This window comes from Salvia splendens, chromosome 11 (assembly GCF_004379255.2).
Source record: "Salvia splendens isolate huo1 chromosome 11, SspV2, whole genome shotgun sequence".
Lineage (NCBI taxonomy): Eukaryota > Viridiplantae > Streptophyta > Magnoliopsida > Lamiales > Lamiaceae > Salvia > Salvia splendens.
The window spans coordinates 19450068-19522156 of NC_056042.1; the positions used below are offsets into that span (position 1 = coordinate 19450068).

At 42.1% G+C, this 72089-nt stretch overlaps 1 protein-coding gene, 2 long non-coding RNA genes and 1 pseudogene across 7 annotated transcripts in view; 3 read left to right on the forward strand and 1 right to left on the reverse strand.

Annotated features, from left to right (window-relative positions):
- The window catches only part of LOC121755767, a 24435-nt gene extending 16686 nt beyond the window's left edge, over positions 1 to 7749 (forward strand). Inside the window, exon 2 of the long non-coding RNA XR_006040862.1 lies at positions 7376 to 7749. This is a non-coding gene — a long non-coding RNA (uncharacterized LOC121755767). The remainder of the gene's footprint in view (positions 1 to 7375) is intronic.
- An 8640-nt stretch (positions 7750 to 16389) lies between these two features.
- Positions 16390 to 20354, reverse strand: LOC121755765 (probable U3 small nucleolar RNA-associated protein 11). Of its 5 annotated transcripts, none has more exons than XM_042151147.1 (7): positions 19935 to 20354; positions 19600 to 19656; positions 19435 to 19518; positions 19017 to 19328; positions 18410 to 18496; positions 18183 to 18282; positions 16390 to 18100 (listed from the first exon to the last, which is right to left on the reverse strand). In XM_042151147.1, the coding sequence occupies exons 4-7, from the start codon at positions 19073 to 19075 to the stop codon at positions 17948 to 17950; spliced, it is 399 nt and encodes a 132-aa protein (XP_042007081.1). In that variant the 5' UTR covers positions 19076 to 19328; positions 19435 to 19518; positions 19600 to 19656; positions 19935 to 20354; the 3' UTR covers positions 16390 to 17947. The 5 variants fall into 5 exon arrangements, with proteins under 5 accessions (XP_042007081.1, XP_042007077.1, XP_042007079.1 ...); XM_042151143.1 differs by having other exon boundaries at positions 19017 to 19356; XM_042151145.1 differs by lacking the exon at positions 19600 to 19656 and having other exon boundaries at positions 19017 to 19356.
- A 13895-nt stretch (positions 20355 to 34249) lies between these two features.
- On the forward strand, positions 34250 to 43150 carry LOC121754547 (annotated as a pseudogene).
- A 24732-nt stretch (positions 43151 to 67882) lies between these two features.
- LOC121754059 overlaps positions 67883 to 72089 on the forward strand; it is a 5999-nt gene continuing 1792 nt past the window's right edge. The window contains exon 1 of the long non-coding RNA XR_006040537.1: positions 67883 to 68814. This is a non-coding gene — a long non-coding RNA (uncharacterized LOC121754059). The remainder of the gene's footprint in view (positions 68815 to 72089) is intronic.

Genomic DNA, 72089 nt, shown 5'->3' on the forward strand with positions numbered 1-72089 from the left:
TCCAATTCCGCTTAAGATAGGCCCCGAGAAGATGGCAGATATTGAGGTGGTGGGCAGGGCGATTGGCAATCTGATTTATTGAGTAAGCAAGCTAGTAGCCAAGGTACACCCTCCTCTGCTCCTTCATGCTCCACATAAAGTAGAGCTCAGCCAGAGTAATGATCGCCAGTGTATTGGCTTGGTCAAGGAGAGTGCAGGCAAGGTAGACCTGGGCAAGGCGGAGGGCCGGATCAGCAATATGGGTTCCTCTGGACTCAAAGGCTTTGAAATCGGGGGCACGTCCGTTGCACAAGGCCTGCCAGACGGCCTACTGATCGAAGTCCGGCTTCCTCTGAGGAAGGCTAATGTCGCGCCCGAACCATTCTCCACTAGCGACCTGGGCCTCTGTATAGAGTCCCATCCTCACAGAGAACTCGTTTAGGCTCATCTTCTGCTCACGCCCGAACACCCGGAAGGAGACGCTCCTGGCTTCCAAGTTTGTGCTTCCGATAAACCGGAAGGACGTGAAGAATTCTTTGGCTAGGTCCTCTGGCACGAAGGTATCCTCGATCTCCAGCAGCCATTCAAAACCAATGCTGGCAATGTACTCGGCGAATCTCTCCTCAACCCAGATAGTCTCCAGGGCTGGCTGGTGGAGTTTCTTTCCGGCCTTCAGTCGCTTCGTGTGCGTCACCCTCTGGTGGACTTCCTCAGCCCATTTGGGGTCTTCAAATTCCAGCATCCGCTGGAGGAGGTCCGTGGTCAACACCACAGTTTGCCTGGAATAGTCGATGGTTGGGGGTGTTGCAGGCCTTCCTTGCTGTCTGCGGAATGTTCGGGCCCATCGGAGCTCTCTCCCCTCTGTATCACTGCCCTATTCTCCTTCTTGTGGAGGGGCAGGTTGGCTGCATCAGAAATCACAATGCCTCGGGTTGCGGGGCGCATTATCTTTGGAGGAGGAAGAACAGTTTCCTTTCCTTTCATCTTCCTCTCTCTCTCTCTAGTCTTTCTGGGCTGTCTTCGACCGCCCCCCTCTCTCCCAGGGCCTCACTGCCCCCTTCGTTTATCGCCCCAACAGCTCCTTGGTTTTCCGGCTCCTTCGGCTCATCCAATAGCCGCCGCACTACACGGGGCCTCTCCACCTGCTCCTCCTCCGCCCTCTGCATGCTGGCCACCCTGGCCTCCACCTTCTCCATCAGCGTATTGATTTCCATTCTGCGCATCCGGTGGCGCAGCGGCTCCTCCTCCGTCTCCGGGACCGATTCATCCTCTGCCTGAGGAATGAAAGTCCATTCTGCCTGCCTTTGTTGTAGTATTTTGCTGGGGGGGCAGAAAGTCCTCCGTAGAGTCGTCGTCAATGTTCACAACCTCGATCGGTTGTGTCAGCCCTAGGAGAGTAGGGAAGTTGGAGCCTCCGCCACTTGGTGGTGTCGGAGCGTTGGGAGCAGCCGTGCCCTCTGCATGTGGTTGCGGCACGAATTCTGTTTTGACGGCTGCAGTGGTGGCCGGTCGCGCCCCTTCTTCCTCAGAATCGTCCCCACTGTACTGCACCAAGGGGGCGACTGGTGTAGGTTCAGGGGTGCGAAGGGGGGCTTGTGTTTGAGAGGTTGATGGAGGGTGTCGGGGAGGATTTTGGGAGGTGGAGGTTGTGTCTTTGTTCTTCGACAGGGATATTCCAAGTCGGGCTTTAACGGTGGCGTAAACCATTGCGATATCCATCTCGGAGGGCATACTCCGGAGGATTCTGGTCAGGCGCAGTAGGGCCTCTTCATCCACCTCGGGAGGTGGAACGGCGGTGGTGGTTTGTGGTGGAGGATTAGGGTTTTCTATTTGGGGTTGGACGGAAGTTTCCAGGTCACCACTGTCGGCGCCGGAACTGGAGGAGGAGGATGAAGTCGGGAGTTGTTCAAGCAACATTATCACTGGTAATGGCGGAAGGTCTTGGTGAAGAGGATGATAACTTGGGCAAAGGTTTTGATCTTGGGAGAATTTGGATGAGAGCAAAAGGAATGTACTGTAGGCGGCTCGGGTAAAAGTGGTATACGGATCTGAAATCTTTCTTTTATAATGATATCGCGGTTGTTGGGATCCTCGACTGTTGAGATCCCTGCGGCTGTTCAGATCCTTGCGACTCTTCACGTACAGACACGCCTTTTCAGAGTGCCAGTTGGCTTAGCTTCTCCGATACGCTTCCTTCCTCTCTCCAGGATGTTCTGTCCAATACGGCAGTTGGCGCTTCCTGACACCTTTTCAGTCACTACGTACGTCCTTTCATCACCTGCCCTGATCAACGAAAGTACTGTACCACCAATTAAACTCGAATTGCTCTGATCAAGTGGACAATTAATTCCAGATGTAAACTCAAATAGTTCCACTTGATCAGCTTCCGTTCTTACTTCCGACTTTTAATTTCTAAAATTAAAATAAAAAAAAAACATGAAAAACTATTTACACTAACTACAAAGGATTTGACCGAGTTCCCCTGGAATGTCACTTGATCAATTTAATAGATTAAGAATTTGTTGCTTGATCAAGTAGACTACCCATGAGTACCTGATCACTCCTTTTACCTGCTCACTGGATAAGATTAGGCAGGATCAGTGGAATTTCTTCCACTATGCCCGCTTCGGTCTTGTCTCTGTAGGGCTCAACCCGATGACTCTTTACCATGAGGGAGAACGAATTGGGGGGGTCTCCTTGGAGTATGTTTGCCTCATGTGTGTGCATTGTCATGATGGTACGAGGGTCAGCCCATTTTGAATTCCGCCTCCTGGGTATTAGTTTGAGTTGACACTGGAAGAGTAGCTCTTTCTGCCCCACTATGAGCTCTTCCTTTCTCAAAGCGGGGTTGAGTCTGCGTTGTCGATCAAGGTGGGGTGTCACTCCTTCTTCTAACATGGCGGGATGCATGCACAAATCTGGGTTAATCTTTATCAAGTCTGTTGTTTTCCACTTGACTACCTCTTGACCCAGCCTCAACTCCTCCATCAATTGTCCTCTCTGTCCTTGTAGAGTTGGTTTGACTGGTTTTTGATGCGTCTGGTTGGGCAGGTTATTGAGGGTAACTGGCGATGCAGGTAAAGACAATAGTTTCCTTGTAGGTGCGGGACTCTCATTCAGCATTCTTCTCAACGGGGCGGCTTGGTCAGGTGGTTTTTCAACCCTTGCCGGTTGAGTGATCTCTTTGGACTCAGCTGGTCGTGGCGTCTTACAGAAATCCATAATTACACTTTCAATGGCTTGATCATCCATTTCCCCAGTCATCATTGCATCGAACCATTCAGTTGCTTCCTTCTTAAGCTGTTCATCTTCAATGGAATTAGTGGACGGTCTTTTGAAGAGTTCCTTTCCTAGATACCATTGCTCCCAAGGTCCGATAGTATCTACCGATTGTATGCTCTCACTGTCCTGTGGCTTCCTCACAGCTTCATCAATGTCGAATGTAAGTAGTTCTCCATTAAAATCCAGATTCATCGTCCTATGGAGGACGTCAATGACTATGCTGGCTACAGATAGGAATGGCCTTCCCAAAAGGACTCCAATAGACTCTTCCGCTCCTGGCTTTGTCATCTTTATGACGAAGAAGTCGGCGGGGTACATGAACTTATTTACCTTTACGATTTCATCTTCCAGAATTCCCTCTGGGTGAATGTAAGACCCGTCTGCTAGCTGCATCACCATACCGGTTTTGACAAACTTAGCTTCTCCCAGCTTTTCATATATAGAATATGGCATAACATTGATGGAATCCCCTAGGTCGCACATTGTGTGTTCCATTCGAACGTTTCTGATGGAAATTGGGAGCGTGAACACTCCTGGGTCAGTCTTCTTTGGTGAAAGATCGCTTGGTTGGATTACCACGGTTACATTTTCTGCTTCGACCATCCTTCCCTCCTCAGTGTCCTGTTTAGAGGTACTAGACTCTCCATCTTTTTTGACTTGATCAAGGGCGCTGGACTTAGAGCCTTCTTCATGATTGGGTCCGTCTGCGGGTGCTGTAGAACTCGCAGATGGGCTTTGATTAACTCTTCCTGATTTTAGAGATGTTGCATTGACATTCTCTCGCCCAGTAGGTTGCTGCACTGTAGCTGGAATCTTTCTTTCATTTCCCCTCAGCTCGCCCAGCGACATGGCGACCTGTGATAACTGCTTTGTCAGCATCTCCAGTGCAACCCTCTGTTCTCTCTGGGCTTCTCGGATTTCCCGCATCGCATCATTAGGATGGTGCGGTACTATCATATTTCCTTGGCCATCGTTGGGGTGTCGGTTGTATCTTTGATTCGGTGGTCCCCCACCGTGGTTAGGCTGCGGGTAGTCAGACTGCCCAAAATGCTCTTGCTGGTATTGCAGCTGGGTATGCTGTTGGTTGCTTCTCTGGTGTGGCAGGACATAACTCACCATTTGGTTGTTCGGTTGCCTTCCCTGGTTGCTTGACTGGGGCCTTGCTGTCTGTACCCCTAGTTTCCTTCATTCTGTCTGTTTGACCAGTTTGGTTGCCCTCCACTGGTCCAGTTCCCTTGAGATCCACTTGTCTAACCTGTCTGTCCTCCCTGCATTCTGATCCCTCTGCTATTTGTCCTCTCCTAGTTTCGGGCTGGCCAGTTGAGTTGCCCCTCAGAGGGTTGGTTGCATCTGCTGTGTCGAGGGTTGAGGTGGTTGGCTCTGATTCTGATCAGTCCACCTGAAGTTAGGATGGTCTCTCCATGGAGCGTCTCTCTGTTTGCCCTGAATCCAGTTGCCATTCGCATTCCAGTGGCCGACGGCATTCACTTGGGCTTGCGTCTCCGCCTCAGGGGAAAACTCGCAATATTAATAGTGATGCTCTTCCGGTGGTGGTGGCGGCGCATACTGCTACTCTTTGGGTGCAGGTGGCGGAGGTGCTCTGGATTTCTCTACTGCCTTAAGCAGCTTCTTCTCCATCTGCTCGAATCGAGCCTCCAATTTTTCATCACTGTGTGCCTCTGCTGCGTGTACTGCACCTCTTCGGTACTGGCCTCAGGACGTCTCATACGAGCGCTTGGCCTCAATGAGCCTCTCCAGGATGTTCTTGGCTTGGCTGAATGGGGTCTTTGAGAAATCCCTCTGAGCTGCTAGGTTGAGATCATTCTTGCTATCGACTGTCAATATCGAGTAGATCTCCCGCTCCCCCAGCTTGTGGTTGGGGCATGCTTGAAGCAGCCCTTGGAATCTATCCCAGTACTGGCCGAGGGGCTCATTATACTCCTGTCTGGCTTTTGTAATCTTCCGTTTGAGGGCACTCGTTTTTTACGCTGGAAAGAAGCGATCAAGGAACATCATTCGGAACTCGGCTCATGTTTTGATGGACCTTTCTGGCAGTCTCGATAGCCATACTCCAGCATCACCCTTCAAAAACGAAGGGGATGGCTTTCAACCTAGAATCTTCAGACGTAGATCCAGCCGGTACGGGCTGGATATCACAGTATCGGCAAAATTCCTCCAGGAAGGCGTACAGACACTCTTTTGAAAGGCCGTAAAAATGAGATAAAACAGCCAGTACTCCTGACTTGATCATGATGGTCCGCATCCCAGGAGTAACGGTAATGGCATGTGTGGGCTCCTTCTCGTCATGAGCGTGCAGAGAGTCAATTCCTGAGTCGTTGTCGACGAGGGCCATCTCTGCTTTTGCTTGTTCAAGTGGTGGTGGCTGTGGTGGTACGTTCTGCTCTCCTTCTTCGCTGGCCAGTTATTCAGCGGCGGCTGCTGCTGCTGCTGCTAGTGTGGCTTGGTATCGCGTGGTAGCAACACCGGCTTCCTAGATTCTCCAATGCGCGTTCGTATCTCTGTATACGAAAGGATGATTCCAGTGTCCACCGCGTTGGTACCTTCTCATGAACAGAAAGAAAAAAAAATGAGAAAAGAAAGAAACAAAATTATATACACCTATGCGCTACACACAAACATAAAATAACAACATGCTTCCGGGCAACGGCGCCATTTTGGCGGACCTGCGGATGCGACTTGCGGTTTTCTTTGATTCAAGTTATATGGAAGAGATAACTGAACCGGATGGATCAGCTAGCAAATGTCGTTGCTACTTAATCAAGTTGCTCTCGCTCTCGCACGCCACCAATGTAATTTATAAACTCCCAATTTTGCACTACTTTAACAGTAAAGCGGCAAGTTCGGGGTCGATCCCACAGAGAAGCTCGTGTATCAAGTGTGTGAGTAGTGAACATGGGGTTGGCAGCTGCCACGCTTTAACTTTTGGGAGTTTTTAACTACTCATTTTACCTTAGACAGAAAAGTAACTAACTACTTGCTCAAGGGAATTTTAACTACTGGGTCAATTGAATTTCAGACTGGAATGAAAATTAACTACTTCGAACAGTAAACATGATGACGAAACATAACAACTTTGATGTTATACTCAGAATCCAAACGAGTGCAGCGAACATGCGGAATACAAAAAGATCGAAACTTTAACTACAAAGCAACTTGAAATAAAACTAAGCTAACACTTCGGAAAATACGAAAGCAAGTAAACCAGAAGATCCTCGGCAGGAAACTTGAGACAACGCTGACAAATATAGAGTATTCTATAGTGCTCCCTTCAGTCGCCCTTTTCTCTAACTAAGCATTACTTTATCTAAACTATCTAGAGGACTGGACTAAACTAGAGAACTAACTAAACTAAAGACGGAAAGTAAAAGATCGGATTCTCCTTTGCGTGGTGGCACATCCTCTATTTATAAGCTCGGCAACGACCTCCAGCTGGATAACGATCTTGGCAGGGAATATTCGCTCACGTTGAGAGTGAGCGACTTATATATTGCTACGTGCTTTCCTTCTAGAATGACGACGCTTTTCAGTAACAGATTCATGACTCAGCTCCGTCCTTGCGTCTCATTTATCAGCACGTGTCCCCTTCTAGAACGTTGTCCTTGTTAACAGAATGATGCGCACCATCCAGCTCATTGCCTCTCATGTCCTTCTTCTGGAAGCCAGTGGTCCCCTCCTTGACTGCTTGATTACTCCCCTTGATCAACTCCCCCGCTTTCTGGTCGTTTTCGCCTTTTGTACTTGCTTGATCAGTTTGGCCTTGTTGTCTTGGTCAAGCGGCATTTCTTCACATTTAACACTTGCTTTGAGCGATAAAACCGATCAAGTAGCGTACATTTTACCCCTAAACCAATGCATGAAATGGGCCTTATCAATCTTCTTGAATGGACTTCTACCATTATCCTTTAATCGAGCTTGACCACAAACTTTGCATTCAGTTTTGCTCTAGTCTTCTCTACGGTATATCATACACCCTTTCTTGCAACAATGTATCTTTAGATGGTGCATATCTAATGTCTGCATTTGTTTTGTTTCTTACACTGATAGATGCATTTTAAAATTGTTGTGACTCGTTAGTGGGGGTTCTGGCATGTAGGCATGCAGAACATATTGTGCAGAGTGTTGCGTCTGGAAATGATACGACTCATAACATATGTTGGTATGGATTCGATGGTGGAGCGAAATCCATGGATGCATCAGGTGTTGAACTGGATGACGCTTCCAACATCACAACGAAATCTCCAATCATAATAATTTTTGGTAAACCCTTTTCTTACAAGATGCTCCTTCACCTTATCAGCAAAAAAAAATTCATATTATCACAATGTGCGCATGGAGATCTAATTTTTGAACCATCCATTCTAGAGGGATGTTGCATAGCATAACTTATAAAGTTATCTACTCCGTTAATGAAATCAAGATTGTTCTCTCCGGTAGCAAATTTTCTCTTATACATCAACTCTGTTCCTGGAATTATATCCATTTCACTACCCTAGTACACAGCATAATATAAATTAAATAGAACACACGCATCACATTTTCAATTAATATAACCAAATAATTTAGAGAAAATAACTAACAATTACAATTATACCTTTAGATAATTTAGAAGATAGCGAGATGGGGCGACCACGAGCAAAAGGAACACTTCTACCACAAAAAATGATATTAATTAAAATGAGCACAAACATAACATGTCCTTTAATATATCTAACTAATTTAGAGAGAATAATTAATGATTATAATGATACCTTTACATAATTTAGAAGATGGGGTGACCACAAGCCATGGGAACATTCCGATCTAAAGAAATTGTTGGAAAAAATGATGAAATGTGAGGTAAGATTGAAAAATTTGAAGAAGAGGAAAAATTTGCAGGTGGATAAAATGAGAAGAATAAAGGAATGGTTGGTGTACAAAAGATCTGAATAATTGCGAGCACTTATACGATGTGCTCGTAATTTTCCGACCACCTTACAAATGTGCTCGCTAAAAGCCGTTCACAATTTACAACAATGACATTATTATTGCTGAGTAATATATGAAATATAGTATTTTTTTTTGGAATGGCTAGCACATATAAGGTGCTCGCTTGCTTATATCAATAAAAATAAAATGAAATATATTGATGCAATATCTGAAAATTGTTGGAGGTTTGCTTTTTTTTGTTAAGTGTTGTTGAATATATTTTTTTGGGAATGCTGAGCACATGAATGGTGCTCGGAATATATTGATGCAATATATTTAAAAATATCCAAAATTTGTTGTAGGTTTGCCAAGCACATAAATAGTGTTCGCTTTAATCAATAAAAATAAAATGAAATATATTGATGCACTAGATTTAAGAATACCCAAAAATTGTTGGAATGTTGCATGAATGTAATTTTTTTGGGGAATTCCGAGCACATAGCTGGTGGTCGGAATTGTCAAAGCACATAACATATACAAAAGTGCATATATAATTTATGGTACACAAGTGTTGGAATGTGGCATTAATTATTATTTTTTGAATATCGAGCACCGGTAGGGTGGTCAGAATATACCAAGGAAATATATAGTGCTCGCTACATCTATATAAATTAAAGGTATACACTGCATATATATTTTATGGTACATAATTGCTGGGATATTGCATAATATATTTTTTTTGGAATGCATAGCACAGGTCCGGTGGTCATAATATTCCAAGCACACATATATTGCTCACAATATCTGTAAAAATAAAACGTATACACTGCATATATATTTTATGGTACATAATTGTTGGAATATTGGATGATGATGATTTAGCGAATTTTCGATGGGAATAAATGCAAGTAATAAATGAAGATCACAACACTGAAAATTACGTGGTTCGATTTACTGAGGTAAATCTACGTCCACGGGAAGAATAGAGGGCAAATTTGTATTGCTTGATCTCGCTTACAGATTACAACACAGACTTGCTATATGGTATTTTTCTCTAGAGAGCTTCTAACCCCTTTCTATCAGATCTAAGTTCTATTTATACATTGAACTAAGATCGTGGCTTACATCATCACTCTAGGTCGTGGAGGTCGTGTAGGTCATGGCCTAAGATCATGGCCTGAGTTGACGCCACGTGGTAGTGGGTGTGTTGGAAGTTGTGGAAATCCTGCATGGGTCCACTAACTCCTTGTTCGGTCGAAAACTGAGACCGAACTGCTTTGGTTGCCGATCTGAGAGTAGAGCTTGATGCCGACCTGAGAGCAGAGCTTGGTTGGCTTTTACCGAGCTGTAGGCTGAGGCCGAACTCTTTGGTAATGCCGAACTCGCAGAGCTTGATTGGTCGGCTTTTACCGAGCTGTAGGCTGAGGCCGAACTCTTTGGTAATGCCGAACTCATACTCTTCCTTGGGCTTTGGGCTGATGGGCCGTCATTGCTGTCGGGCTTGTTTAGTACGCACCCCATCACTACCCCCCCCGAAAGACGAAGTGAATCACTTCGGCGAAGCGAGTCACTTCGGCATTCTGGATAAAGGTACGGGGGAGGCTGACGTCAGGGGACGTGCCTTGCATGTGGCTGCATTAAATGCGACAGTAAAATCCGGCCGTTGAATCCTGAAAAGGTGGGATTCGAAACGGTGCGACGATTTTGAAATCTTCGCCGAATCTGATAAATACCTCCCTTCTTCATCATTGAAGCACTTTTGCGACTGCTTCTTCTGCACTCTATCTCCTTTGCGAAAATTCTCTCTCCGCTTTCAAGAACTTCTTCAGACTTTCTTCACCTTCAAAAAGTAAGAAAAATGTCTTCTTCTTCTTCGGAGTCGGGTAGCGGTAGGAAAGGGGATAAGGGGTCTCCTAGCCGGAAAGAATCCGGGGAGAAGACCGTAGAGTACTTTCACAGCGTCTTGAGTAAGGACACCGTGATATCTCTACACGAAAAATACTCTTTTCCCGGGGGGAAGGCGGTGGTTCCCGACGATGATCATAGGGCTAACGACCCGCCGGAGGGTTATGCCACCGTTTACGAAGCCTGCTTAGAATGCGGGCTTCGTTTCCCTCTTCCCCCACCTTTTGTAGAGCTTCTTGATTTTTTTCAACTCCCTTTAGGTCAGGTGACTCCGAACTCTTGGAGGCACTTATCGGCTTTTGCTGCCGAACTGCGTAGGCTAAATAAGGATCTGTCTCTGAGGGCAATCCTTAATTTTTTCCAGTTTAAAAGGAAGGGATCTTGGTTTTACTTGATCCCCTTACAGCCTTTTAGGGCCTTCTGCAAAACCAAGTGGCCGAAATGGCAAAACCGTTTCTTTTTTTATAATAGGACTTCGGCTCCGGGCTTTCCTTGGAGAAGGCCGAAGTCCGTGATTCCCCATCCTCGGTTAGAACCGTTGGCCGAGCTCGAGGGCGAGCTCAATAAGATTCCTATGATTAGGAAACAGTATTCGGAAACTGAGCTCGTCAAGGGCGACCTCGTGTTCAATATCTCGTCTTCGGACGAAGAGGCCGAGGGTGAGGATTTCTTTTTTATGCTTTACTGCTTTAGCGGCGAAAACTAACCTTGCTTTCTTGCTTTTTGGCAGTGTACATGCTGAATAAGGCTATCCGAAAGTCCTCCGGGCTTGAGGAGCCGGAGAAAGAGAAGGCTACCAGCTCGGCGCCTGATGCCGAGAAGAATCCGAAGAGGCAAAAGACCTCTTCGGGTCCAAAGAAGCCGGAGTCGACTTCGGCAAGTAGGAAGGGGAAGACCCAGAAGCCCCCGAGAGCGCCAGAGAAAGACGTGGTCTTGGCGCCTCCTTCGGAGCATATCTGTGAGCCATTTTTATGGCCCACGGACTTCGCCGAGGTGAATTGTCTTCTTGATTCTTTGGCTTGGCTTCTGTCCTGTATTTTTGGTGCCCTCTGTTGACTTTTTTCCTTATCCATTTTCAGAGGAACGATATGCTCTCCAAGCTCGTCGCCGTCGAACTCTCCAAAGCGTCCAACGACTATGCTGAGATGCAGAGGAAATTGGCGGCTGCTTGTCACCGGGCCGAGCAGGCCGAGGCAAACTTTGAGAAAGCCAGAGCTGCTAGGATTTCGGCCCAGGATGAAGCTCAGTTTGCCAAAAACCAGCTCGTCATCCAGCGAGAGCAGACGAAACGGAGTGATGCTGCCGCCGTGGTTGCCCAGGGGGAGGCTCTCCGTGTTTACACGGAGAAACTCTTTTTGAGCAGCCAGTTCTCGGCTTTTGTCGGTAGTCTGGTAAGGCTAATTGCCGATAAGGGCGAGCAGGGGGCCGACGTCGTGCTGCCTCTGTACAGCCGAGAGATAGCAGCTCGGCTTCAGAATCTGCCGCTCCTTGAGGAGCTCGCTTCATCCTCGGTCCTGCTTTCTGCAGACCGAGTCCGGAGTTGTCGAGCTGATCGGGACGAGAACCTGGAGGCTATCTTTGCCTCCGTGGGACCCGTTTCACCCGCTTCGACTTACAACGGAGAGGGTGAGGCCGAGCCGCTGGAGCTGGAGGCCGAAGTCGAGCGGGCCGGGCATCCGGAGAAGGAAGCCGATCAGGAGGCGGAGGCGAGGCCGGCAGGATGCGAGGCCGAGGCTGAGGTAGCTCAGGAGAAAGAAGCTGAACCAGACCAAGGAGCCGGAGACGAAGCTGGCGGAGTATGATTTCGTCTCCCTTCTCTTAGTCTAGTTTCTTCCTTGTACGGTGGCCTTGAAGCCCTCTTAGTGTAAAAAATTTTCCTTGTGAATGAAAAATTCTGTACACTTGTCTTCGTATAGCTTTTCGTACTCGCCTTTATTCCTGTTGTTTTTTACTATCTGCTCGGTACAGCTGCCGAACTAATATAGCTGCTTTGTACTCAAGGAGATGGAGATACTTCACTGGAAACGGCTGTACTCTTCGGCTTTAGACGAAGCTGAGAAAAGAGCTATAGCCGATCAGACGAAGAATGACGAGCTTCTGGCTCGTTTAGTGAAGCTGGATGCCGATAATAAGGACTTAGAGTCCGATAAGAATGATCTGGAGGCCGAGCTGAATACGACCATTGCTGAGAGGACTGCGTACGAGGATTACATCCGTGTGCGCGGGGGAATGACCATATCAGATGTTCAGAGTCGAGTTGACGAACTGTGGGAGGAATATAATGTACTCCGGAGGAACAATGCGCTGGAGAGCTCGGCTTGCCAACAAGTCGTGACATCATTGCGGCGCTGGGCCTCTCGGTACGACATAGTTCTTGCCCGGCGTCCCTCAATTGAGAGATTCCTCCGGCATTTCCCGCCAACAGATGCTAGTACTCCAGCTCAAACCTCTGATTCACTTGCTCAAAACCCTACTCCAAGTCAGCAACGAACTCAGGGACAACCGGAGACGTCAAGTCGAGGACGGACTGAAGTTCGCAGAGGAGCTGTGGTTATGAGTGAGCAAGATCGGCAAATGCTTCGTGAAGAGACTCTTCGCCGCCGAGGTGCTAGGGCTTCCCGGGCTCAGAGAAGAGGTGGCAGGTCGATTAGAGCATCTCGTCGACCTGCTTATTCTGCAGCTGCCTGGAACGCCCGAACTCAGCTTCACGAGGATTTTGTGAATAGATGGCTCAACTTTAGCAACCCTGGACAGTAGAAGTCCTTTGTAATAGCGTAACGCCATCTCGTAGGGTAGCGGAGTTGTGTGCCGAACAAGATTTGAAAAATGAAATTTTGTTTTCGCTTCTAACACTCTGTATTTACAGCTTAGCGAAAAAATTTCATCGTACTTGTCCTCGGTCTTATGAAGTAGACTTCTTTGACCGGACTTGTCTTTGGTCTGATGAAATAAACATCTTTGACCGGACTCGTCTTTGGTCTGATGAAATAAACATCTTTGACCGGACTCGTCTTTGGTCTGATGAAATAAATATCTTTGACCGGACTCGTCTTTGGTCTGATGAAATAAACATCTTTGACCGGACTCGTCTTTGGTCTGATGAAATAAATATCTTTGACCGGACTCGTCTTTGGTCTGATGAAATAAACATCTTTGACCGGACTCGTCTTTGGTCTGATGAAATAAACATCTTTGACCGGACTCGTCTTTGGTCTGATGAAATAAACATCTTTGACCGGACTCGTCTTGTGTTCTAATTTGGCGATTTTTGTCGCCGGGATTGAACTTTCCCTTGTCCTAATTCGGCGAGTTTTATCGCGTGGATCGGACTTTCCCAGTTAACCGAAGTGGTCTTATGCAGTAAACCTCTTTGACTAGACATGGTCGTCCTCGGTCTTATGAGGTAAACTTCTTTGACCGAACTTGGTCGTCCTAATTCGGCGAGGTTTATCGCGTGGATCGGACTTTCCCTTGTCCTAATTCAGGCAAGTTTTATCGCGAGAATCGGACTTTCGTTGCAGTTCGTTTCAGACGAAGTGCTTGATTTTTAAGCCGAATTGTGGTCTTGTATCCTCTTTAGAAGCTTGGACTTCACAATCGTTGGCTTATTGCAGCTCGTTTCAGACGAACTGCTTGTTTAAGCTGAATTGTGGTCTTGTATCTTCTGTAGAAGCTTTGACTCACAATCGTTGGCTTATATATGTTCTAAGAAGGGGATCAGCCTTCGAAGAACAAGATACCTCAGTAACATTTATAAGAGACGACACGCACCGAAACAGACAAAACACACAGACAAAACGCACAGAGACAAATAAAGACCAAGCAAACCAAAGAAAGCACATTGACCGGACTGTCTCTTACAAATGGAACTTTTTGAGGTTGGAAACGTACCATGTTCGGGGTACTTGTGCTCTTGACACGTGAGTCAATTTGTAAGACCCTTTGCCGAGGACTTCTGACACCCGATATGGACCTTCCCATGTGGGTTCGAGTTCGCCCAGCTTTTCTGCTCGGCTTACTTCGTTGTTTCTCAAGACGAGATCTCCCACTTGAAATTGCAGCTTCTTCACCCTTTGGTTGTAATACCGGGCTACTTGCTCCTTGTACTTGGCTGCTTTTATGCAGGCCAATTCTCTTCTTTCTTCGGCAAGATCTAGTTCGGCTCTCAGTCCGTCACCATTCATTTCTGAGGAGAAATTGAGTTCGGGGACTGGGTATGCCAATCTAAACCGGAATCACGGCTTCAGTGCCGTACACCATCGAGTTCGGCTCCGGTGTGACTTCGGTCCTTTCGCCTGCCTCTGACTCCGGCTGCTGTGATTGCTATGCTTGATGGTGCCGAGCTGATTGCTCGGCACTTTTAAGCGCAATCTGCAAACTCTTGCTCTTTTTTGATCACCTCGGATGACCGCTATCCCTCCTTTAGGGGGGAAGGTGTTCGGCGAGGATGCCTCTGATCGCTATGATCGGGCTTCTTTTCGTCTCCTCTAGATGAGCTGTCTAAAGACCGTTTTCGACGGTCTGCCTCATCGGCTCGGGAGAACTGGTCCGCAATGTCCCACATCTCTTGAGCTGTTTGCGGACTGCATTCCACGAGCTTTCTGTAGAGAGCTCCGGGCAGGATTCCATTTTGGAATGCCGAAATGACAAGTAGATCATTGAGATTATCTACTTGTAGGCATTCCTTATGGAATCTCGTCAGGAAGTCGCGGATCTTTTCGTCGCGACCTTGACGTAGAGAAAGCAGCTGAGCCGAAGTAATCCGGGCTTCCGCTTTCTGAAAGAACTTCCTGTGGAAAACATCCATTAGATCTCGGTAGGATCTAATGCTGCCTTGAGGAAGGCTGTCGAACCACCTTCTGGCGTTCCCGATGAGCAGCTCGGGGAACAGCTTGCACATATGGACCTCATTGAGACCCTGGTTCGCCATATTATACTGATAGCGTCCCAAGAAGTCATGAGGATCCACCAACCCGTCATAAGTCATTGACGGTGTTCGGTAGTTCTGTGGCAAGGAAGTTCGGGTGATATCGTCCGAGAACGGAGTCTTCAGTGCTCCGTACACGGCGAATCCGATATCTCTTCGGTATGGAGGAGATGGAGTTCTTCTGTGATTCCGGTACCGAGGAGGAACAGGAATATGTCGGGGTTGAGGATTCTTTCTCCTGGGAGATGCGACACTACTGCGGTAGTGACTTTCTTGTGCGGAGGGAGAAGGAGAATCCGTCGTTTTCGTCTCCGGCTGCTTTTGGCTTTTTCGCAGGAAGGTTAAGAATTCCTCCTGCTTTTCAGCCAAAAACTGCTTGACAGCCTCATTCAAATCGGGCTGCTGGGAAGACTCAGTGGGACGATTTTTGGAGCGGCTTGTTCCTTCGCCATGAGAACTGGTGGTGGATTTATCCCTAGGCTGTTTTCCCGACCTATGGGATGGATTGGCTTCCTCCTGGTTCTCACGGGCTGGAATACGGGTATTCTGCGATCTGGTATGCATTTTTTGGGTGGAAAAAATGGATCAAAAATTCGCTTTATCACAAATTTTGTTCTCTGCTTCCCACAGACGGCGCCAGTGATGAGTCCGCGAATTGTTGATGTTAGTAAATGCAGGAAAATACAGATCACGACACAGAGAATTTTACGTGGTTCGATTTACTGAGGTAAATCTACGTCCACGGGGAGAAATGGGGGCAGGTTTGTATTGCTTGATCTGGAATTACAGCTTACAACACAGACTTGCTATATGGTATTTTTCTCTAGAGAGCTTCTAACCCCTTTCTATCAGATCTAAGTTCTATTTATACATTGAACTAAGATCGTGGCTTACATCATCACTCTAGGTCGTGGAGGTCGTATAGGTCATGGCCTAAGATCGTGGCCTGAGTTGACGCCACGTGGTAGTGGGTGTGTTGGAAGTTGTGGAGATCCTGCATGGGTCCACTATCTCCTTGTTCGGTCGAAAACTGAGACCGAACTGCTTTGGTTGCCGATCTGAGAGTAGAGCTTGATGCCGACCTGAGAGCAGAGCTTGGTTGGCTTTTACCGAGCTGTAGGCTGAGGCCGAACTCTTTGGTAATGCCGAACTCGCAGAGCTTGATTGGTCGGCTTTTACCGAGCTGTAGGCTGTGACCGAACTCTTTGGTTGTGCCGAACTGATACTCTTTGTTGGGTTTTGGGCTGATGGGCCGTCACTGCCATTGGGCTCGCAATTATTGTTTAGTTGTTTAGTTCGTATCCCATCAGATGAATATATTTTTTTTGGAATGGTGAGCACAAGTAGGATGGTCGGAATATTCCAAGCACATACATAGTGCTCACTATATCTATAAAATTACATATACACAACACATCATATATATCATATATATTTTATGGTACAAAATTGTTGAAGTGTTTATGAATATTTTTTGTTGGGAATGCCGAGCACATGTGGGGTGGTCGTGAAATTCCAAGCACATACATTGTGCTCGGTTGATCCATAAAATAAAACAAATACACTGCATATATATTAGTATATGGTACGAAATTGTTGAAGTGGGGACGGATATATTTTTTTTGAATGCCGAGCATATTTAGCGTGGTCGGAATTTTCCAAGCAAATATATAGTGCTCGAGACATCTATAAAAATAAATAGAAAACACTGCATATATATTTTATGGTATAAAATTGTTGAAGTGTTTATGAATATATTTTTTTGGAATGCCGAGCACATGTAGGGTTTATCCATAAAAATATATACCAAGCACATATATTGTGCTCGGTTGATCCATAAAAATAAAACAAATACACTGCATATATATTTTATGATACATAATTGTTGGAATATTGCATGAATATATTTTTTTTGGAATATTCCCAGCACACATATATTGCTCGCAATATCTATAAAAATAACGAATACATTTTCTATGAGAAAGTTGTTGCAGTGTGACATGAATGTCTCATGAATATATTATTTGGGGAATGTTGCGCACTCGCCATTTCTTAAACATGTTTATCCAAAATTCGCATGGCATGCATTGAATATTTATACAAGTCTTTTTCTCCCGACCACATTTAGGGTGCTCGGAATTATCCGAGCACATATCATGTACTCGCTATTTCTTAAAAACATTTATCCAAAATTCGCATGGCATGCATTGAATATTTATACAAGATTTTTTTTCCCGACCACATTTGGGGTGGTCGGAATGTTTCGAGCACAACTCCTCAGAAATCGGTGCCTCATTGTTCCCCGACTTAAATTGCTACGCCGAGCACGTTGACCGTGCTCGTGTTGATCGCAAGTTAACGCCTAATTTTATGATATTGGCGACCACCTTCAATTGTGGTCGGTATGGTTCCGAGCACAAGTTAAGGTACTCGCTAGTTTCCGAGCACAATTAATTGTGCTCGTTATTGGTGCTCGGTAAACAGTGTTTTTTTTGTAGTGAAGTATAAACTAAATAGTACTCCCTCTGTCCCACTTTAGAAATCTCAGTTTTCGATTTTAGTCCGTCGTATATTATGAGTTCCAGTTAGGATCCTATCTAAACGGTAATAAGTCAAGCATTCCACTTTCTCTATTCCTCTCACATTTTATATTGAAACTAATATATAAAAATGGGACTCACATTTCATAATCTTTTTACACCAAACTCTCATTTGCATTTTTTAAAACCACGCACAACTCATCTGAGACTGGTAAAGTGGAATAGAGAGAGTAATTTTTTTCAAAATGGAAGTCATAGATAGTATTCATTAGAATAATGGGAAAAAAAATGATAGATGAAAATAGATGGAGTTATAGTATTCATTAGAATAATGTTTCCCTCACTAAAAGTTTAAAGAATTACATACATCACTGTTGTTTTTTTGAGTTTACTCATATTTCAGAAGATCTGCATCAGCAACATTATCTCTTCTCTCCCCAACTCCTCTCTCAGCGTTTCCTTTCCTGTCGCCATTTGAATACAGGTGCTGGCATCGGACAAACGACTTCATCTTCACGAAGCTTCTGTTCCGGCCCTTTTTCTGTGTAAGCATAAATGACCGATTGGTCCAACACCAGACAATCAAAGAGTGGCAAGTAAATTATAAAAGGCATTAGTGATACCTGCAATTCTTTTTGCATTGCCATATCCATGTATATCTTCTCCAACTCTTTAACTCGGTTTCTTCTAGCCTCTAGCTCATGATACGAGCCACTTGTCTTCCTGCATACAAGTTATACATCTGCAAGCCTTAATACATAGCTTTGACCATAAGATATAATGCAAAACGTTTAAGTGTTTTGCATTATTTATTAGCTTTACAAGAGTAACCTTTAAATCAGATCATTACCTTTTAATATCTATTGCCAAGTCTTCAAAAGTGGGGTGGTTTTCTCTGAGTTCAGAAGCCTCCGCTCGTATTTCTCTTGCTTCGGTCCTAAACATAAACAGCAAGGCATGATTAAGCATTGGAACTGTTGCGGGGTATATGCACACTAAACTCTTACTCTCCACAAAAACAACGATCGTTGCCAAAACAGAGACCACGATTCACTAACAATGGCGTTTAGCTAAGCCAAAAAGGAACTCACAGGATAGCAAAACTTATGGAAATAGAGATAGAAACACAAGCTAAGTATCCAAAACAATGTAACATCACAATCTAAGAAGAGAAAATGCTAGCTTTTATCTCCAAAAACTGAAAGCAATAGCCAAGGCAAAGTATAGCTTTTGCAATTATATGTTTTGCTACAACAATATAGTAGGAGAAAAATAAAATCAGACACTCCAATTCTAAAGCCTTTAAAATGAAACAATACTCATCTAAAGGCAGATTCAGTACTCAAGAAAAGAAAATTCTTCAGCCTTGAACATACTGATTCAGTTTGGCGTTAGTTTATTAAAAAGATTTGCAATGAAAATATACAAGAATCACCAAGGAACCCACGAATACTCACACATCTTCGACATAGTATACATGTTGCCTTGATGACTGGTTGCCAACAGAGTGCAGCATAGCATTTAGTATTTCAATTTTCTGTAACAAAACAAACAATGTTCGAACAATATTGAACCTATGTAACAACTCTATCAATATATCCAATATCTTGCGTCTTCATCAACATGAGCTCTTCCTTGGTGTACTTGTTCGCTTCACCACTTCACCATGATCCTTTGAGTCAAAAAACAGTTTCTAAACTTACTCTTCTCTATGGACTCCACCGACAGTTTTCGATTTAATCATCTTGAAGTAGAACTCATCTGGATTCCTGAACGCCGCCTTTTGATTTAGTTTCTCTTGTGTGCAAATACAGGCATTGTCAACACAAAGTGTTCAAAATACACCACCAAAATCATTTTGGAGCAAAAACTTACTTGCAATGTTTCCTCTTTTCTGTGCGTGCATGGTCGATATAATCCTTATGCTTCTCGAGCAGCCCAAATTTCTTTCACGATTGCCTGACATACAACCAAACAAATCATAAAATGAAAACAATTAAAAATATAAAACTATGAAAAGGAAAACAAAAACAATCTCACGGCTGAGAACGCTCCCTATGAGCTTTTATAGGGAGAGCGACGACATTTTTCAAGCACCTATCACCGAAATTTCACAACGAAAAGTAGGTAGTTAAAACACAGCACATGAACTGAATTACTATACCATGTCTAATATCATGAGTTACTTTTCTTTTATGATTGGGAAAAAATAAAAATTAATTTCAGTTGTACAATTGCCGCCTGAATCTCATTCCTATCTTGTTTAGCTAATCATGTAATTGGTGCTTCCAGTTGCAGATATCTACATATACTGATTTTGAGGCAACGAATATTAACTTTGCACACTAATTTGAGAGCTGAGTTTGAGTTTTTACCTTCTTCTCGAAGCGCCGGCGTGGTCGGGTGGATGGCTGGAGGGCGGAGGCGACGGACTGGAACTGTGAGAGAATTAGGGATAGAATGGAGGCGCCGAGACTATGTGATAAGAGTAAAGGTACCGGACAATAAGAGGAGCACAAGAAGTGCTCTATCAAATATGCAGAGGAAGAAATAAACTCCCACACTCAATCAGATGAAAGAACTCGGCTTTATTGATATGAGAAATGAAATGACACTTCAACGGAAATCCTCACAAGGAGGCCTACGATACTACGATCGTCCAATACTAAATTCCCCCAGTCCCTTTTCCGTATTTTGGAACTTCAATATATAGACTTACAATTAGAGAAAAATCAGCAATAACTAACAGCATCTGCAACAACTTTATTTGAATTTGAAAACTTCTAACAACCTAACTACAGCCGAGATTTGTGCGCCTGCCTCTCCTTCATTCTTCCCCCTTTTCCTCTGACTCGGTTGGCCAAACCACCTGGCGGTTTCCCCTTTTGTAGACCCGCCAACTCGTATCAACTGCCCGGGTCGGCGAAACAGCCTTGTCCGCAAGGCGGAGGTAAGGGAATTGACCTGTCAAGTCTGCCGTATCCATCCATGTGGCCTCGTCAACCGACTGGCCCGACCACTTGATTAGTAATTGCGGTGTCTGACTCCCGTCTCGTGTGACCATCCGCTCTCCCAGGACCTCCTCTGGTAGAAACGGTGGCTCGGCATCCAGCAAAACCTCCGGAAGTTCGCCGTCCGGCGCTGCAGAGCCAATCGCTCGCTTCAACAATGAGACGTGAAATACTGGGTGTATGCGAAACCTTTGGGTAGTTTAAGGCGATAGGTTGCTTCGCCAATGCGAGCTTCCACTGGATAAGGCCCATAGTAGCGAGGAGCTAGCTTTTGATTAGGAGCTGGGAAGAGGGATGACTGGCGGTAAGGGCGAAACTTAAGATAGACTAGGTCGCCCACTGCGTACTCCACGTCTCGACGGTGTTTGTTTGCTGATGCAGCCATTCGTTGTTGTGCGCGGAGCAGATGTTGTCTGAGCAAGGTCAGCGCCTCGTCGCGAGACCGGAGAGAGTCTACTACTGCTTGGGCACGGATTTCACCAGGTAAAAAACTGTGCAGCGTGGGCGGGGGTCTGTCATAGACTACCTCAAAAGGGGTGGTTCCCGACGCAGAGTGGGCACTCGTGTTATAGCAATATTCAGCCCATGCGAGCCACTTGTGCCATTGTTTGGGGCGCTCGGACGCAAAACAACGCAGGTAAGTTTGTAGACATCGATTCAGCACCTCGGTTTGGCCATCTGTCTCCGGGTGATAAGCGGAACTCATTCTGAGTTTGGTACCAGTCGCCCGGAATAATTCGCGCCAGAACGAACTCAGAAAAATAGGGTCGCGATCCGAAACAATGGAGCTTGGGATTCCATGCAGGCGAACGACCTCTTTAGTGAAAAGCTCAGTGACTTGCTTGGCCGAGAATGGTTGGCGAAGGGCGATGAAATGGGCGTACTTAGAGAGACGATCAACGATGACAAAAATGCAGTCGACGCCGCCGGACTTAGGGAGGCCCAATAGGAAGTCCATGCTCAGATCCTCCCAAATGCGCTCTGGAACGGAAAGCGGAACGAGGAGGCCTGCTGGCGCTTGGGTATCAATTTTGTTTTTTTGACAAGTTGCACAAGCAGCCACGAAGTGTGTAATATGATTCATCATTCCCAGCCAATACACGTTCGAGGCAAGGCGTCGGTAGGTACGGTATGCCCCTGCATGATCGCCGGTGGGGGTGGCGTGGAACTCTGCGATTAGCTGCTGAATCCAAGGTGAGTTGGCTGGTACCGCGATGCGCCCTTTATAGAAGAGTATGCCATGGATTAATTCATAGTGGGCCGGTCCTTGCTTGCTTAGTTCCAGATCAGTCTTGATTTTGGACAGAGCTGGGTCTGCGGCTAGTGACGACTGGACCTGCGACCAATCAGGCCATGTTGGTCGAGAAATAGCCGAGAATTCTACCCCATCGTCGTCCCGCCGAGATAGAGCATCTGCCGCCCGGTTTGCCTTTCCCTCATTGTAGACGATGGAGAAATCATATCCGAGCAATTTTGCAGCCCAATTCTGTTGCGCAGGTGTGGACAGAGGCTGCGCAAGGAGGTGCTTTAAACTCCTTTGGTCGGTGTGGACTATGAAACGACGACCCAACAGATAAGGACGCCAGTGATGTATAGCGAGCACCAAAGCCATCAACTCCTTCTCGTATGCCGACTTTGCAAGCCAACGCCCCGATAAGGTCTTGCTAAAGTAGGCGACGGGCTGCCGATCTTGCATAAGAACCGCCCCCAATCCATGGCCCGATGCATCACATTCAATAACGAAATCCTTGGTGAAATCAGGCATCCTTAGTAACGGGGTTGATGTCAAGGCCGTTTTTAAGGTGTGGAAAGCCTGAGCCGCTTCGGGGGGCCAGGTCCATTTTGCCTTGCGGTTGGTGTCAATCGGCTTCTTGAGGAGCTGAGTCAGAGGCGCCGCAATTTTGCCATAGTCGCGGACGAAACGCCGATAGTAGCCTGTCAACCCAAGGAAACCCCGAACTCCTTTTAAACTGGTGGGTGTTGGCCAACGAAGCACTGCAGAGACCTTGGAGGGGTCCATGCTCACCCCTGCCGCTGATACCACATGACCGAGATACTCCACTTGGCGCCGCCCAAGGAGGCACTTCTTTGGGTTAATTATCAAAGAGTGGTCCTCGTGGACGGTGAAAACCAGCCGAAGGTGAGATAAGTGCATGTCCCAGGAGTCGCTGTAGATCAAAATGTCGTCGAAGAAAACCAGGACGAACTTACGGAGAAAAGGTCTGAAGATTTCATTCATTAGACTTTGGAAGGTAGCGGGGGCGTTTGTTAGGCCAAATGGCATGACGAGGAATTCATAGTGGCCTGAGTGCGTACGAAAAGCGGTCTTGTGCACATCGGGGGCGGCCACTCGGATCTAATGGTACCCGGCCTTCAGATCGAGCTTGCTGAACCAGCAGGATCCATGTAGCTCTCGTCAAGGAGTTCTTGGATAATTGGAATCGGGTATCTATCTGGCACTGTGCGCTTATTTAATTCTCTGTAATCGACACAGAATCTCCACGACCCATCCTTCTTTTTCACCAGCAACACCGGGCAGGAGTACGGGCTGGTGCTTGGTTGTATCACCCCCGAGTCGAGCATTTCCGCCACCAAACGCTCCATTTCATCTTTCTGAGTGTGGTTGTAGCGGTAAGGCCGAACGGAGACTGGCTGTGAGCCTGGTTTCAGCGGTATCCGGTGGTCGGTGTGGCGATGAGGTGGCAGTGCCGACGATGGGCGGGTGGCACGCGGAAACTCGTCCACCAGTGATCGCAGCTGATCACGCTCGGCCAGTGATAATGAGGGTTCTAAACCGAATTCTGTCGTGAGGCCTGGGGCTTCTAAGGAGCGCAGGACCCAGCACGAGTCGCCATCCTCTAGCCTATTAATGTCAGAGGAAGAGCACGCCCGACGAGTAAGGGACGGATCGCCCTCAATCATCACCCACCGATCGCCGACACGAAACTGCATAGTCGAACGTTTCCAGTTTGCGACCACGTAGCCCAGTGTCTCCAACCAAGAGACTCCCAAAATAATATCAATATTCCTCAATGGAAATACGTAACAGGACAAGGAAAAGTTTTCAGATGCCAACCGAAGAGGCACGGCGTGGCAGATGCCAGAAGCGCTGACCGACGAACCGTTTCCCAGCGTGACGGAGTAGGGTGCTGTGCCCGTGATTGGGAACTGCAGACGTCTGACCAGGTGATCTGAGATGAAACAGTGACTTGCCCCGCTGTCGACCATGACTAGGATCTTATTGGTTTCGATGCCACCGAACAGCTTCATAGTGCGGGAGGTATCCAAGCCGTTACAAGATAGTTCTGAAAGCTGGAGCTCCAGTTGGGTCCCGTTATCCATCTGGTTCTCGGTCTCCACATCGTCGTAACTAGGATCATCATCATCGATGAAAAGAACATTGAGAGTCTTTGGGGGGCAGCGATGAGTGGGGCCAAATTTGAGGCCGCATTTGAAACAGGTGCCCGCGGCGATGTGCTTTTTGTACTCTTCGGAGGATATATTCCGGAAACGGTTGGGGCGGTTAGAACCTGAAGAGGAAAATGACGCCGGCGTCGGGGAGAACCCTTTTAGGTTCTGGCGAGACATACCCTGGGGCGGCAGAACCGCGGGGGAAAGAGGTCTGCTCACCTGATGAGTACCGGAGAGCTAGTCCAGTTGTAAAGCCATTTGCACTGCATCCAAATTAGAAGAAAGTTGCGCTACCTTCAGGTGCATCCGAATCTCTGGGCGAAGAGCTGCCAAGAAGAACCCCAAGTATTGGTGATCTGCCAGGTCCGGTATTTGGGCAAGACGGGCCTCGAAAGCCGCTACAAACTCGATGAGGGAACCCTCTTGTCGGGTTGAGGCGAAAGCCTCGTAGCCATCTAGAGCCATTTTATCACCGAAACGCTTCATTATCTCCCGTTTGAATTGTTCACAATTGAGCGCCGGAAGACGGCGTCGCAGAAGTAGGAACCATGGCAAGGCTGGCCCAGCCAAAGCCACCATTGCAATGTCCAGCCGCTTCTCCGGGGAGGTTTTTGACACCAAGAAATATTGCTCCGCGCGCGCGAGCCACGCTATAGTATCTGTTCCGTCAAACGTAGGCATAGACAGGTTTGAGTTGTCCCCTGTTGCTGTCGTGGTTCCGGTGGAGTCACCATCGGTAGGTGGATCTGTTGATTTGGAAGAAGATCCCGTGGCGAGGGCGGTTCGGACCTCCGCCATAAAGGCCTCGAGTTGAGCTCCAATCGTTGTAACTTGCGCACCCGTTTTGGAACACTGGAGATTGAGTTCATCTACCATGGCAGTCAATGTCTCGGTCTTTTTCTCCAGATCTCCGGTGACCTTCTCTAATCCCTCCAGCCGCGTGTCCGTATTACGAGTGTTAACCATCGTTCACCGCACCAATTGATAAGAATAAAGGTACCGGACAATAAGAGGAGCACAAGAAGTGCTCTATCAAATATGCAGAGGAAGAAATAAACTCCCACACTCAATCAGATGAAAGAACTCGGCTTTATTGATATGAGAAATGAAATGACACTTCAACGGAAATCCTCACAAGGAGGCCTACGATACTACGATCGTCCAATACTAAATTCCCCCAGTCCCTTTTCCGTATTTTGGAACTTCAATATATAGACTTACAATTAGAGAAAAATCAGCAATAACTAACAGCATCTGCAACAACTTTATTTGAATTTGAAAACTCCTAACAACCTAACTACAGCCGAGATTTGTGCGCCTGCCTCTCCTTCATTCTTCCCCCTTTTCCTCTGACTCGGTTGGCCAAACCACCTGGCGGTTTCCCCTTTTGTAGACCCGCCAACTCGTATCACTATGTTTGATACTTTAGTTCAATTTAAAGATTATTGTATGGTTGATTATAGGATTCCAAAATTTGGGGTCTACTATCAGAGAAAAGATCCCCTAGTCCATTTAAACTATTACCGGAGGACAATCTTATTTGGTATGCTTCGCTAATAATATCTTGCCAAATTGAAATGTATAGCATACATGGCCGAATGATTGTAATGGCATAACGTAATAACCAATGATGTACAAAAAGCTACCATGATGTAGCACGAAAAGATACATATAATCTGAAGCTATTCATGTACTAAACTGCCTACATGGTGTAACATAAATAAGGTTCTTAAATCATGTAAAAATAGGAACTTATAATGTAGCACATGATCATACAATAATGATGTTGAATAAGCAATATACAAAAACAAGAGGGGGAAAAACAGAGCATAGTATGAAGAAATTTTCAACCGCGAATCTCGTCTGTAAAATCAAATCCACGCCAAATGAACAATACTCACATCCAAAAAAATTGCAAAAAGGACGAAATCCAAACGAGAATTGCACAACAACATCAATTAAGAAAAGCTTCAAATTTGTAGCAATAATCGGCCACTCAATCATCGAGAAACCCTCATCAACATAAACTGCACTAGAAATCAAAATTGATATGAAATAATGTACACAAACAATCGAATATCGGTTCCTCAAGTTTAGAAAATACTGGAATTTGAAGAAAAGTTTTAATTTTGGGCCTTACCTTTCACGTCGCCGTCGAAATCAGCCGGGATTTCAACTGCGTTAGTTATCCATCAAATCGTCGTCGTCGAAACTGATCACCCTTCGTATACACCGTTTTTCCCGTGTCGTGATGGTCACCGATTCGCCGTCCTCTAGGCCGTGCAAAAAGTGTCGAGAGGAGAGACGGTAGAAGTGATGGTGAGTGAGGCGGCGGCTAGGGTTCTGGGTGATTACTGATCAATGAGGGAGGAGAGATGGTGGAAGTAATGGAGAGAGAGAGTGGGAGGAAAATGTATAGTTGAAAATAAATCCCGTAAATCTTGCAAATGCATTTTTAAATAGTGAACCGTCTCTAATAGGGTGATATCAAAATTGTCGTTTAATGTACGAAAATACTATTATAATGTACCGACTGACATTTAACCAAAGCCATCATATTAATAGATCAAATGGATTATATTAGTCATATGTTTTAGACTAAGGGGGTGATAAAGAGTTTAATGCACCCCTAATATAATATATAAAACATATTTGAAAATTAAATAAAATATTTATTGACCAATGAGATTATAAAAAATGGCCTAATCTCAATGGTCATTAATAAAACAAATTTAGGGAAAAACTATTTATTTTCATTTTACCAACGGTCAAGGAGACCTCTTTAATTTTCGTTTCTTTTTATTTGAAATTGAGAAAAGAGAGATAAACATGACGGTCATCCATTTGATAATAGTTTGGGTGGGAATTGGTAAAATTGTAAATTTTTTCTTACATTTTGCTTTTATAAATGATATGGATAGAGATTTTTTACCCAAAAAATATATCAAAAAGTGAAAAAATACATAATACTCCCATGACATTTGCTAAGTTCTTCCTAAGTTCAAGATCTCCCATGATATTTTTAAAATCCAAAGTCTAAAAATGTACAAACTCTAAATATTATGGACAAATTATATCGTTCATTCAAAATTTAAAGATAAACATTGGATTGAACCTATACATAAAAGTAAAGAGGAAGTGATTAATTTTATCAATAGTCACCGACTATGGTATATTATCAAATTGATGACTAAACTTTAATTGTTTTTTTTAAATACTAAATTTTAGTCCTTACAAGCTAAGTTAGACATATTTCTTTTTTTCACTTATTTTGAAAAATTAATATTAAATAGTTAAAGTTGAGAGAAAATAAAATAAAAAAGAGAATAAAGTAAACACTCTTAGCTCTTGTAAGTTGACATATTTCTTTTTTTCACTTATTTTGAAAAATTAATATTAAATAGTTAAAGTTGAGAGAAAATAAAATAAAAAAGAGAATAATGTAAACACTCTTAGCTTCGTTTATTTTGCTTATTGTTCGTTCCAGTCTTTATGTGAACTCTGATGTAACGCGATCAAATCTCGAACACAGTCAAGATCAACAATAGAACGAATAGCAAGATCGACAACACACACAATTGATTGAAATGAGTTTAACGAAGGAAAACCAAGAACTCAATGAGAAAACGATGTGGAATCTTTTATTCAATTTCTGTGGAAGATTACAAACTGATTGGATGAAAAATCTTTTTCTCTCACTCTCCTTGCACAGCTCGGTTATGCACTCTATTTGACTAACACTAATCTAACAACCAAAACAAATCCAACGGCTGTCATTTAAGCTAACTAACTAATCGCATCCGACGGCTCACGTTTGTCTATGCATCAGTTAATAACAACGGTCAACACCGAACTCGACTAAGTTCGGCTAATGCCGAGCACCAGCAAGCTCGGCTAATCACCGAGCACGATTAAGCTCGGCTAACACCGAGCTGCAATCAATCACCGAGCTTTACTGATTGTGCAGTTTTGCCCCAATCCTCATAACAAATCTCCACCTTGGGACACAACTGGACAATCCACAGAGCATATCCATCTTCCACAATCACTCCAGCTGAATCAGATTCACCAAATCCATGCAATACTTCAACTTAAGTCCGGGTAACACCTTTGTTAGCATATCAGCTGCATTGTGCTCAGTAGCCACCTTTTCAATCTTCACCGAGCCCTTTTCAACTTCATCCCTCACAAAATGTAGTTTGACATCCACATGCTTACTCCTCTCATGGAATGTCTGGTGCTTCGATAAACATATGGCACTATTTGAGTCACACAGCAATGTCACAGCTTCTTGATCAACTCCAAAGTCAGAGCAGATTCCTTTCAGCCACATGCTCTCCTTCACAGCCTCAGCCATGGAAATGTACTCAGCTTCTGTCGTTGAGAGTGCCACTACAGACTGCAAACTGGATTTCCAACTCACTGCAGCACCATACATGCAGAATACATAACCCGATTGGGACTTCCTTGTATCTATATTAGATGCAAAATCAGAATCACAATATCCCAATAGAGGCTGCTTTTCAACCTTCTTACTTCCATCAAATAGAATTCCATAATCATGAGTACCACTGAGGTACCTCAACATCCACTTCAAAGCATGCCAGTGTTCCAGACCTGGATCAGCCATGTACCTGCTTACAACACTTATTGCTTGGCTGATATCTGGCCTTGTACACACCATGGTGTACATGATGCTTCCCACTATGTTCGCATATGGGATCTTGTCCATTTCTCTTCTTTGATCATCATCTTTGGGGCTTTGATTCATACTGAGTTTGAACTGAGAACTCAGTGGTATGCTCACTGGTTTACTTTGATCCATCTGAAATTTCTTGATCACATTACTGATATAATCCCTCTGAGTCAGCCATATCTTCTTGTGATGTCTATCTCTGATAATTTCCATCCCAAGAATCTTCTTAGCATTGCCAAGATCTTTCATTTCAAACTCAGATTTCAGATCAGATTTTACTAGCTCCACCTCTTCCTTATGCTTAGCAGAAATCAACATATCATCTACATACAATAGTAGATATGCCACAACAACTCCATCTCTTCTCTTGATGAATACACAGTGATCATACAAAGATTTCTCAAACCCAATCTTCTGCATGAACTCATTAAATCTAAGATACCACTGCCTTGAACTTTGTTTCAGCCCATATAAGCTTCTCTTCAACAAACAGACCTTTCCCTCATCCCCTGGTTGAACGAAGCCAGGTGGTTGTACCATGAAAATCTTCTCTTCAAGCTCTCCATGAAGAAAGGCTGTTTTAACATCAAGTTGCTCTAATTCCCAATCTCTTTGCGCAACAATTGCCAGCAAAATTCTGATGGAACTGTGCTTAACCACAGGTGAAAAAATCTCATTGTAGTCCACCCCTTCTTTCTGTGTGAATCCCTTAGCCACCAATCTAGCTTTGAATCTGATTTGGTTGTCGTTGAAAGCTTCAACTTTCTTCTTGTAAATCCACTTACAACCCACTGTTTTCTGGTCAGTAGGTCTCAATACCAATATCCATGTGTGATTTTTGTACAAGCTATCAATTTCTTCCTGCATAGCCAGCAACCATTGATCCTTTTCTGGACTCCTCAATGCTTCTTTATAGGTGGAAGGTTCATGATAATCCATCTCCTCAGCCACTGCTAGAGCATAATGCATCATATCATAATCATTAAATCTGGTAGGGAGCTTGATATTCCTTCTTGCTCTGTCTCTTGCAATTACTCTTTCCGGAGTTCTGACTTCAGTTTGGCTTTCAGTAGTTCCACCACCAGTGGCTTCACATGTAGGACTTGGATGAGTCTGAGTTGCATCTGTAGGTTTTCTCAGGTTCTCCACCTCAAAATGAGTTCTCTGAGTATCTCTGTTGAGGAAAGGCATTTCAGATTCTTTGAAGATTACATCTCTACTAACCACCACTTTCTTGTTCCCTTCCTCACAACACCATAACCTATAGCCCCTGACTCCCTTCTGATAACCGATCATGACACATCTGAGAGCCCTAGGCTCCAATTTGTCCTGCTTTATATGAGCATAAGCTCTACACCCGAATGGCCTTAGCCTTGAGTAATCCCCAGCACTGCCATACCATCTGCTATCCGGGGTTTCACTCTCTATAGCAGCTGATGGAGACTTGTTGATCAAAACAACGGCAGTTCAAGCTGCTTCTGCCCAAAATGGCTTTGACATACCAGAAGCTATCAGCATACACCTTACCTTCTCTACGATAGTTCTATTTGCCCTCTCAGCAACTCCATTTTGTTGTGGGTTGTGAGGGACTGTTCTATGCCTCTTAATCCCTTTGTTTTTGCAGAACTCATCAAATTCATGGGACAAGAACTCTAAACCATTGTCAGTTCTTAGGCATTTCAGTGGCCTTTCCTTTTCCAGTTCAACCTCTGTGCACCATTGCTGAAATTTCTGAAAAGTTTCTGATTTTTCTTTCATAATCACTATCCATATCTTTCTTGAGAAGTCATCAACAAATGATAGAAAATATCTACCTCCTCCAATGCTGTTTATTGGTGCAGGGCCCCAAATGTCACTGTGAACATATTGGAGAGGCTCCTTTGATATATGTTTTCCCTCTCCATATGGCTGCTTTTTACTTTGGCCTAGGATGCACTCTTCACATGATCCTATATCCACTGGTGTCTCAGACTTAGGCATCTTAATCACACCTTGTTTTAAAAGCTGTCTTATTCCAGTTTCTCCAATGTGGCCTAGCCTTGCATGCCAATTGATGGATTCTTGAGTTGAGTGAACTGATCCATTAATTGCTTCAGCCTTCAGGTAGTAAAGAACATTGTTTCTGATAGCTTTCATAATCATCTGGCCATTCTTTGTCACAAGCATCTCTCCACCATATAGAGTCAACCTATAGCCTTTCCTTTCAAGAAGGCCCAAGGAGATCAGGTTTCTCTTGATAGATGGAATATATCTAACATCTGTTAGTGTTCTTAAACATCCATCATCCAATCTCAAACATATATCCCCCACACCCTTGACTTCGCATACATGATCATCTCCTAGTAAAACCGAGCCATCTGACTCTCTCATATTCCAGAACCATTCAATATTTGATGACATATGGAAACTGCACCCAGAGTCCATGATCCATACCTTGGAAATTGGGCTGCTTTTAACCACATTTAGGGCTCTTGCTTCTTCAATTTCTTCAGTGATAGCAGCTGTACCCTCCTCTCTGTCATTCTCAGCTTGCTTCTTTTTCCAAGCAAAACAGTTTTGTTTGATATGGCCTGGTTTCTTACACCAGAAACAGCTCCTGGTCTCTTTCTGATCTGCACCCTTTGTGGTTGGAGGCTTCCATTTCTGAGATGAGGGTTTCTTGAATTTAAAAGGCTTCTTTGATACTACCCTAACACTCAGACTCTCAGCAGCCTGATCAATAGGTTTATCGTTTGATTTCTGCGTTCCCTTCAATTTTAAAGCAGAGAATACCTCTTCCAAAGTTACCTTCGAATCTCTCCCCAGTAGTATTGAGTCCTTAAACTGCTCAAAGCTTGGAGGCAGAGCATTCAATAACATCAAAGCCTTGTCCTCATCCTTCATGGCATCATCCACACTTTCAAGATCGTCTATACACTTTCTGAATTCTTCAAGTTGACCCCCAAGATTCTTGGAGTCAAAGAATCTGAAATTGAACAGCCTTTGCTTAAGGTGTAATCTGTTCGAAATCGACTTCTCCATATAAATCTTCTCCAATTTCTCCCACACCCCTGCGGCATCATCCTCCTTTTGGACTTCCCTGAGTACCCTGTCACTCAGGCACAAGACGATGGAGCTATAAGCCTTGTATTCCATTTCTTGTGCTTTCGCCGCATCAGCCTCCTGCGTTCCCTTCTTATCCGTCTTGGATTTCACATAATCCCAGACCCCTTGCTGCATCAAAACAGCTCTCATCTTCAATCTCCAAAGGCCAAAATCATTTTCGCCAGTAAAACGCTCAACATCAAATTTCGCAGTAGACATTGTCGAATGTGTCGTCTTCTTCCGTTCCCACAGACGGCGCCAATTTGTGAACTCTGATGTAACGCGATCAAATCTCGAACACAGTCAAGATCAACAATAGAACGAATAGCAAGATCGACAACACACACAATTGATTGAAATGAGTTTAACGAAGGAAAACCAAGAACTCAATGAGAAAACGATGTGGAATCTTGTATTCAATTTCTTGTGGAAGATTACAAACTGATGGATGAAAAATCTTTTTCTCTCACTCTGCTTGCACAGCTCGGTTATTCACTCTATTTGACTAACACTAATCTAACAACCAAAACAAATCCAACGGCTGTCATTTAAGCTAACTAACTAATCGCATCCGACGGCTCACGTTTGTCTATGCATCAGTTAATAACAACGGTCAACACCGAACTCGACTAAGTTCGGCTAATGCCGAGCACCAGCAAGCTCGGCTAATCACCGAGCACGATTAAGCTCGGCTAACACCGAGCTGCAATCAATCACCGAGCTTTACTGATTGTGCAGTTTTGCCCCAATCCTCATAACACTTTAAAACAGTATAATATATTGAAAACTATAGAACTAGATAAGAAAACTAAATGAAGTTAATTTTGCGAAATCATGTGTGGATATATCAGTCAATTTAAGTGTATATTAATGAATCACATGGAAATTATGAACTGATTTCAGAAGAAAATTCCATTCTGCAAATTTGATAATCATTGGCTAGGACGATTAAATGGAAAAAAGGAACAATGCACGTAATCGAAAACAAAATAAAATGGAAAAGTGTTACAAAAAGCGACAACAGACTACTTTTCCGAACAAATCGTACGGTAAATACTACTCTATCGGTTTTATAGTAGTGAAGTCATTTATCATTTTAGTAAAAGTCAACACATTTTTTCTCACTTATTTTACTATTTCTTACTTTATTCTCTCTTCATATCTGTATCATTTCATTTCCTACTTTATTCTTTCTTTAATTAACTCACTTAGCACTATTTTTCTTAAAAACGCATGTCAAATATAAACGTCTCTACTACTATGGAACGGAGGGAGTAAGTCCTACCGACGAAGTTTCTAGGCTGTTAGCCTGAGCAAGAATTGTACTCCCTCAGTCTCATAAAAGATGTCTCACTTTTCTTTTTAGTCTAATAAATGATGTCTCACTTTCCTTTTTAGTTTATTCCACTAAAGATGTCACATTTCTATTTTTAGAAAAAATTCTCTCTTACATTAATATAAATATTATATTTTCTCTCTCCACTTAAGAGCATTAGCAATGGGGCGCCTTATAGAACGCCCTATAGGGCGCCCTATGCACCACCACATCATCATTTTATCCTCCTACCTTTCTACCTGCAGTGAGACACCCTATACGCCGCCCTATAGGTTTCACTATTGTTTTGTTAATTAATTTAAATATTTTCAAATATGTCAATGTAAAATAATTAAAAAACACCACGATTAATTAAAAACGATAAATCCTACATTACTTAAAAAAGATAATCCTACATTACTTAAAAAAAGGCAAATCCTAGATGTAGTTTATTTAGTTTGAAAGGCTTTCTTTGTTCGATATTTTGTTGGAGTTGCCATTGCAAGATCCATGTAATTGTGGAGCATTTGAGTGGGTAAGATAAAGACCGTTGCTTTGACCAACTCCCAAATAAATTCATATGGCTCGTATTCCTTTGCTGCTCAAGTACAAATGGTGTATGTATTCTAGTTTTGAAAGGAGTTTCCATGAAAAATATTTTAATCCCACATCGGCAAATACACTCAAACTGAGTATAGTTTTTTTTGTATAAAAGGGTAAGGAAGTGGTTATCCCACATCGATTAGAACACTAAAAAATCAAGAGTAGTGTCTAGTATAAAAGGCCGACTAAGTATACTTACTCAAGCATTGCTTGACTCTGGCCGTCCTGAATTTTTAGAATTGAAAAAATAGAAAGTAAAACGTAAACGCATTGCATAGTCCGCGGTACGATATCGCGACGATGCCATATTGTTCGTATATCGTCCGCGGATGATCTATAGGTGCGGATGATGCTTGAAGCATCGTCCGCATACCCACAGTGGGTGTACCACTGTGTACGATGGTGCACCCGAGGCATCGGGCGGCCTATTGTCCGCCCCATTGCGGATGCTCTAATACATAAAATAAAACTTCCTAAAATCTCGTGCCGGCCCGCCCATAAGTATAATATCTTTTGTGGGACGGATTTAATTCTCTTCAAATAATAGAGAAGACTTTAATAGCGGACACCAGATCAAACACAAATTGTATTTGAATATCTTAGTCTAAATGTACAGGTTTCTTATATTCTCGGTTTCTCCTAAAAACCTATTGAGAACTAAAAATCAAAATGTCAGTTTTAGTTATTCTCATATTCCTCTGTTTTATCAGGGATTCTCATATTCCTCTGTTTTTTCAGGGAGATCTTAGTAACCTTGCCATTAACATTCCTGCTACTAATCTGCTGCCAGACAGCATTGCCATTTCCTGCGGCTCTTCGGGCAGTTTGTCCACGCTTGACGGCCATGTTTGGATGGGAGATTCTGGATTCCAATCCACCTTCTTACTGCAAATCAATGGCAAACCTTCCAGCTCTAGACCCATCCACGAACTTACTTCATTTGATTATGTGCCCTGCAACACTGCTCGAGCATCTCGCCAAACATCTAGTTACGTCTTCCAAGTCAAACCTGGACAGAAATTCATCCGCCTGCACTTCTACCAAGATTTGTACAAGGGGTTCAAGAGATCAGAAGCTCTGTTCACTGTTAGAGCAGGCCCTTACACACTCCTCAGAAACTTCAGCTCATCTCTTGCTGCTGATGATCAGGGTGCAAAACACATCATCAAAGAGTAGTGTGTTAGCTTTGACGATGGACCGGGCTTTGACTTTAACATTTTTCCCATCATCAAATGACTTCCATGCCTTTGTCAATGGTATTGAGGTTGACTCCCGAAGGGGAGTTGTTGTCGGCCACAAGCACAGATTTTACATAGATAATAGCACAGCACTCGAGCTGGTTCAACGGTTGAATGTTGGTGGAACCTCCATCTCACCAGCTCAAGATTCCCACCTGTACCGCAGATGGAATGAAGACTCCAACTTCTTGCTCTAAACAGGTGCTCTTTCTGCCAATACTTTAACTACAGTTAGTTATGCAGACTGTTGGGATTTACTCACACACAAGGCTTTCACACACTCAATAAGATCACACACACACTCACTGTTGTATGAGATCACACAATGCAGAAACACACACACTCACACTTTGAGTATTGAAGATGATAATCTTGGAGAGAAAACTGGAAAACTCTTTATTGATTAAACTCTACTCTAAGCTACATACACGGTGAGCTATTTAAAGCTCTACAATCAAGTAGCAACTGCTACTAACTAACTACAAGAAGAATCAAGAAAGCAAGAAGAATAACCGCTACATCTCAGCTAACTAACTGCTGCTCCAACGGCTAGTTCGGCTAGGTTGCTTCTTCCTTCTCGGTTCAAGACCGAACTCCTTCCTCGGTTCAAGACCGAACTCCTTCTCGGCTTACAACCGAACTCTTCCTTCTCGGCTCATTCCAGCTCAACGCCGAGCTTCCTTACCGAGCTTCCTTACCGCTGAGCTTACCGACTTCTGCCTTCTTCTTCTCGGCTAGTTCCAGGCTAGTTCCAGCTCGGTAAGCCGAGCTTACCGAACTCCTTTCTAGCCGAGCTTCTTCCAACTGAAATGAGCACTCCATTATTACAATTCTCCACCTGAGGGCTCATCTCAGTTCTTGCACAAACATTGATCAATTTCTTGCAATGATCAAACTTGTCTCTACCTAGAGACTTTGTTAGCATGTCAGCCGGATTGTGCAAGGTGTTAATCTTAATCACCTTCACTCTCCCCTTTTCAATCTCATCTCTAATGAAATGCAACTTTATGTCTATGTGCTTGCTCCTTTCATGAAAACCCGGATGTTTAGCCAAGCACATAGCTGAGCTGCTGTCACAATGAATCACCATTGTCTTTTGGTCAAAACCAAAGTCAGAAATCACTCCCTGAATCCAAAAACTCTCCTGTACAGCTGCAGTGAGAGCTATATACTCTGATTCTGTTGTTGAGAGAGCAACAACACTTTGCAACCCTGACTTCCAGCTGATTACAGTTCCAAACATGGTGAAAAGATAACCTGTTTGGGACTTTCTGTTGTCCAGGTTTGCAGCATAGTCTGCATCACAATAGCCCTGCACAACCTCCTCAGATTCACCTTCCCAGCCATTGAACACAATCCCCCAGTCCTTAGTTGACTTCATGTACCTCAATATCCACTTAAGAGCATTCCAATGCTCCTTCCCCGGGTCTGCCATGTATCTGCTAGTCACTGAGATAGCATGAGCCAAATCTGGTCTTGTACAAATCATAGTGTACATAACACTTCCAACCACACTAGCATAAGGGATAGCCTCCATCTCATCAGCCTCTTGCTTAGTTTTAGGGGCCTGCTCCTTTGAAAGCTTAAAACTCTGGGACAGAGGAGTTGATGCAGCTTTTGCATTTTCCATTTTGAATCTCTGCAAAACTTTCTCAATATAGTCAGTTTGCAGCATCCACAGCTTCTTGCAGCCTCTATCTCTCTGAATATGTATGCCTAGGATCTTCCTTGACTCTCCTAGATCCTTCATTTCAAAGCTTGACTTCAATCTTGTTTAACTTTCTGAATTTCTGTCATAGAAGGCCCTGCAAGTAGCATATCATCCACATAGAGTAATAGGTAGGCAATGGGAGTCCTGCCTGCCTTCTTGATGTAGATGCAATCATCATATTCTGACTTGGAGAAGCCAATCTTCTTCATCTGTGCATCAAATTTCTTATTCCACTGTCTAGGACTTTGCTTAAGTCCATAAAGACTTTTCTGTAACAGGCACACCTTGCCTTCTTCTCCAATCTTTACATAGCCCTCTGGCTGTTCCATGAAGATAGTTTCCTCTAGATCTCCATTTAGGAAGGCTGTCTTCACATCAAGCTGTTGTAGCTCCCAGTCAAGCTGATTCACCACAGCCAATAGAATCCTAATCGAAGTGTGCTTCACAACAGGTGCAAACACTTCATTGAAATCGATTCCCTCCTGCTGTGTAAAGCCTCTAGCCACCAGCCTTGCCTTGAACCTGATTCTGTCTTTATCAGTGGTTTCTACCTTCTTTTTAAACAACCACTTGCAACTGATCAGCTTCCTCTCCTTTCCATCTGTATTCAGCTTGGATTTGTCCACCAAAATCCATGTTTTGTTCTTGAGTAAAGACTCTATTTCCTCATTCATGGCTTCAATCCATCTTTCTCTATCTTTGCTCTGCATAGCTTCTTTATATGTGAGTGGATCTGCACCATCAATACTTTCAGCTGCACACAGAGCATAATACACAACATCAGAGAACCTTGTTGGTGGCCTTGTTTCTCTTCTAACTCTGTCCCTTGCAAGCTGATAGTCTCTGATAGAGTCTGATATAGACTCCCCAGCCTGGTTGCCCTGAGTTGGAGCCTCTTCTTTATCTGAATCAGACTCACTCCCTGAGTCAATAACTCCACCTGTTCCTAGGTCAACCCCCACAGGCTCCACCTTGAAGAAATCACCCTCATCTTCACTGGAGTCCAGCTTATCTTTTAGGTATGGCATCTGATCCTCCAAGAACACCACATCCCTACTCACCAAGACCTTCTGCTTACCGGGCTCAATACACCAGAGCCTATACCCCTTAACACCCCTCTGATATCCCAGCAAGATACATTTCAGAGCCCTAGCTTCAAGCTTACTTTGCCTAGCATGAGCATAGGCCACACACCCAAACACCTTGTATTTTGAGTAGTCACTATGAGCTCCATACCACATGTAATCAGGAGTTTCAGATTTCAGGGCAGTAGATGGGCATTTATTGATGAGATAGGCTGCTGTATACACAGCCTCACCCCAGAATCTGCTGCTCAAACCAGAACCAAGAAGTAGGCACCTCACCCTCTCTAGGATTGTCCTATTCATCCTCTCCACAACACCATTTTGCTGAGGATTACCAGGAACAGTCCGGTGCCTCTTCATACCCTTCTCTTTACAAAACAGATCAAACTCAGCAGACAAGAACTCTAGGCCATTGTCTGTCCTTAAGCATTTAACACTTCTACCCTTCTCTAGCTCAACCTCCTTACACCATATCTTGAACTTTGTGAGTGTTTCAGATTTCTCTTTAAGAATATATACCCACAACTTCCTTGTATAGTCATCAATGATAGCTAGATAATACTTTCCTCCACCAATTGAACACACCGGTGAAGGCCCCCAAAGATCACTATGTATGTAGTCTAAAGGGGCTGTAGAAGAGTGAATACCTGTAGGATAGGGTGCCTTCTTAGCCTTTCCAAGTATACACTGCTCACAGGGGTCCATCTTGTTGAAATCTCCAGAGATCAGACCCTTCTTGATGAGTTCTTTCAAGCTTCCTTCAGCTGGGTGGCCCAATCTCTTGTGCCATAGCATTATGGAATCATCTGACACTGCATTGCTTTCTCCATCAACAGCCTTAGCCTTCAGATAATAGAGAATATGCTCTCTGTCAGCCTCCATCATCACTGCATCTCCAGATTTCACAAACAATTTTCCTTGACTCATCAATATGGTGAACCCTTTCTGCTCCAGCATTCCCAATGAGATGAGGTTCCTCTTCACTTCTGGAATATACCTCACCCCAGTTAGGATCTTTATAGAGCCATCTTGTAGGCTTAGCTTTACCTTCCCTATTCCTTTGATCTGACAAATGTGATTATTACCAAGAACAACCGTACCCGATGCTTCTTGAAGATCATGAAACCAGCTTCTATTGGGGCACATATGGAAGCTGCACCCCGAGTCCATTATCCACCTATGACTGACCCCACTATCACTGATATTCATGAGTTGAGCCGGGGGATCAGCACTCTCCACACAATCAGATTGATTGTGTCCCTCAGAGGCCATCTTTCTCTTCCATGCATGACAATCTTTCTTCAAATGTCCAGGTTTCTTGCACCAATAGCAAGCTCTAGTTTCCTTCTGAGCATCAGAACTTGAGGGTTTAGGGCCCTCAAACTTCTTCTTGAAGTTCTGCTTCTTGAACTTCTTCACATTCAAGGCCTCTGCAGCTTGAACATTGGAGCTTGCAGAGCCTCTGTTGGCTGTCTTCTGGAGTTCTTTGGCCATCAAGGCTGAATAGACTTCTGCATAGGTGATAGGTTTATCTCTTCCATAGATAATTGCATCACTTAGCTGGTCATACGAGCTAGGCAAGGCATTCAATGTGAGAATGGCCTTATCCTCATCTGAAATCTTGACATCAACAGATCCCAGGTCATCAATGATCTTGTTGAACTCCTCTAGCTGCTCAATGATGGACCTATCTCCAGAAAAACTATAGGCATACAGCCTCTTCTTGAGATACAGCCGGTTAGCCAAGGATTTGGCCAAGTAAACTTCATCTAACTTGTCCAAGATCTCCACCGCAGTCTTGGCTTCTTGAACTTCCCTCAAGACCTTATCTCCAAGGCACAGAATCACTGCAGAATGTGCCTTGAGCTGCATCTCCTCCATCTTTGCCTGAGCTTTTTCATCAAGCACTGGAGCCTTTCCTTTCTCCTCTGGTTTTGCAAGAACTGCCGCCAAGCCTTGTTGAATTAAAACCGCCTTCATCTTCATCTTCCACAGGCCATAATCATTCTTGCCTGTGAACTTTTCTGCATCAAGCCTTGCTGCCATCTCTGAAACCGTTTGATCCTCTGCAAATCAGCTTCAATATCCCTTTCCCACAGACGGCGCCACTTGTTGGGATTTACTCACACACAAGGCTTTCACACACTCAATAAGATCACACACACACTCACTGTTGTATGAGATCACACAATGCAGAAACACACACACTCACACTTTGAGTATTGAAGATGATAATCTTGGAGAGAAAACTGGAAAACTCTTTATTGATTAAACTCTACTCTAAGCTACATACACGGTGAGCTATTCAAAGCTCTACAATCAAGTAGCAACTGCTACTAACTAACTACAAGAAGAATCAAGAAAGCAAGAAGAATAACCGCTACATCTCAGCTAACTAACTGCTGCTCCAACGGCTAGTTCGGCTAGGTTGCTTCTTCCTTCTCGGTTCAAGACCGAACTCCTTCCTCGGTTCAAGACCGAACTCCTTCTCGGCTTACAACCGAACTCTTCCTTCTCGGCTCATTCCAGCTCAACGCCGAGCTTCCTTACCGAGCTTCCTTACCGAGCTTCCTTACCGCTGAGCTTACCGACTTCTGCCTTCTTCTTCTCGGCTAGTTCCAGGCTAGTTCCAGCTCGGTAAGCCGAGCTTACCGAACTCCTTTCTAGCCGAGCTTCTTCCAACTGAAATGAGCACTCCATTATTACACAGACATATTATTAACTTACACTGCACCACTTATCAAACGGCAAGGATAATGCTTGCAGACACTAAATTGAATGCCGGTAGTCTTACATGGAACCTACCAGTTCAATTAGGATCCATTTTTCAAAGAGGACCAACAGGGACTTCTCTGTTCTCATAAATAATCAGATTGCCGAGAATAATGCCAATAGTATTAACTGGGGTGGAGTATCTGGAGTTGCAGTCTACAGAGACTACATTGTGATGATCCAAGGAGATAACATGGAGGGAAAGTGTTACATTACCATCACATTCCAGCCAAAGTTTGAATCAAGAGATGAACAATTCCATGCCACATTGATTGCTTTAGAAGTATTTAAGCTGAGCAACCCCGACAATAATCTAGCTGGAGCAGGGCTGATTCCTGAGTTGCAGCATTCGAACTCGACACCAGAGAGCAAGAAATCCAAACCAAGTTACCATACTAACTTGATCTCCACTGTACTGATAGCAAAATTAGCCTTACTGAATGTTGCAGTTTACACTCTGATAAAGTTTTCAGATTCTAGTTCCAGAAGGAACATGGGATCATCCTTGGTGGAAGATCAATGCCGTCAGTTTTCTATTGCTGAAATCCGTTTGGCAACCAACAGTTTTGATACTAAGTTTCAAATTGGCAGCGGGGGATATGGCAGAGTGTATAAAGGGAGTATTGACAGTGGGGCTACTGTTGTAGCAATCAAGCGACTGAAAACAGATACCTGGCAAGGGGAAACTGAGTTTCAGACTGAAATCAAGATGCTATCCAAGCTCAGGCACGTGCATCTTGTTTTGTTGATTGGCTACTGCAATGATGGTGAAGAGCGGATTTTGGTTTACAAGTATATCACCAAGGGAACACTTGCTGACCATATCTACAAAGCCAACACACATGGAAGGGCAAATCCTCCTCTTCCTTGGGAACTTCGACTTAAGGTCTCAATTGGAGCTGCGCGTGGCCTATGTTATCTTCACTCACGGCATAGGATCATACACAGGGATATAAAAAGCTCAAACATTCTGCTGGATGATAATTGGGTAGCCAAGATCTCAGATTTCGGGTTGTCCAAAATGGGACCATCAAATGATTCATGCAGTCACCTTACTACAAATGTCAAAGGAACATATGGGTACCTAGATCCACAGTTCTTATTAACTCGTAAGTTAACAAAAAACGCAGATGTCTATTCATTTGGAGTTGTTTTATTTGAAGTTCTGCCTGGAAGACCAACAGTGAACAAAAGACATCACGAGGAGCAACACAGCCTAGCTGGATGGGTTCTACATTGCATACGAGAAGGAAAAGTGGATTGACTCATTGACAGTAGCTTGATGGATCAAATTTCACCTGCTTGTTTAAAAGTGTTTGTTGGAATTGTAGGAAGATGTTTATACACTCAACCCCGGGAAAGGCCAGCAATGGCTGATGTAGTGACGGACCTTGAATCAGCTTTGAAACTACAACAGACCACAGATCCAACAGAAGAGGAGGAAAATGGTGGAAGAACTTCCAGAGACCATAGGGATGGGGTTAATTCTATGGATGGCATAAGTTTCCCAAAGGAAGGTATTGATAAGACTACCATTGAAGATAATCCCAGCTCCAGTATAACTATTGGAGACAGTGATCAGAAGAATGGAAAAAAGAAGGCTGCCACCAATAATTTGACACAAAGATGGTGGTGGGACCCATTTGGGATTCTACCAAGAAAGCCATCCAAGTTAAAGCCACAAGAGGTAATCCACCAGTTTTCCTTCAAGGAGATTCAGAAAGCCACAAATAATTTTCACAACAATCTCATGATTGGTTATGGAGGACAGGACAAGGTCTACAAAGGATATCTATATTTAGAAGGTGATAAAAAAAACTGTAACAATCAGATGCTCAAGAGCTACTGATTCCCGAGTATCCATGACACATGAGTTGCAAACAAAGAAAGAGATTCAAAGGACACCTTCACCACTTCAATATCATGTTGTCTCTCTGATCGGGTACTGCGAGACAGAACCGGACATGATTCTTGTATACAAGCACACGGAAAATGGGACACTCTATGACCATCTGCATTATGCTTCGAAGGATCCCCTTCCATGGAAGCGGAGGCTTGAAATCTGCATTGGAGCAATTCGAGGTCTAAGATTCATTCATTCCATAGTCCAGCAGGCAATGCTTCATCGTGACTTGAAGTCAACAAACATCTGGTTGGACGAGAACTGGATTCCCAAGGGTTCTGGATGGGGTCTGTCCAAAAAGAAGGGAAACAATCAGGTGCAGTCAATTATCAGGAGTAACTGGGGGCATTTGGATTCCGATTACGTGCACGGGAAGAGTTAACAGAAAAGTCTTGTGTCTACTCATTTGGTCTGATTTTGTTCGAGGTGCTGTTTGCTGAAAAAGAATAAAACCGCTGGTTAGACAAGGATCAAGTGCTTCTAGCCCAGTGGATTAAGTCAAGCATGAGGAATAACTTTCCTGGTTGGGAGGACACCTCCAGATAGCCTAAACATTTTCTTAGAAGGTGCTGACAGATGTCTACTGGATTATGGAATTGACCGGCCATCAATGACAGATATAGAGGAAAGACTTGAGGCCGCACTACATCTCCAAGAAGAAACAGAAGCTAGCAAGGGGATCCAACCGCGAAGGAGCTGACCTAGAGTAACCCGTATTGTATTGGGAATGTTTCCAAGCAAGAGGTTCAAGAACAACACAAGACCAATGTAGTTCCCATTTATGCTTTCAAGAATTTAAAACAATTTTTGTGTACTATAGGATATATTAGAGTGAATAGAATAGACGATGACACATACATAACCTTATCTCATGTACTATACTGCCATTACCATATCCATCTCAAATTAACTTTAAATTAAGAGTAAAGGTTAAAAAACATAAGACGATTTTATGATTATTATTGAGTCCTGAACAAATAAAAATGTATCAGATTTGGTCCATTTTGACGAAACCGTTTATTTTAACAGTCAACGATGGCATTTGACTAGATAAGTATTTCTAATTAATATATTTAATATTGATTAACAATAATTCCAGTCGAACCCCACACTTCATCTTCTTTTTTCATCTCCTCCGTAACCACCACCACACCACCTCCGTATCCACCATTTCCCACACGGCGCCCGTAGCCACCACCGCCGCTGCCTCCTCCATAGCCTCCGTCAACACGGTGAGGACACGGAAACTGCTTCCGCTTCCGCCGCTGCCATTGTTAGTGAAGTACATGGATCAAACTTCGTTCGCTCAGCCGTCACCGCCGAGGATGATTTGCTCCGGTCGAGGTAGAGTGTTGACAATGAGGGGAAATTGAAGCACGTGCCGCGGTGGCTGCCTTCTGTCGATGTGTGCGGAGAGGTGGATGAGAAGAGGCAAGGGGAAGTGAAGTGGGGAGAGAGTTTGGAAAGGAAAGAGGCGGCGAATCCAGAGAGATGACGAAGTTGAAAAGGGATGCTATGATGAAGATCTGGAACAAGTGTTGGTGAATAGCACATTGGATCTCCTACTCCACTCCTCCTACTCCACCTACTCACAACAAAATAAATACTCCCTCCGTCCCCTAATAGGAGTCGCTCTTTGACCGGACACGAGTTTTAAGAAATGTAGAGAAAAGTTGGTTGAAAAAGTTAATGGAATGTGGGACCCACATTTTTATATTGGTTTTATAATAAAATGTGAGTAGAGTAAGTTAGTGGAATGTGGGGCCTACTACTATTTATGGTAAAAATGAAGAGTGACTCTTAATGGGGGACGGCCCAAAATAGAAATTAGCGACTCTTATTCGGGGACGGAGGGAGTAATATTATAATTTTAATAAGTAATGATGAATTATTTTGTTTTAATGTGAGTGTGGTATAGGAGTGGTGTCACGACCGCCCTTCTAGGGTATAAAAAGGGGTTTGACCAAGGAAATAAATGAACAATAAATCAAGAGAAAAGGGCCAGGGTAACGCTTTGACAGATGGATCAAAGGAGAAAACAATTATAATCATTGGTATTCAAGATAACAAAGGGTTCAACGTACTCCAAAACGTATCATGTCTTTAGATTCTAAACGGAACTCAAAATAGTGTCAAGATCAAACAATAAGTAAAACAGGTTTCAGCGGAAGCATCCAAGAGAAGAGTGAAGTTATGTATGAAAACACAACGACACTCACAGATCAAAGATAAACAATTCATTCTTCAATTAACTTGCTCAACACCACCATACTCTCGTCGTCGCTCAACCTGCACATAGGGAAAACACATGCAGGGCTGAGTACTATAAAATACTCAGTGAGCTCATGCCGAAAACATTTTCAATAAAAGTATTATTTATCATGCTACACATAAGTAACCATCGGGGTTTAGCTTTAGAATGGCCTGAGGCACTAAAAATCATTTCCCATTGCAAAAGTCGACTGATCAGTCATTTTCCCATAGACGTTAACCATATCTGCCAATACATGACTTGTAATGTGGCCACAAACCAAGTCACTAGACCGGCCAACCCGTACGCTAGCACACACAGTCTACCATAGATGTACACTAATCCAAGTAGGGTTTGCGGCCCTACGAGGACCCGAATTCGATTTAAATAATAGTGGCAAAAGCCACATCAGACAGGCACATTAAAATCAAAATACCGCATGATAAATATAGTTGCATTCCCATCGATAAGATATTTAGGACATGGTCCTTATTTAAAAGATAGCCCACCTCGACGGCTTAGATCTCAAGCACTTTCTTCCCCTTGCTATCACGCTGAGAGCGCGAGTTATCACCTTTAAAATTTATGTGCATCATAAATCAGTCTCAATTATCGACTCAAAATCATGCATGTCCCCAACGTTTCCCTTTTTCCATCAATTCGTTTTATCAACATAAGCAAACACACCATCAACGCACAACACATCACTACATCATAGAATGGGTTTCTTAACACATATGCATCATGTATATCATTCAAAGCTTAACAACATAGATTATCTTTGCATGACTTAAATTTGGCAGAAAAGCGCAGTCGTTTTGTAAAAATTATTAAAACTCCATCCGACCTTTGTTGGGGCTGAAATTTGACCACAACTCAGTATACACATCAATGGTCATCCAGTTAAAATTTCACATCAAAATCACATGTTTTGGTCGGTCAAATAAAAAATGAAACTCACTGGTCGAGAATACAAATTCTGACAGAACAGTCGACTTCAATAATTCAGTAAAAATTCATCTTTCGACCAAAACGGCTGATATTCACACACAACACAGAAGACACCTTGAAGTTTACTCAGTTAAAATGTCGCACCAAAATAAGATCGTTTAGTCAGTCAAACACACGTCGGAATCTACTGTCCGAACACCACAGTTGTCATGCCAAATTTTGAATTAGGGTTTATCAAATATCCATCCCAACTTATATTCATACTTCCAACACATAATCATGCTTCAAAAAGATCTCACCATCATGTTCTCATATATGTACATAGCATTCACCACAAATCATCCTGAAGTTCATTCATAAACAACCTAAATGCATATACATATCGTTTTTTTTTCATGCAACCCGTCAATCGCACCCGATTAAATATTAGATCTACGATCTCTACACTTATTATATGCATGATGAAATCAAAATCAAGGTTTCAATGGAGAGGATGAGGAAAAGAAATTCAATTATACCTTTCTTGATCAAAAGCAATCGGTAGAAATAAAGTATAATCTTGATTCTTGAACAATTCTTGAGGCTTCAACTTAAATTCTTCTCAAAAGATGAAGAATTTATGGAAAAAAATAGAAGAAGAATTGGGAGAGTGTGGGGAGAGGAGAGTGGCCTGAGGGAGAAGGAGTAGGCGTGTAGTTAGTGGGGTTAGGGTTAGGGTTTTTCTCATGTATTTATAGAGATCAAGAATATAATCCCACAATTAAATAATTAGAGATTTGAGAAGATATGGGGGAAAGGAATTGGGGTGAAATCTGGGGAGAAATAAGAGGATTTTCAAATTCTAGGCTATTTAATTAGCCTATGATTTAATTTGGTATTTTATGGAGCAGAATAAAATGCTACGAATCAGAAAATAATAAATCCTCCCAATAAATAGTGAGTAGGGGATTTTTATATAAATTCTCCCACAAGGATTTAAATTCAAATCCTAATTAAAATAGGATATGGCAAGATCTCCTTAGATATGGTAAGATTTGCTACGATATTTATATTTATTCATGGAAGGGAATAAATAAGGGATCAAAATATTTAATAAATAATTTCCTCCTCCCATAAATAGGAGAATTTGAAATCTCCATGGTGTAAGGCATATGTGTCGTTTTTCTCATGGAGAGAATAAGGAATAATCGGACTTTGGATTTAATTTGGATAAATATCCCAAGCAATTAATTAAATCCAAGGAAAAATAGGATTTCTTCTCCAATAATAACAGAGGTCGAAAATGCCAAATGAATACTGATGCTCCTATTTAATCTCACCCATCCCTTAAGAAATAATTCGCCACAATATATTTCACTCCGCATTGATTATGTTAGGGTTTTGTATACTAGAAATCACCTTTCGAGTGATTGGATACTGTAAAACTCTAATGGTTATTTTCCAATAAATGCAACAGATTATTTTTGTCATAATGTTGTTATGTTTTACATTTAATGGTTGTTTATTGCATATTTAAATGTATGAGCAAACGTAACAAAGTCTAAGTCTTTGTTTTAGTAGACCGGTTGTGGGCGTCGTCCAATTTAAGGTAACACGGTCAGTTCTAAACAAAGAAAAATAAGAATTTCACAACCTAGATAGGCCTAGACTACCTATCGCGAAAGGTTGCAATGTCAGTCCGATTATTTCTAAACCTTATTGAAATAAGATGACGTTGGTGTGGTATAGCACTGAATGGATCTAACAGCAAGACGAGTCTTTATGCTATCTACTGAAAGACGAGGTCTTGAGAATTAATTTCTTAATCAATGTACGTTAGCATTGAGCATACGATATTGAGTATCCACTATTTTGACTTACCAAAGGTGCGGGTTTTTCGTAACCCAACGATCCAGGTATATTGGGTAGTGGTGATCATTATCTAGAGGTGCTAGGATTGCTATTATGTTGAAACGTGCGCGAGGAGAGTCTCGTTTGATAACATCCACAAGAGGAGCTCGAAATGAGGTTTTATTATTCGGAACCTAGCTAGTTGGAGTTTGATTACTCTATGAATAATAAATAAGAGTTTCTTGCTAAGTCCACTCTTGGAATTCGAAATATGTTAATTAATTAAGTCTATAGCAGACATTAATTAATTAATGGATGTTTCTATCTCAAGCGCGAGAAATAAATCAAATACAATTAAAGGAAACTCGGAATACTTGTAATTTCGGATTTGGAAGGCAGTGCAATATTACTTCTGTAGTGGCTGCTCGTAATATTCCAATATAAGCTTATATTAAATTGTGGGTTCAATTTAATTAGTAAAAAGCTAATTGGGTGAGGCCTGTTCCAGATTCTTCCTTAGATCCCTGACTGGGCCCAATATGTGACTTAAATAAATAGGAGAATAAAGGAGACAGAAAACACAACAATTAATTTGTCAAATTTTCGTCCCCCCTCTAAAGAGTGATTTTTGAAAATTGTGCTCTCCTCCGTGAGCTGAGTTCTGTCTTCCATTATTCGAGTCCTAGTACGTTGGTGAGATTTGCCCACACAAATATCAGCGTATAGTCCGTGACACCAGTCAGAAGATCCGAGGTCTTGTATTGAAGATCTTCACGTGGAGACGGAGCAAGCCATCATCGATTCTTGATTGAATCAACGAGGTAAATTGGCTAATTCCGTAGTAAGCATGTTTTAGGAATTTTATGTGCTAAAGCATGTTTTAATTCAAGTTATGAGCATGATACATGTGATAATTACGCGAATAGATTTTCTCTAAATAATCTGCTAAATAGATCAAATTCATGCTTCCGCTGCCAGCCCCTTCAATTGGTATCAGAGCCAGTCTTTGGCTCTGATTATTTGTATTTAAATTTCGCGAAATTCATGTATGCATGTGTTATTTGATTGCGAAGCATGTTCTTGGTGTTTTGTTTAATTAATTATGCATGATGAACTCAAGAACTATCGAATCAAAGAACTTGAATTGCTCGAACGCACCATCTGCGATCGAGATAGGGATGTCGAGACAGTGGGAGCCGGGAGCCGTGATCACAGGGCGACGCACAAACGAGTGGGGACTCGTGCGCGCCGCCGGCCGAGACCACACGCACCAGACGGAACCCGGGTCAAGGTCGACACGACGATGACTGGCGCAGAGTGGTGGCTCGTCCGAGAGCCACCGAGACACCGGGCCGAACCCCAAGCGGAAGGTCCGAGCTGGCCGAGAGCGGGCGCGCCACCTTGCGCGCCGCTGGCCGAGAGCTCGCGACACCCGACGGCTCGGAGGGTCGAGCCGGGCGCCGAGACACTGGCTGAGAGGCGCGCGCCACCGCGCGCGCGCCTGGCCGAGAAGCGTCGGCACCCGTCGAGCAGGGCGCCGAGACGCTGGCCGAGAGGCGTGCGCCTGGCCGAGAAGCGTCGGCGCCCGACGAGCCGAGACGCCGAGACAGGCGTCGAGCAGCTGGCCGAGAGGCGCGTTCCGCCGTGTGCGCGCCTGGCCGAGAAGCTGCGACACCCGACGAGCTAAGCGGCCGAGACGCTGGCGCGCCACCTGCGCGCCGGTGTCCGAGACGCTGCATGCGTCGTGATTCGACGACGAATTCGTCGGATCTTCGTCGTTCATCGTTCGTTCGAACCTCGTACGATGAGATAAAGATGAAAGATTATTTTAATGATTATTTAATTATTTTATTAAAAGATATCATTAAAATATTATTATTTAATGGAAATAATATCTTTTTGGAAGATTTACCTAGATTTTAGGAATATTTTTATTATTATCTATATCTATGGAAATAAATAATATTATTTTATTCCTAGATGATATAGATGAGAATAATTTAATAGTTTCCTAATATTTATCTAGATTTAAGGAATATTTTTATTATTTTCTATATCTATGGAAATAAATAATAATATTTTGATTCCTAGATGATATGGATAAGAATAATTTAATAGTTTCCTAATATTTATATATCTAAGATCCTAAAAGGGATAGATATGTATGAATACATTAAATAATGAAATATCTCTTCCTAATCTTGAACATGGAATTAATTTGAATTTAAGTTTTCATGTCTTATTAAGAATTAAATAATTTGATATACCTTATAGGAGACATGAATAAGAATTATATTCTAGAACAATAATTTCCTAAAGGAAGATACCAATTAATAAAAGATTTAATTATCCAGTAGATTAAATACCAACAGAATTTAATTAAGCCTTAAACTGCCTTAAGGCTAAGGATAATTAAAGTAAAACCATAACCCAAAATATCTAAGCTATAATTACGAACTCAACGTTTGTATATGGTCTCCATCAATTGGTCTGCAATTTATGAAGCCTTTTTTCTAATATTATCGCCACCTGCTCTGTGGGGACATAATCCTAAGAAAATAGCAAGTTCATGAGGGCGGGCTTCTCAAATATAAATAGTATGAACTAGAATGTAGTTTCCAATATTATCGCCACCTGCTCTGTGGGGACAATAATCCTAAAAAACTGCGAGATTCAGAAGTTCACACAGGATTTATGAGATAGCTTGATCTTGTTAGCAGCACACAAGCATTGTTATGAGAGTGTGTTGTAGAAATGAGACTCTGTAATGCTAAATTCGGTGGTCTTGCTTAGGCAACATTAGGCGGCCATGCCACTCTGTGGTCTCTGGACTATTCGTCGGTGTTGTGACCAGTAAAATTGTAAGATTTTAATGCGTATTGACTTCCTCTGATTTTAATTTTACAGTTGTAAGATTTTGAAAAGTTTTATGGTTAATCTAATCAAACTTCTTACATAAGTTTATGACAATAGTAAAATACTCTGTTTTGCAGTGCAAATCAAATCGTCAATATGTCATTCAATCCTCTTTCCGCAATTCTCAAAGAAAATAAACTCGAGGGCCAAAATTACATAGAATGGAAACAAAATTTGGACATCGTTCTCACAGCAGATGAGTACATCTTTGTGCTCACCACCCCGCGACCTCCAGTGCCGGCGGCTACCGCTACGGCAGGAGTCGGAGATGCATAAGGCGAATGAGATGGCTAAGTGCTACATGTTGGCATCTATGTCTTCAGTACTCAAGCATCAGCATTCAGCCATGGAAACAGCCGCCGAGATTATGCAGAATCTCAAAAATCTTTTTGGTACTCAGAATCGAACGGTGAAGTCTCAAGCCTTTCGGAGTATCATGTCGAAGACAATGAAGGAAGGCTCGTCTGTGAGGGACCATGTCCTCGAGATGATGGGCCACCTCAACCAAATTGAGGTCTTGGGAGGGACGATCGATCCCGAGTCCCAGGTGACTATCATCCTTCAAAGTCTTCCCCCTAGCTTCCAACAGTTCAAGCTCAACTTCGAGATGAACAAAAGGAATTACACCTTGGCAGAGTTGTTGACTGAACTTCAGTCGGCAAAGGACCATATGGTCCATGCTAAGGCGGCCATGATGACTTCGGCGCCTCGTTCCTCTGGCTTAAAGCCTAGCAAAGGAAAAAGGCAGGCACCGAACTCAGGACCGGCCAAGATAGCTAAGGGAAAGAAGAAGAAGAGGGCTAACAAGAAGCCCACGGGGAAGTGTTTCAAGTGTGGAGAAAAGGGGCATTGGAAGCCAGACTGTCCTAAACGGGGCAAGGCTACAGGTATGCACCAAGCTCTAGTTGTCGAGTCTTGTTTGACTTCGACATCAATTTGCACTTGGGTTATTGACACAGGAGCCACTGATCATATTTGTTTTGATCCTGACTTAATGCAGGTGACAAGACGGCTACATGATCGTGAGATCGAAGTCCAGCTGGGCGACGCTACCAAAGTGGCGGCCGTTGCAGTGGGAGACATTTATTTGCGTTTTAGTAGTGATAGATTTTTGATTTTGAAGAATGTTTTGTTGATACCTTCTTTTAGAAGAAATTTAATTTCAGTTTCTAAATTGGTTTATGATGGATATTCGATTTCTTTTAATGAAAACTGCATTATTAAGAAAGATGGTTCTTATATCTGTCGCGGTATCATGGAAAACAATCTGTACACAATCACTTCTACACAGTTTAATAAACGCAAATCAGAACTCAATACAACATCGAAAATTTCAAAGAAACGAAAAGAACCTTCAAATTCAATGAACGAAACGTACTTGTGGCACTTTAGACTTGGTCATGCCAATGAAAGGAGGATCCATTCTCTTGTTCAACAAGATCTTATCAAAGGTCTAGACGAGGAACCTTTTCATAAGTGTGAGTCATGCTTAGAAGGCAAGATGACCAAGAGGCCTTTTAAGGCTAAGGGCAATAGGTCCAAGGAAGTACTTGAGCTCGTTCATTCCGATGTATGTGGACCAATGTCAACTGAGGCAAGAGGTGGTTTTCGATACTTCATCACATTTATTGATGACTTCTCGAAAATTGGATATGTCTACTTTATGCGTCACAAGTCAGAGTCTTTTGACAAGTTTAAAGACTTTAAGACTCTTGTGGAGAAGTATCATGGGAAGAATATCGAATGCCTATGATCTGATCGTGGAGGCGAATACCTCGGACAGCAATGTATTAGATCCCTGGAAATTTGCGGAGGCGCAGGCAGATATCGATCATTGCAAATGGGTAAATGCAATGGATTCGGAACTACAATCTATGATAGACAAAGACGTCTAAGATTTGTCCGTCCTACCCGAAGGTTGTCCTGCCATTGGGAGCAAGTGGATATATAAACGTAAACGTGGACCCGATGGACGAGTTAAAGTCTTCAAAGCAAGACTAGTGGCCAAGGGGTATACCCAAAAGGAAGGCATCGATTATGATGAGACCTTCTCCCCAGTGGCCATGCTCAAATCGATCCGGATACTGTTGTCTATTGCAGCTTATATGGATTGGGATGTATGGCAGATGGACGTTAAGACTGCATTTCTAAACGGCAGTCTTGAGGAGACCATCTACATGGAACAACCCGAAGGATATGCCATAAAGGGAAAAGAACACATGGTTTGGAAGCTTAAGAAGGCCATTTATGCCCTCAAGCAAGCATCTAGATCGTGGAACCAATGTTTTGATCAAACTGTTTGCAAGTTTGGATTCGAAAAGTGCCCAAGTGAGAGCTGCGTGTATAATAAAGTTGATAAGGGGAATGTGGTGTTCTTAGTTTTATATGTAGATGACATTCTTCTAATTGGAAACAATAAAAAGATGTTGTCATCAGTTCGAACATGGTTATCAACCCAGTTCGAGATGAAGGATATAGGAGACGCGGGACACATCCTCGGGATCAAGGTTCTTCGGAATCGAGAGAAGAAGATGTTGTGCTTATCTCAAGAATCTTACATCGAAACAGTACTTAGTCGTTTTAGCATGCAGGACGTCAAGAAAGGTTTCTTACCTTTTAGACATGACATCCATTTATCTCAAGAGATGTGCCCTAAAACGCCGTCTGAGATACAAGCAATGAGAAGGATTCCATATGCTTCGGCAGTTGGAAGTCTCATGTATGCTATGCTTTGTACTAGACCAGATATTTGCTTTGCTGTTGGCATGGTGGCAAGATATCAGTCGAATCCGGGCCAAGGACATTGGACTGCCGTAAAGAACATACTCAAGTACCTTAAACGGACTAAGGACTATGCTCTAGTTTACAATGCAGTCGAGCTCTGTCCTTTGGGATATACTGACTCAGACTTTCAAGCTGATCAGGACTCGAGAAAATCTACTTCAGGATATGTGTTCACCTTAGGAGGTGGAGCCGTAATTTGGAAGAGTGTGAAGCAGAAATGCATCGCGGACTCGACCATGGAAGCCGAGTATGTGGCCGCATCAGAGGCTGCAAAAGAGGTTGTATGGTTCAAGAACTTCCTTATGGATTTAGGTGTGGTTTCGAATCTGCCCAAGAGCATCACTATTTATTGTGACAATTCTGGTGCTGTGGCAAACTCGAAAGAACCAAGAGCTCACAAAGCGAGCAAACACATAGAGCAGAAGTGTCATATCATTAGAGATATAGTGGAGAGAGGAGACATAAAAGTGGTCAAGATTGCGTCAGAGAACAACTTGGCAGATCCTTTTACAAAGGCTTTGGCGGTAAAACCGTTCGAGTGCCACGTTGAAGGGATGGGAGTTCGACTCATTCAAGACCTCAACTCGCTTTCAGTATAAGATGACGTTGGTGTGGTATAGCACTGAATGGATCTAACAGCAAGACGAGTCTTTATGCTATCTACTGAAAGACGAGGTCTTGAGAATTAATTTCTTAATCAATGTACGTTAGCATTGAGCATACGATATTGAGTATCCACTACTTTGACTTACCAAAGGTGCGGGTTTTTCGTAACCCAACGATCCAGGTATATTGGGTAGTGGTGATCATTATCTAGAGGTGCTAGGATTGCTATTATGTTGAAACGTGCGCGAGGAGAGTCTCGTTTGATAACATCCACAAGAGGAGCTCGAAATGAGGTTTTATTATTCGGAACCTAGCTAGTTGGAGTTTGATTACTCTATGAATAATAAATAAGAGTTTCTTGCTAAGTCCACTCTTGGAATTCGAAATATGTTAATTAATTAAGTCTATAGCAGACATTAATTAATTAATGGATGTTTCCATCTTAAGCGCGGGAAATAAATCAAATACAATTAAAGGAAACCCGGAATACTTGTAATTTCGGATTTGGAAGGCAGTGCAATATTACTTCTGTAGTGGCTGCTCGTAATATTCCAATCTAAGCTTATATTAAATTGTGGGTTCAATTTAATTAGTAAAAAGCTAATTGGGTGAGGCATGTTTCAGATTCTTCCTTAGATCCCTGACTGGGCCAAATATGTGACTTAAATAAATAGGAGAATAAAGGAGACAGAAAACACAATAATTAATTTGTTAAATTTTCGTCCCCCCCCCCTAAAGAGTGATTTTCGAAAATTGTGCTCTCCTCCGTGAGCTGAGTTTTGTCTTCCATTATTCGAGTCCTAGTACGTTGGTGAGATTTGCCCACACAAATATCAGCGTATAGTCCGGGACACCAGTCAGAAGATCCGAGGTCTTGTATTGAAGATCTTCACGTGGAGACGGAGCAAGCCATTATCGATTCTTGATTGAATCAACGAGGTAAATTGGCTAATTCTGTAGTAAGCATGTTTTAGGAATTTTATGTGCTAAAGCATGTTTTAATTCAAGTTATGAGCATGATACATGTGATAATTACGTGAATAGATTTTGTCTAAATAATCTGCTAAATAGATCAAATTCATGTGATCCGTTTTGTCCGCACGCTTCCACTGCAAGCCCCTTCAGATTATTCACACAGCCACGTCACAACCATTTTCACTTCCACCACATATTCTCAATACTTTGACCTTTCAATGGCCACGTCATATGTTCCACATCTTTGACTATTCAACAGCCATGTCATATGCTCAACGGATTTGACTAATCAAATCAAATCTAAATTCCAAAACGCAATTAGGTCACACAGAAAACATGCAATTAATTCACTCATCATTTAATTCACATACTTCACGACATTAAAAGCGTTAAATGCAAAAATTTTATGCTTCGCAAATTAGGGTTCCGAAAGTGGGGCGTTACATCCTACCACTCTTAAAAGAAATTTCGTCCGAAAATTTGGTACCTTCATGAGAAGTGTCCCGGGTAAAAAATTCCATCATCTTGTCCTCAAGTTCCCACGTGGCTTCTTCGTACCCGTGGTTTCTCCACAACACTTTTACGCTAGCTATCGATTTATTTCTCAAATTCTGAACCTTTCTGTCCAGGACCATTTGGGGTCTCTCCTCGTAGCTTAAGTCGGAATTCAACGCAACTTCTTCATAATGAATCACATGCTTTGAGTCGAACACGTATTTGCACAACTGTGATACGTGAAAGACGCTATGCACATTTCCGAGACTTGGCGGTAGAGCCAGTCGGTACGCAACGGGTCCTACTCCTTCTAGAATTTCATGAGGCCCGATAAATCGCGGTTTCAACTTTCCCTTAACACCAAAACGCGTTATCCCTCTCGACAGGGATAGTTTGAGGAAAGCTTCGTCACCGGCTTGAAATTGTAAGTCGGTTCGTCGGACATCCGCGTACGACTTTTGTCTGTCCTGGGCTTCTTTGATTTTTTTTCACGAATTGCCGAACAAATTTTAATCATTTCTTTAACTGCATCAGGTCCAAGTACTCTTCGTTCGCCAACTTCGTTCCAATAGAGCGGCGATCTACACTTTCTTCCATACAAGGCTTCGTACGGCGCCATGTTTATCGTTGCTTGGAGACTGTTGTTGTAAGCGAATTCGATCAGCGGTAGCACTGATTCCCAACTTCCTCCGCGGTCGAGCACCACGGTTCTTAACATGTCCTCGAGAGTTTGGATCGCCCTCTCGGATTGTCCATCAGTCTGCGGGTGAAGCGCCGTGCTAAAATTCAATCGAGTTCCAAGCTCGCGTTGAAGACTCATCCAAAATCTTGAAGTGAATTTCGGGTCACGGTCGGACGTGATTGTCACTGGGAATCCATGCAGTCGCACTATTTCCTTTATGTAGATCTGAGCTAGCTTGCTCGATCCTTGCGTTACGAATCGGTATGAAATGCGCACACTTGGTGAGTCGGTCTATAATTACCCATATGGCAGTATTCCCTTTTTGCGTCTTTTGCAATGCCGTCACAAAATCCATGGCGATGTGCTCCTATTTCCACTCGGGAATTTCTAGTGGTTGCAACTTTCCTTACGGTCGTTGATGTAGAGCCTTCACTTGCTTACAGGCTAAGCAGCGCTCCACAAATGCCGCTATGTCTCTCTTCATGCCATTCCACCAAAAGGACCTTTTTCAAGTCTTGATACATCTTCGTGCTTCCCGGGTGAGCGGTGTATGGAGTCTCATGAGCTTCACTCATGATCTCGTTCTTGAGTTCCACGTCGTTTGGTACGCACAGTCTCCCTTAAAAAATGAGGGCGTTGTCGGACTCCTCACTAAAGCTTCCAGATTTGTCAGTTCTCACTTTAGTTCGAATTTCTCCATGTTTCGTATCCATATGTTGTGCTGCAACGATTCTCGTTCTTAGATTAGGTTCAACCACTAAGGTGGCAATTCGGTCTTCCACTGTTTCAGGTGCCCTTACCACTTCCAATCGTATTTTACTAAACTCTCGTATTAGACTATCCTCTTCCTTCAGAAAAGCAGCTAGTTGCGAAAGTTCCTTCGGCTCAAAGCATTTGCTTTGCCAGGGTGGTAGTTGATGCCACAATCGTAGTCCTTTACTAATTCGAGCCATCTTCGTTGTCGCATGTTCAAATCTTTCTGCTCGAAGAAATATTTCAGGCTCTTGTGGTCCGTAAAGATTTCACATCGAACTCCATAGAGATGGTGCCTCCAAATCTTTAGGGCATGTACTACTGCTGCTAGCTCCAAGTCGTGGGTTGGGTAGTTCAACTTGTGCGGTCTCAATTGTCGTGACGCGTAGGCGATCACTTTGTTGTTCTGCATCAACACGTATCCTAGTCCCACCTTCGAATCGTCGGTGTAGACTACGTAGTTCACTCCAGGCTCCGGCACAGCTAACACTAGCGCGGTGGTCAATTTCTCCTTCAAGAGTTGAAAGCTCGCTTCACACTCCGGGGTCCGATTGACTTTGACTCTTTTCTTGAGTTGTTGGGTCATTGGTCTCGCTATCTTGGAGAACTCTTCTATGAACCTTCGGTAGTATCCTGCCAATCCCAGGAAACTCCGAATCTCGTTCGGTGTCGACGGTGACTTCCATTGTTGTACAGCCTCAACTTTGGCGGGATCCACTTGGATTCCTTCTGCCGATACAATGTGTCCAAGAGAGTTTACTTCTTTCAGCCAAAATTCACACTTGCTAAATTTGGCGTATAGCTTCTCGGTCCTCAACGTCTCCAAAGCGATTCGTAGATGCTCCTTGTGCTCCTTCTCGTTCTTCGACTAGACCAGGACGTCATCTATGAAGACCAAAATGAATTTATCCAAGTACGGATGGAATACCCGGTTCATCAAGTCCATGAATACCACAGGTGCATTCGTTAGACCGAACGGCATCACAACGAACTCATAGTGACCATATCTTGTACGAAATGCGGTCTTCGGTATGTCCTCCCTTCGAACTCTCAGTTGGTGATATCCGGACCTTAAGCCCATCTTTGAAAACACGCCGGCTCCTCGGAGTTGGTCAAACAGGTCATCTATCCTCGGCAGTGGATACTCGTTCTTGAGAGTCAATTTGTTCAACTCTCTATAGTCGATATACATTCTCATCGACCCGTCCTTTTTCTTGACAAAAAGCACGGGTGTGCCCCACGGTGAGACACTAGGCCTAACGAATAGTCCATGAGCTCTTGAAGTTGTATCTTGAGTTTCTCCAACTCTTTAGGCGCCATTCGATATGGTGCCTTAGACAAAGGTGCGGCTCCTAGTTCGAGGTCGATTGTAAACTCCACTTGTCGATCTAGCGGCGGTCTAGGTAACGCTTCGGGAAAAATGTCTAGAAATTCTCACACAACAGCGACGTCTTCCACTTTCCTTTCCTCCATCTCCTCTCCGTGGAGATAAACGAGATATGCAAGACGTCTTTTCTTTGTCATTGCGGTAGCTTGAAGTGCAGAGATTATAGCGGTTCGCCAGTTCATCGAGATTCCATGGTACACGATGGGTTCCTTTCCCCGGAGCATGTAGAGATATTTGTCTCTCCTTACAACGAATCGTTGCAAAATTCGCGGTCAACCAATCCATCCCAAAAATTACGTCGATATCTCCCATCGCCATAACTTGCGGATCGTGAGCGACTAACTTAAGGTTTCCCATAACGATTTCTATGTTCAAGCATGTTCGAGAGATTTCTATTGTCCCACCCACTGGTGAAGACACTACCATCTTATGTTCAGATTTGCTAACATGCAAGCTCAATGTATTCACACACAAATCAGATACGAATGAATGTGATGCGCCCATATCAAACAACACAACGACAGGAGTGTCGAAGATTTCGCCCATACCTGTCAGGTTTCTTTTTTCTCGATCGCCTTGCTCCATCTTCCGTTGTTTTTGTCGTGACAGCTGGTCGTGATTTCCCCTCGATTCACTCTGCGGTGCCCTTGATTGCTAACGGGATCCTTGATCGTTCTACCTCGATCCCGATCCTCCCTTCTTGCTCGGACACTCCCTAGAGAAGTGACCATTCCCTCCGCATTTGTAACACTTGGTAACGTTTTAATGCCGACATTCTCCGAAGTGATACTTAGAGCACACGTTGCACTATGGTGTTGGATCGGTAGTCTCCTCATTGACTAGAAGTATGTTGTCCTCCTCCGTGTTGAGATCGATGCTGACTCGACTGGTACCATTTTCCGTCGTATGGAGTCCGAGAATCATCCCACTTCCTTTTCTCTCGGGAGTGGTGTGTCATTTTTGAGCATGTCTGACTATAGAAACTTATTCCTTGTGTATATCCGAGTTGACTACTGCATTTCCCTACCGTCTAGTATCAAGGATTCGGAATTTGACCCAACAGTCTTACTTGGATATGAACATATTTTAAATTATTGCAACATTGCTAAGGATGTCTTTAGTAGGGAAGGCTCCAAAATTAATCAAGGAAACAAGAACAACAATGCAATGATTGAGTTTCATTGGACTCAACCCGTCCATTCTGAGAATTAAATGGTTTAGAGGTATCAAATAAAACCCATAGAGCTTTGAGAATTTACTTCTGATGAGAGCTCGGAAGAACATGAGATAGGTCATGGAAACAGGATGAAACTGCAAAAATTCTCAAATTCCATAGCCTACTGCTACATCACAATTTGCAAAATTCCGGACAGCAATGAAGGATATCGTTCAAACATGTCAAGGCCTAAAATAATCAGTCGCGGCAGGATTTAGAAATATGGACAAATGTCATGAAGTAGTACAAATGATGGTTCAACAACATCAGGTTATTGGAAAAGATGAAATCGCATCAATGGGTTCGCAGGTTTGTTAAAGACAACTCAAAGTGAATGGAACTTTTCAGAAATTATCAACCCGTTAAGGAAGAAGAGAACAGGATAGCCTTAACTTGGTGTTGCAGAAAGAAATATCATTGAGTATGAAACAATATATGTAGTGAAACCGATCTAAAAAGAATTTCACTTCTGCGAGAAAGAACTTGTCACATACATGGTTACAAAATAAAGAGGTGAACCAGTAGTTCCAAGAATAATATTTCATTCTTTGAAGAAAACATGTCTGGAGGTGTGATCATACTGAAGGTCATAACTGCAAACAACCTTATGAATGAAGTTCAATGACGGAAGTTCATAAGGTCAAAATATTGTCCTTATGAATGATGAATCAAAGGAGACTACTCAATCAAGCTATCCAACGTTACAAAGGCAAACACAAACTTTCGAGACAAGTGAGTCATGACTCGATATATGGAAAAGAAAAAAAAATAATGGACATTACTTGCAAATTGGGAGTCAATCAATGTGTTTAAATAGACAAGGGCTCACGTTTATTCAAAACGTCCCGAAAGGAACTTAGAATCCAAGTAAGTACTGTTGAAAGTAAAACGTTCATTCTAGCTACGAGGGTCGCACTCCCTCGCACATTTTCGCGAGCCTGAACATGGTAACATCGTTCTATGAAATCGTGGATTCCAAGTTGAGATTCATCGTATCGTCGAAATTAATAACTATTTTTGATGGTCGCATCTTGAAAGTCTTCTTGTCATGCCACGTAGTTTTCGAAATGTATTGTCATTGCACACGTGGTCTTAAAGTGTCGTAAACGTCGTCGTACTTGTGTCGCATCGCCACTTTGGCATGGTATGCAAGACTGCATAGTTTTATTAGATCTTAGGTATGATCTCGCCATTGTGAGGATACACCAAAGTTCGAAATATAAACTTTCGTTGGTTTTATCACTCAGGAAAGTGATATTGCAGTTGTCAACTTACAACTAAGTTCTAGCACGTTCAGTCTGGCCTACCTCGTAGGCACTCTATAATTTCAAGTATAGCTTGAAGTCTCGTACTTCAACTTATATTTGATCATTACCTAACTCAAGCTTCATATGACTCCTACGTTCGCAACGAAGTTCAAAAGTTTCACATTTCACTTTAATAGTGGTTCTCCACAATACCTCATACTTCATCGGTCATAAATTTTCACCACATAAACGTCATCCATATATTGCACAATCAACACATTTATTCGTATAAATCATTTGGTGTTCCATAGCATAACAAACATCGTACATTAATGTATGTGAATAGCAACACTCAGTCAATCAATCATCCATGGAATCGCATTTCATAAATCATGCAGTTCATGCTCATCTGTATCACAATCACAACTCGCAACTACACGGGTATCATGCTTTGCATTTCACAGTTTCATAGTCATGAAATTTTAACCGCCTAGGCATAAAATTTGGTCATTCCTGGAAGCAACATGTATTTTCTTCAAGTAAATTTTGCAGTTTCGTGGACGTAATAGCAAATCTTAACATCAACCAATACAAGTTCACAATCATACTTCAATATCCAGCACATTCAACGCCATCATGCCTCACTGTTAAACAAAAGCAATTGTATAATCTCATAGTGTCTCCCGGTTCATATCTTCACAACATTTTCCAAAAGCCATAGTATTTACTTATTTATCACATGTGTTGTTTCATAGTATAATCAAGTAATCACACTTATACTTCACGTTTCACAATTCATGTAATTTTCAATCATTTAGAATTTCATCTATCCAAACTCATAGAAGTCCAATCACATATTCGCCGATTTTCCTTATCGGGGTGTGCACAACAGTATTCATCATTTTTGGCATAGTCGTATTAAGCAATTTCATATCCATGTATTTTCATCATCCCACAGTTCCAAACAACATTTTCAAAGACGTCATATTATCTTCGACTCCCATCAAAATAATTTCATTTTCCACCAGAGGAATATCCCCATCACACTTTCCAACATTTCACAGGTTCAGATCAAACTTATCGAAACGCTTGTTACCTCATTCTTCGTGGTTGGGCGAAGACGAGTCGAGGTGTTGAGCCTTCGACAGTTATCAATTAGTAAATTTACACATGAATAAACTTTGACTCAACAAGGCTCTTGGGTCCAGAGCGGAAAAAACTAAGGCTCTGATACCAAACTGTCATGACCGCCCTTCTAGGGTAATTCAATGCGGCGATCGTGACCTAACAGGACTTAAATGCAATCAAATAAAGGGGCTAGTTTATAAAAAAGGGTTTGACCAAGGAAATAAATGAACAATAAATCAAGAGAAAAGGGTCAGGGTAACGCTTTGACAGATGGACCAAAGGAGAAAACAATTATAATCATTGGTATTCAAGATTACAAAGGGTTCAACGTACTCCAAAACGTATCATGTCTTTAGATTCTAAGTGGAACTCAAAATAGTGTCAAGATCAAACAATAAGTAAAACAGGTTTCAGCGGAAGCATCCAAGAGAAGAGTGAAATTATGTATGAAGACACAACGACACTCACAGATCAAAGATAAACAATTCATTCTTCAATTAACTTGCTCAACACCACCATACTCTCGTCGTCGCTCAACCTGCACATAGGGAAAACACATGCAGGGCTGAGTACTATAAAATACTCTGTGAGCTCATGCCGAAAACATTTTCAATAAAAGTATTATTTATCATGCTACACATAAGTAACCATCGGGGTTTAGCTTTAGAAATGCCTGAGGCACTAAAAATCATTTCCCATTGCAAAAGTCGACTGATCAGTTATTTTCCCATAGACGTTAACCATATCTGCCAATACATGACTTGGAATGTGGCCACAAACCAAGTCACTAGACCGGCCAGCCCGTACGCTAGCACACAGTCTACTATAGGTGTACACTAATCCAAGTAGGGTTTGCAGCCCTACGAGGACCCGAATTCGATTTAAATAATAGTGGCAAAAGCCACATCAGATAGGCACGTTAAAATCAAAATACCACATGATAAATATAGTTGCATTCCCATCGATAAGATATTTAGGACATGGTCCTTATTTAAAAGAAAGCCCACCTCGACGGCTTAGATCTTAAGCACTTTCTTCCCCTTGCTATCACGTTGAGAGCGTGAGTTATCACCTTTAAAATTTATGTGTATCATAAATCAGTCTCAATTATCGACTCAAAATCATGCATGTCCCCAACGTTTCCCTTTTCCCATCAATTCGTTTTATCAACATAAGCAAACACACTATCAACGCACAACACATCACTACATCATAGAATGGGTTTCTTAACACATATGCATCATTGAAAGAGCAGGTTTGTGCAGGTGTCGTTAAAGTAAGGATGTATCCTACTGATCCGTATGGAAGTCCCTCCTAATCCTGAACCTGGTATCAATAAATCCTCAACCCTCTTCTACTGGGTAGTATAGTGAAGGTAGGAGTCGAATCCCACAGAGATGAATGCGTTTTGGGAATTATGGTGATATTCTGGAAAGGTTTGGTTAGCTACCACGCTTTGGGTTGAGACTTATCTAGACTGAAATTTAAGGTGGTACTCTACTGACTAGGAGGTGGGAAAGATGTTGGACAGGCGGCTGTGTACGTGGAAAGTGGGGAACATGGTTTTCAGGAAGTATATGGAAAGTACTAGTTTACTATAAAAGGTTAAACAAAATATCAGAGGAAAAGAGGTACTTAGGTGACTAGACTGACAGATCTGTAGGGTACCAGCTGAAAAGGTAGAAAAAGTAAAAGACAAAAGTAAAAGTAACTAAAAAGTAAAAGTGGTCCCAAACTTGGATGTGGATGTTATCTTCTTCAACATGAATAAACTCAGATCAACAATCTCAGATTTCATGAACGAGAAACACAGATTAACAAACTTCACAGCTCAGATCTACCATTAAAACATCGAATCAAAAGATCGAAAACTGAAACTGCAATTATGCTTACTGGTCAACATGCAGGGTGGCAGAAATCACGTAAACTGGGTTTTCACACTTAACTAATTCAGATCTAAAATCTAACAGCTATCTAGACTTGCAAACTCAGAGAGGTAACTACAGAAGTTAAAACATGCGATTCCACACTTGAAATTACCGTAACAGCTAGATCTAAGCTATCTAGGCAGAAAGAAGCGAAAACAAACATGAACCGATGCTGGAAAACAACTTCATAGCATTTAGAAAACGTTTGGATCACAACCAAGACATCAAAATAAGCAAAATACTGGAAATGCGAAAGATCCAACGTAGAGAAAACAACAAGATTAACTAGAAAGCAAATAAAGATTGTTTTTGCCACGCCGGACGATGGAACTGCTAACTACGATCGTGCTGACTGGAACGAGAGAATGGAACTCCGGCGAACTGATGATCTTCAAGTGACCATGGCTGTGGCGAGGAACGAGACTCTGGACTGGGCTGAAGGACTGAACTACCGAGAGAATTCTACCTAAGAGTGATGATGATGAATGAGTGCCTTCTCTCTCTCTCCAAGTGGCTTCCTTTTATAGGGAGGCTTACCCTTGATTTTAGGTAAAACCTCGTGGCGAGATGACTTCTTTGCCCTTAATTGTGGTTGATCAGTCCCAGCTATCCTTATTCTCCATCTCGAGCCATTTTTGCATGTATGCTGGTCAGTATGTAATCGTTCTGACGCCCTTTTCACCTGAAGTATCTGAAGCTTTGCCTACTGGCTAGAACACTCAACCTGCACACTTTGAGCAACTGTTTTGCAGATATAATCAATTATGCACATCATACTGACCAGTAACCAAGGCCTAGAATACGACTTATCAATCATGTATATCATTCAAAGCTTAACAACATAAATTATCTTTGCATGACCTAAATCTGGCAGAAAAGCGCAGTCGTTTTGTAAAATTCATTAAAAATCCATCCGTGGGGGCTGAAATTTTGACACAACCCAATATACACATCAAAGGTCATCCAGTTAAAATATCACATCAAAATCACATGTTTAGGTCGGTCAAATCAAAAACGAAACTCATTGGTCGAGAATACAAATTCTGACAGAACTGCACAGTTGACTTCAATAATTCATTAAAAATTCATCTTTCGACCAAAAAGGCTGATATTCACATACAACACAGAAAACACCTTGAAGTTTACTCAGTTAAAAATTTTGCACCAAAATAAGATCGTTTGGTCAGTCAAACACACGCCGGAATCTACTGTCCGAACACCACAGTTGTCATGCTTCCAAATTTCGAATTAGGGTTTATCAAATATTCATCCCAACATATATATTCATACTTCCAACACATAATCATTCTTCAAAAAGACCTCACCATCATGTTCTCATATATTCACATAGCATTCACCACAAATCATCCACAAGTTCATTCATAAACAACCTAAATGCATATACATATCCTTTTTCTCATGCAACCATCAATCCCACCAGATTAAATATTAGATCTACGATCTCTACACCTATTATATGCATGATGGAATCAAAATCAAGGTTTCAATGGAGAGGATGAGGAAAAGAAATTCAATTATACCTTTCTTGATAAAAAACAATCGGTAGAAACAAAGTATAATCTTGATTCTTCAACAATTCTTGAGGCTTCAACTTAAATTCTTCTCAAAAGATGAAGAATTTATGGAGAAAAATAGAAGAAAAATTTGGAGAGAGTGGCGTGAGGGAGAAGGAGTATGCGTGTAGTTAGTGGGGTTAGGGTTAGGGTTTTCTCATGTATTTATAGAGATCAAGAATATAATCCCACAATTAAATAATTAGAGATTTGAGAAGATATGGGGGAAAGGAATTGGCGTGAAATCTGGGGAGAAATAAGAGGATTTTCGAATTCTAGGCTATTTAATTAGCCTATGATTTAATTTGGTATTTCACGGAGTAGAATAAAATGCTACGGAGCAGAAAATAATAAATCCTCCCAATAAATAGTGAGTAGGCGATTTTTATATATATTCTCCCACAAGGAATTAAATTCAAATCCTAATTTAAATAGGATATGGCAAGATCTCCTTAGATATGGTAAGATTTGATAGGATGTTTATATTTATTCATGGAAGGGAATAAATAAGGGATCAAAATATATAATGAATAATTTCCTCCTCCCATAAATAGGAGAATTTCGAAATCTCCATGGTGTAAGGCATAGGTGTCGTTTTTCTCATGGAGAGAATAAGGAATAATCAGACTTTGGATTTAATTTGGATAAATATCCCAAGCAATTAATTAAATCCAAGGAAAAATAGGATTTCTTCTCCAATAATAACAGGGGTCGAAAATGCCAAATGAATATTGATGCTCCTATTTAATCTCACCCATCCCTTAAGAAATAATTCGCCACAATATATTTCACTCCGCATTGATTATTCACACAGCCACGTCACAATTTCAACCATTTTCACTTCCACCACATATTCTCAGCACTTTGACCTTTCAATGGCCACGTCATATGTTCCACATCTTTGACTATTCAACAGCCACGTCATATGCTCAACGGATTTGACTAATCAAATCAAATCTAAATTCCAAAACGCAATTAGGTCACACAGAAAACATGCAATTAATTCACTCATCATTTAATTCACATACTTCACGGCATTAAAAGCGTTAAAAGCAAAAATTTTAAGCTTCGCAATTAGGGTTCCGAAAGTGGAGCGTTACAAGTGGAGTAGGAGAAGTGGAGTAGGAGATCCGCTCTGAGTAAAGAGAGGGTAAGTCAGATTCAAAATTGGGAATGTCAGAAAATTGAAGTATAACACTGACGTTTAATGGCGATGGAAGCAGCGGAGGGGAGGAAGAAGACGATGGCCACTAAGAAACATCGAATTTGCTACTGGAGTTGAAAGATAGAAGAAACGCATAAGTAGTTTACTGAATCGAGGTTTTTAGAGTTAATTCAACATTTTCCTATCTTATCTATGAACGGCCAGGAATTGGATGACCGCAACATCAGCGTCATCGAGGCTCAGTCTCACGGCAGTGGTGGAGGAGGAGGCGGCAGCGGCAGTGGTGGCTACAGGCGTTGTGAGGGCAATGGTGGCTACGGAGGTGGTGTGGTGGTGGTTATGGAGGAGATGAAAGAAGAAGATGAAGGGTGGGATTCTGGAATTATTGTTTACAAATATTAAATATATTAATTATAAATACTAATCAAGTCAAATACCATTTAACTAACGTTGACTGTTAAAATAAACAGTTTCGTAAAAAATGGACCAAATCTGATCCTTTTTTATTGGTTTAAGACTCAATAATTCAAAAGATAATGTTCAGGATCAAAATCATAAAATCGTCATATGTTTATGACCACTTTTAGCCTTTACTCTTAAATTAATCAAGAATCAGCAAAGCCTCTAATTTTACCTATATTATCATTCTTCAAGCCTTGATCATTTGGCCGGATTTTTCGTCTCGCGGCTTTGAATCCAGATGCACGTCCTAAACGGTACAATTTCTAGAACGATGTTAAATAAGATAATAAATCAAAAGGAAATTATATTGGTTCAAATTGACATTAATTATATTCTTGCATTCTCTTAGGGGCTTCTTAGTATGATGGAATGGAATGAGGAGGGAATGGAATGAAGATGGGAATTGAATGAAGGTGGGAATGGAATGGGGATTCCATTTCATTCTTGCACTTGGTAAGTACAAGGAATGCAAAATGAATGGAATTGTTATTCCTTGATTGATTTCATTCCTATGTTTGATAACTACAAATTAATATAGAAATATGTTTAAAACTTCACACACTACACACACTACACATACTTCACACATTTCACACACTACACACATTTCACACACCACACATTTAACACACCACACATTTCACACACTACAAACACTACTCACATTTCACACATTTCAAGCATCATATTTTTGAAAAAAAATTCAGCTTTTAGAATTTTTTTTCGATCCAAACCGAATCGAAAAACTGAAATTTTTCAAAAAATTAATCTGAATCAAACTGAAAAACTGAACTAAATTTGAAATTTTAGATTGTGTGAAATGTGTGTGTAGAGTGTGTATTTCGTGTAAAATTTGTAAGTGTGTTTAATGTGTGTACAATGTGTATATTTTGTGTGCAATGTGTGTATTTTTTGTGTAGTGTGTATGCAATGTGTGTAGTGTGTGAAGTGTGTGTAGTGTATGTAGTGTGCGAACTGTGTGAAATGTGTGAAGTGTGTGTAGTGTGTGATATGTGTGAAGTGTGTGTAGTGTGTGAACGGTGTGAAGTGTGTGTAGTGTGTGAAGTGTGTGAAGTATATGAAATGTGTGAAGTGTGTCTAGGGTATGTAATGTGTGAACTGTGTGAAATGTGTGTAGTGTGTGAAATGTGTGTAGTGTGTGAAATATGTGAAACATGTTAAATGTGTGAAGTGTGTGTAGTGTGTCAAATATGTGAAGTGTGTGTAGTGTGTGAAGTGTGTGTCACGGATTTTTCCAATTATTAAAATGTAACACCCCGAATTTTCGTGCACTAGTTTTGGAGTATAAAATAAAATTTGGACGAAGAGACGATTAGAATTAAAGTTCAAGGAAATTTCAAGTTTGTGAACTACATTTGTTGAAAAGAAGAAATGCCAAGTAATCAAATAGAGTGCTTTTTTTCTTGATATACAAAGGAAATATGTTACAGCTTGGCAAATCTAAGGAGTATAAAATCTAGGATTTCACTCTAGCTAGAAATGGTAATGAGATCAAGGAACGCTTTTTGGAGCATGATCTTTTCCCTCTCTCTTCGGCAGCCACAATATTCCAAGGAAGAGTGAGAGCAAGATATCATTTTGTTTATTCCAAAAGGATCCTTGCAAACACATAAATGGTTAGAAGAGTCTTCTAATATGAAAGAGGGATATGATGCTAGCTATAAATGGAAGAAGCAGTAACAAGGCTTGAGATCAACCAATTTTTAAGTCATCCAATAATTACACAAGTCATCCAAGAATTACACAAATTTAGCAAGAAGGCTTTTTAGCTCAACTCAAAAAGAGAGGTGAGTTGTTAGCTCAAAATAGAAATTGGAGCTCTCCAATGCCTTACACCAATTTTTTTTTGTTTTTAGTGAAGCTTTTAACCCAAATTCAAAAGTGAAGGAATCTTTATCCCAAATTAGCCACAAAATGCCAAGGAATTTTGCTATAAATACCACATTCCACCACCTTCTTTCTCCACACCCATCAATACTTAGAAAATCACAAATATTGGGAGCACAGCAAGGAGTGGTGGCAAGAGAGCATCCCCAAGGATTCACCCAAGCTAAGGTAATCCCCACAACACCATACTTGCATCATTTAGAACAAGCCAATAGTTAGCCGAGAACTTAGGATTTCAATAGGATCCTCAAATCAATAGCAAGAAACAAGCACCACATAGGTAGAATCTCAACAATGACAGTAGCAAACAACTTGTAAAACCCCTCATAGTGAACAAATACCAAAACAATTAGCTTTCTGCAGTAAAGCACCAAGATAGCACAACACCTCCACACTTGTTCATACTTCTCGCTAAGCGCATAAATAAGGAGAGGGGTAGAGGACTTAGCTTAGTAGTGCGTAGGGCCGTCCGACGATCGAATGACGTCGGGGCTTCGACAGGCGGCGACAGGCAGAGACTGCCGCACAAGGCCGCGGCAACCCGACAGACGGGGCAGCGTCGTGGAGGCTTTGATCAGTAGCAGCGGCATCGCTGCTGCGAGGGAGAGACGGACGGCAGTGTAGACGACACCGGGCAGCAGCTGCTCGGCCAGGAGTATCTGCAGTGACAGCGGCGACGGTGGTGCTGCTGCGTCGGATCGAGGAAACGAGCAGCGACTGATATAGACATTGCGTCGGATGTCTGCTTGGGAGTTTCGAAATAGAACTCAGATTCCTGATTTGGCGTGGTTGCATCGGAGATAGAAAGTGAGAAGTGAGATACACTGAATTGGGGGAAGAGGGATTTGAGGGGTTTTTTCTTTTTTTGTGCTAGAATAGAGATATCATTCCGTGTTTGTACTGGACTTTTTTTTTGTTCCGGGTTTGGGAGAGACGCATGACCCTCATGCGTCTCCTTTTAATGAGACGCTTGACGATTATGCGTCTTTCATAAATACGCGTAAGGGTCATGCGTCTCTCTTTTTTTTCATTTTTTTTCAACGACGCATAAGGGTCATGCGTCTTAGGGAGAGACGCATCTCCCTCATGCGTCTTATTGTTTTTTAAATTTCACGGACGACGCATGACGCTCATGCGTCTCGACTGATTTAATTCGAATTAGAGACTCATGAGCGTCATGCGTCTCTCCCTAATGCAGATTTATCATTATTTGCATTAATTAATAGGAAAAATCATAAATGAGACTTTTTCTTCCTTATAAAACTCATTTTCTAATATTTTTATGTGTTTCTATTTTCCTTAATTTTTATTTGTTTTTTATCTGGATTTATGGATCAATTTTATTTATTATGAAAATATCCTAATTTTACAGTATTAATTAATAAATTTGCATTGTCTTAATTTTTAAAATACTATTATTAATGAAAAAAATCTCCAAAGATTAAATAGCTAATATCACATGCCTGAATATATTCAAAATATTATTCATGTTTCAATTTTATCATGAATGACAAAAAACTATGCAAATTTATATCTAATGATTAATTGTTTATATGTTGTTAAAAATTTTAGTTTGAGGTAAATTAAAGTTCTCAATAAAATATCAATCATAAAAATCGTCTTAAAGTTAGGTTTAGAGTAACAAATTAGTTCGATAATATAATGAAATAATATTTTAAATGTCAGTGTTTTCAAGAAAATAATTATTGTATCATTTGATTAAATGTGAAATAGTTTTTATTCTATGTATTATTGATTCGGATTTTATTGCATAAATAACTTCTCTTTTCCATAATTTTTGTTGTTTCTCAATGAATTTGCTACATGATATAACTGTCATATTGTTACCACTAATTAGAAATAGAGGGATATAAGAATTTATTTGTACAAATATTGACAAAACTTTAATCACGTATGAAGTACTAGAACTTATTAGGAAATCACATAAGAAGTTGCTAACAAAAAGAATTCATATGTCAGCGAATTTAGGGATAGCCAAAAATGCCCTTCAAGCTATTTGGGCAGTTTCGTCCGAAAAGTGGCTAAAAAAATTCATTCGTTATATTTAACGTTAGGGTATTCCGGCGCTATTTTTTAGGGGTCTGTGATTTCACAACCCAAAAAATTAGGGACTTTTGAGGCAATTCACTCTTCAATAAAAGTCTCTGACATATATAATAATCGTTTGTCAACAAAGATTTATTGATCTGGGTTGAACTTTTTGATGAGGGTTCAATTGAGTCTCATCTTATCATGAAATGAGTCTTACTTTAACATAGTATGAGTTCACACTAGTATTTATGTCAATGTAACTCAATTTATTACTCTCTCCATCCATAACAAATATCCCACTTAGGTGATATCACGAGATTTTAGGAGGCATTTGTATATGCTAAATAGAGAGAGGATATATATTTTAATATATTAATGTGAGAGAACTTTTTTTCACAAAAAAAACATGAGACCTTTTATAGAACAAATTTAAAAAGAGCGTGTGATATCAACTTGGGATAGAGGGAGTATAATATAACTCAATTCGAACAAGTGTCTACATCAGTTAGGGTTGGAGATTCGGTCGGTTCAATTAGTAGGTTAACCGACGCCCCTTTTTTTTAGGTTTTACTTCATTAAAGAGAAAGAATTTCTTAAATAAAAAGTTTCTATTTTTAGTGGACAAGCTAAAAGGAAAGAATTTATATTTTTAGAAAACGGATAGAGTAAAAATAATATTATATAATAAAAGTTGCTTTAAAATAGTGATAGTTTTAGTTTTTGAAAGTAGTGTAGTGAGTGCCTATCACATTTTAAAATTGATTCTTACTTCCATTTTGTACTACTAATTAAGTACCCCAAGTAGATAAAACGTTCTTAGCGAGAAATTCAACTTTTCACTCTTTTTTTTCTTTTTTTTCAATTCAATTATGAATATATTTATTTTATAACAATTTTAATATTTACTTTATTATAAAAATTAAGAATGATATATGAAAAAAATCATGGATTGAATGTTTACTTGTGATTAATTGAAAAAAAATCACATGGATAACCTTTTTTCAACATGCCCTCATACATGTGGATCAGAGATATCAGGTAGACATGAGTTATTCTTCTTCTTCAAAGGTCTTATAAGAGGAGATGGTTATCCAATAATATGCACGGAGTATATATATGAGACAAGATTATCCACAAGTCAGTGGGACGAGAATGTTTTTTTCAACACACTCCACATATACATATATTAAGTACTCTCTCCGTCCCACTATGACCACCCACTTTTTTTTGATTTGTACCAATCAAGATATCTTATTACTTAAAATGAAAATTCCTTTATCTCTATCTTATTCCCTCTCTTATTTTACTCTCTCCACTTAACACACAGTGGCGGACACAGAAATAAACGGTGGTAGGGGCTGGAAGTTTCACTATACTCCCTATTTATCTAT

Excerpts from the sequence above, each read along its gene's own strand:
- LOC121755765 (XM_042151145.1), bottom strand. The coding sequence starts at position 19,075 with ATGCTGCACTCTGTTGGCAACCAGTCATCAAGGCAACATGTATACTAT. Across the intron at positions 18,497-19,016 it reads GTATACTATGTCGAAGATGT|GACCGAAGCAAGAGAAATAC; the intron begins GTGAGTATTCGT and ends GTTTATGTTTAG. Across the intron at positions 18,283-18,409 it reads TTGGCAATAGATATTAAAAG|GAAGACAAGTGGCTCGTATC; the intron begins GTAATGATCTGA and ends ACTTGTATGCAG.